The 72,089-nt window shown below is 34.6% G+C and overlaps 4 protein-coding genes and 1 pseudogene across 10 annotated transcripts; 3 read left to right on the top strand and 2 right to left on the bottom strand.

Annotated features, from left to right (window-relative positions):
* Positions 1–22,097: 22,097 nt before the first annotated feature.
* Positions 22,098–22,657, top strand: LOC114389391 (protein CutA 1, chloroplastic-like; the record flags this gene model as incomplete). The annotated part of the gene is made up of 2 exons (XM_028350091.1): positions 22,098–22,192; positions 22,434–22,657. Coding segments are annotated over 2 exons (177 nt in total), but the record flags the coding sequence as incomplete, so codon positions are not given.
* Positions 22,658–27,629: 4,972 nt separating this feature from the next.
* On the top strand, positions 27,630–28,046 carry LOC114389308 (self-incompatibility protein S1-like). Its single transcript, XM_028349983.1, has one exon. The coding sequence runs from the start codon at positions 27,630–27,632 to the stop codon at positions 28,044–28,046; it is 417 nt and encodes a 138-aa protein (XP_028205784.1).
* A 3,392-nt stretch (positions 28,047–31,438) lies between these two features.
* Positions 31,439–31,870, top strand: LOC114389216 (self-incompatibility protein S1-like). Its single transcript, XM_028349879.1, has one exon. It carries the CDS (start codon positions 31,439–31,441, stop codon positions 31,868–31,870), a length of 432 nt encoding a protein of 143 aa, XP_028205680.1.
* Positions 31,871–37,655: 5,785 nt separating this feature from the next.
* LOC114389133 lies at positions 37,656–48,582 on the bottom strand (annotated as a pseudogene).
* LOC114417449 lies at positions 40,538–48,927 on the bottom strand. 7 transcript variants are annotated; one of them, XM_028382701.1, is made up of 8 exons: positions 48,837–48,927; positions 48,468–48,564; positions 48,137–48,252; positions 47,186–47,410; positions 43,510–43,949; positions 42,193–43,421; positions 41,487–42,078; positions 40,538–41,417 (listed from the first exon to the last, which is right to left on the bottom strand). In XM_028382701.1, the coding sequence occupies exons 5-8, from the start codon at positions 43,946–43,948 to the stop codon at positions 40,807–40,809; spliced, it is 2,871 nt and encodes a 956-aa protein (XP_028238502.1). In that variant the 5' UTR covers position 43,949; positions 47,186–47,410; positions 48,137–48,252; positions 48,468–48,564; positions 48,837–48,927; the 3' UTR covers positions 40,538–40,806. The 7 variants fall into 7 exon arrangements, with proteins under 7 accessions (XP_028238502.1, XP_028238512.1, XP_028238485.1 ...); XM_028382711.1 differs by having other exon boundaries at positions 48,137–48,237; XM_028382684.1 differs by lacking the exon at positions 48,837–48,927 and having other exon boundaries at positions 48,137–48,311; positions 48,468–48,821.
* Positions 48,928–72,089: the final 23,162 nt, after the last annotated feature.

Raw genomic sequence — 72,089 nt, 5'->3', positions numbered from 1 at the left:
TTTACTTTCTTCCGATCTTCGATCAGGAATCCTTCTTTTCCTTTTCTTCTTTCTTTTCATTTCTTCCTTTCCGATCTTTTATTGGGAATTCGGGTTTTAGCATTCGTTATTCGCTCTCCCTTGAGGAGATTCTGCTGTCCTTTTCTTTGGGGGAAAGGATGAGGATTCTTTTCATGGGCCAAGGTTCAAAGTAGCTTAAGGTGGTGTCTCAACATGGTCTTTTCATCGTGCGAGCCTGATTTTGATATCTGGGGCAAAACAAATTCGTGTATCAAGGTGTCGGTCTCGGGTTGAATTTCCATATTATTTCCACGAGGCACGCGTAACAATGATGATTTGGGAACAACATTCAAAATTAGTCATGGCTACAACTAGGTGGGTACTCAAGCATCCAGTTTATGGCATTGTGATACTAAGGCTTGGGATTTACATAAGTAGACCCAATATTTCCAAATTATGTTCTTTCATCGGTTCAATGAATCCATCCATTCTCATCTCGGTTATTCTGGAAAAAAAAACTCTTAGCGTCAGTGTCTTGTTTCCAAAAGATATGTTTGCTCTCTACAAATGATTTATACTTCCTATGACCATAACATGCCGACCCTCGAGGTCTTTCTTTCTTTTTCTTTTTGTTTCATTTTTTACGTTTGCAAAAACTATACATCCATCGCCATCTATGAGAAAAGCTTTTCTTTGTACACCTACATTCCTATACACGACAAACTTTCTCTGTATACACACGCATCAAAAACTCTTTCTCTTTATATCAACACGGTCTATATAAAAACTCTATTCCTGTTCAAAGATTTCTTTTTCATTTTTCAACATACACTCGTGATTTATACAAAAATTTCTTTATATACCCTCATTACTCACACACAAGAATTTCTTTTCACACATTATTAACACACACACAAAATCTTTCCATACATTTTTTTACATATAAAAACTCTTTTCTTTTCTTTATAGATACGACATTTGTTCACAACGCCTCTTTCTTTTTTCTATTCTTGACGTTATCATGATTTTTGTTCGTTTTATTTTTAGGACGACGTTCCTAATGTAAAACTCTACAAGGTTCCAGAATTTCAACAAACATTATCGACAATAACGAAGTAAGCACCAACGCAACAGTCCAAACAACATGTATGCACAAAACAAAAGACAATAAAAAAAAAACAAACGTTAGTCCCTCAAGTCATAGAAACAAGATAACATACAAATGATAAATGACGGAACATACGAATTTGGGGATCTCATGGTCATGTGGCTCCGCATGCCACCGGACTCTTGGGTCACGGTAACAAAAGGTGGGGTGGTCGACAAAAGCAGGGCTTTTGCTTCTACGTATCCTCAATTTGTGATGAGGAACTCAGACCTACGTAGTTCTTGATAACTGTGAGACTAAAATAGTCTCGATGTTTTCTTCACTAAAATGCGAACATGCTTTAGTAAAGAAACTAAACTTCCAATTGATCGGAGCAATATATGCTTTTTTGGATGAAAAACAATGTGTCTATCGGGGAAGGAGAGTATGCTGATGAAATTTTCTCATAACCATGAATGAGATTTTGGATGTTAGCATTTCATTTCTAAATGACCATTTAGAGGAAATACCGGGTCCAACAAAACTAGAAGAAAATCACTCAAAGTGTATCAACCTCACACAAATAAGTGTTTTATCCTAATTCCGAACCATAGATATGTCATGACATGATTTTGCAAATTATTTCTTATCAAATCAAAGATTACATGCGTGATCATGGATCAATGAGACTTTTTTCTTGGGAATGGTTTGTTTTCTTGGTGGGAAATTTGGCTTTGAGTGTTTTTGGCTTTTTCCTTTTCTGTTTTTGTTTAGTGTGAGGCGAACAAGTCACCGACGCACAAGATTTTGGTTGGCAATCAAAGGGAGAGGACCACTTTAGGTCGTGGTTTCCTTTCTTTTCTCGTTTACTTGGTGACAATTCTGTATTGTTCAGATGCTGTCTGGTCCAAAGACCTTTCTGCATATTTCTTCTGTTTTCTTCGGATCTTTGATCGGGAACTTTCTTTCTCTCTCTCTTTTTTTTTTGCTTTCTCCCACTTTAATTAGGAATTTTCTTTCCTTTTTTGCTTTCTCCCTTTCTTTGATTGGGATTTTCCTTTTTTTTTTGTTTTCTTCCGAGGGCAAGGATTGACATTCTCACCCTGGGTCAAGGTTTATGATAAGTTGGGATTTTGGCTCAAGGCTTGTAGAATGGCTGGTCATGATATATGTCAGGATTTGGCCAGCGGTTCGGGGATAAAGGGAATGTCCTACATTATTTCCGTGATACACATGCAACAATGATGATTAGGAAATTTTACGCAAAACTGGTCATGCATGCACCCATGTGGACACTCAAGCATCAAGTTTTTATAGTCATGTGACACTAGGGCTCAGGATTCATTTTCCCTATTTAAGTCAACCCAATGTTTCCAAAATATGCTCCTTTATCAATTTATGCATTCATCCGAGTCCATTTTGGGCGTTCGGGAAAATTTTCACAGCATTCATTCTTCAGGTGTATCACACACATTTTCTTTCAAAAACTAGTTACGATCAGTGAATTTTTCAAAGAAAAGCTGGAAGTTATCTCTTTTCAAAAGCATGTTGGTTTTTTTTCAGCTAGACAACTTATTTTTCTGTTTTCCTTTTTTTTCATGAGGTATTTTGCTACCTAAACATATGTATATTTTTGTGTGGTATTTTTGCTATATAGATGCATATCCCAGGTATCTTGCTACCTAAACATACATATATATATTTTGTGAGGTATTTTTGCTATATACATGCATATCTAAGGTATTTTGCTACCTAAACATACATATATATTTTGTGAGGTATTTTTGCTATATACATGCATATCTAAGGTATCTTGTTACCTAAACATACACATATATATTTTGTGAGGTATGACTACCTTCCGAGCTTGTGCTTGTTTTATTTAAATTCCTAGGATCATGAGCAACTAGGTGTGTCCTACTATGACTTGAGAAACAAAGGGTGATCAAATAACAAGCAGAAATTTAAAGGGAACTAGGTTGCCTCCTAGTAGCGCTTCTTTAACGTCTTGAGCTGGACGTGTGATGACTTGTTGGCCACGGACCTAGTACTTTGCTTACCTTTGGCTTTGGACTTGGTCGCCTATTGGTCGGCCATGTGTCATAGGCAACGCTCTAACCTTTTCGTGGATGAGCTAAGGTGAACTCTAGAAGTGGTGGCAGTGCATTTGTTGCCCGTTGCCGGCCATCCCTAGGCTGTTGTGGTGTCTCGCCCTGTGCCTGCCTCGGGGCGTAGTACTTCTTGATGAAAGCCCGGTTAATAGGGGGCTTGATGAACTTGCTGGGGGCGACAGGCACTCCGTAGAACTGACAGAGGCCCATAATCAGAGCTGGAAACCCTAGGACCCTGTTGGACTTCTTCGGGTCCACTAGGTGTCTTGCGGGTGCGATCCCTACAAACAATAGATGACATCAGAAATCAGTTGAGCGATGTGCATACTTACCTATGTCATGATGGCATGACCTTACTGAGGGGGACGGGCACCCTGTAGGACTGACAGAGGCCCGTAACCAGAGCTGGAAAGGGCCCTGTTGGGCTCCTCCGGGTCCATTGGGTGTCTTATGGGCGCGATCCCAACAAATAATAGATGACATCAGAAACCAATTGAGAGAAATGCATACTTACCTATGTCAGAACGACACAGACCAACTGATACTTCCGCAGGGGGAGATCGACATTACAGTTGCTGGGCAGAATGTTGCTAAGTAGCAATGTCATATATATTTGTGTAAGAGTGGTCATGTTGGTGCGCACGATCCACACTCGTTTCTTTGCAGTGGCATGGGTGAAATCTTGCCCCGGTATGCATAGTAGATGCACGATAGTCTCCCCCTCTGGTTGTGCTAGCACAGTTGGTCGCCCTTCAATATCAGGGGGTGCCCAGGAACTGATAAAAGGAAACTAACGGCCCCATAACCGGGAGCGCAAGTCTCGGTTAAGCATTTAAGGGCAGAGGACCTTAAATTCTCTTAAGGCGCAGATGTGGAGCCCTTAGAAAGTGAGGATGCGTAGCCCTCTAAAGGCGAGGACATGCAACCCTCTGAAGGTGAGGGCACGCAGCTCTCTGAAGGCGAGGACATGTAGTCCTCTGAAGGCGAGGGCGCATAGCCCTCTGAAGGCGAGGGCGTGCGGCCCTCTGTAAATGAGGACGTGTAGTCCTCTGAAGGTGAGGACGTGTACCCAAGGGTCCACCCTTATAAGAGATTAACTCATCGAGAGGCCTGATCATCCCAAGTTCAAAAGATTGGACATTAGATTTTGAAAATCTATGCAGTTAACATGATTTTTAGGGATGCAGATGTATGCAACCTTTGAAATTTGGTAAATGTGGACTTCATATGAAACAATGCAATGCAACGGAAAGTTGTACAATGTTCATGACATTACTTCCCTATTTTGTGATTTTGATTTTGATTTAAATTTTTTTGGAAAACACAGATTGACTGTCCTTTTGAAAGAGGTGATAATTCATGCAACCTTATCCTATCTTTTGCAAATCTCTCCGGGAACTCCCTCAGAGTGTATGTTCTGTTTGATTCAGTCACTTGACCATTTTGGAGTGACGACAATGGACCTTTTTGATGTTTAATCAATCCATTGAAATGTCAGGGTTTGTCCCCCCTTTTTTTTTGTTTAAAAACATCGACGGGTGAGAACTTTTGATCTGCCCCTAGGTTCGCTTGAGGCTCATGCCCCTCATTGCCCTAGTGTAGGGCTTTGAGGTACCAATCGTTGTCTTTCGTCATGACCTTGTAGCTTGGAACCTATTGGGTGGGAACTTCTAATCTGTCCCTGGGTTTACTTGAGGCTCATGCATGGTGCCTTTCATTGCCCCAGTGTAGGGCTATGAGATAACCATCGTTGTCTTGTTTTCACAACCTTGTAGTGAGGAAGAATGAAAGAAGCAGTTGATTCTTGCAAAAAGAATTTTCCAAGGACGAGAAATAGTTGAAGGATTTTTTCAGTTGATGGATTAAGTCAAATGACTCCTATGTAGAAGCAAGATGTTTTGATGTTTTGATGATGCCAAAGGATCAAGTGCTTTTAAGTTTTATTCAAGACAAGAATCCAAGAATCCAAGAAAATCAAGATATATGATCATGTTGATCTCTACAATCTTAGGAAGAAGTTTCCAAATTGAAAAAGCAAAAGGTTTGGCCAAAGAATTCTATCTAAATCATTTTAAATTGAGATTTACTCTCTGGTAATCGATTACCAGCAGCTGAAAATGTTTATAACAGTCACTAGAAATTTGAATTCAAAATTTATAATGTGTAATTGATTACACATGGATGGTAATTTATTACCAGCAGTTTATTGAATGTTTTAATTCAAATTTTAAAGCCTGTAATCGATTACACAAGTCTTGTAATCGATTACCAAAGGGGATTTTCAGAAAATAATTTCCAAGAGTCACATCTATTCAAATGGTTTATGAATGGCCATCAAAGGTGACTTGGAAACACGAATTTAAAGAGAGTTTTCATTGCCCAAAAAGTTTTATCCTCTCAAAAGATTAAGAGTTTTTCTGAACTGAAATGTCTTATCCTCTCAAAAAGATTCCTTGGTCAACCACTTGCATATTTAATAAGGAATTTTGATTCATCTTCATTGTACAATCTATCTCTTTTAAGAGAGATTTCTTCTTCTCTTCTTCTTATTTCTGAAAAGGGATTAAGAGACCGTGGGTCTCTTGTTGTAGAGGATTCTTGAATACAAGGGAAGGGTTGTCCCTGTGTGGTTCAGAATTTTGTAAAAGGAGTTTTACAAAGAGAGTGGAAAATCTCAAGTGGGTTGCTTGAGGACTGGACGTAGGCACTGGAAGTGGCTGAACCAGTATAAATCAAGTTTGCATTCCTCTCTTCCCTTAAACTTCTTTTATTTGTTGCTATTTATCTTTTGCTTTAAAGAAGTTTATTTTGAATTGTCTTTTGAGTAATTCATGTTAAGGGTGCATTGTTAATCCAAAAAGAGAGAGTGAAAGTTTAATTGGGGAATAGTCTTTGTATCTTAATTCAACCCCCTCCCCTTCTTAAGATAACTGAGGCCATTTGTCCCACATCTTATTCTTGATAACTCACTTCTCTCTAAAAAGACAAACTTTCCGGAATGATAAAATGAGGTCACATGAACATTTTGGAAACACAGTCAATCAAATGCTTTTTATTCTTTTTCTTTTTTGACCCTTTTTTTAATTTTGAAACTTATTTGTTTTGAACTTCACTCGTTGTTTTACGGCACCCCCACCAACGTGCAAGACAAGTAATTTCTGATTGAACGGTCTTGGAAGTCAGCACTCAGGAGCGCATGTCGCTCGAACAAACAAACCAATGGCTTGCACCCACATTCCAGTGGAAGCAAAGAATTACGAGAGGATGAGGGACAAAGATGTCAGATTTATCCATTTTATTTAGCATTGTAACTATGGTTTACAATAGTGGCATAAACTTGAAGATCCCGATGAGTCATTTAGAGACATCTAACAACAACTTTCAAAATTTCCCCATGTGTGGTGTCGCTTGTCAGTGTTAGGATTCAACAAGCGATTCTCCTCAAATTTCAGCCAGCCCACATCAATTAGACTTTGCACCTTATGCTTCAGGGTCATACAGTGCTCAATGGAATGCCCCATGGCTCCTCCATGATATGCACATGTTGCGTTTAAGCCGTATCCTCAGAAAAATGGAGGTTGAGGAAACCTAGCAGGGGTTATGGCTACCATTGAATTATCGAGTAGATATGAGAGCAAGTTTAGCATATGACACCGGAATTTGGGGTAAATTCTACAGGCTTTTTGCTGCAAAATTCCTGTTTGGTTGGTGCTTCAGTTCGTGCTAAAAGTGGTATTTAGCATTGGTCGTGTGGTAGGTGGGTTTTGTGGTTTGATTTAGGGATGACCTTTGTGGATAACTGGGTGGTGGGTAAGGAGATGGGTTGTTATTGGCTGAGTAATGACATTGTTGGGTTGGTGGGAAACTTGGCCATATAGGAATGGCAGTCACAACATGGGTTTCTCCTTATCCTCACCCTCTTCATTTGCCCCAGTTTTCTCATTCGTTCAAGCAGGATGACTAAATTTGCCTCTTTTCAGACCCACATCGATCCTTTCACTGGTGAAGACCAAATCCGCAAAGCTTTGAAGGTGCGTAGCCCACCATCTTTTCATAGTAGAATACCGATAATGTATCTACCATCACGATTATCGTCTCCTTTTCCATCATTGGGGGTACCACTTGGGCTGCCAGATCCCTCCACCTTTAGGCGTATTCTTTAAAAGATCCGTGCCCTCTTTTTGCACATGTTCTGTAGTTGCATCCTATCCGAAGACATTATACTGACACTGCCTAACGAAGGCAACCATTAGGTCTTTCCAAGAGTGGACTCGAGAAGGTTCCAAGTTAATGTACTAGGTAACAACTACCCTAGTAAGACTTTCTTGGAAGAAATGTATCAGCAGTTCCTCATCTGTAGCGTATGCCCCCATCTTCCAACAATAAATCTTTAGATGGTTCTTGGGGCAAGTAGTCCCCTTGTACTTGTCAAAGTCCAGCACCTTGAACTTGGGAGGGGTGATGATATTGGGTACTAGGAACAACTCTTCTAGGTTAGCAAAGGCATAATCTTTACCTCCTTCAATGGCCCTGAGCCTTTCCTCTAGATGATCCAACTTTCCCATTTCCGCCATAGCATGAGGGTTTTTACTTGTTGTGGAATGCAAGAGGTGTAGTTGTGGGTGATACTGAGGGCCTTCCAAAGGGTTTTGTAGGGGTATACCACCAACTACTTGCCCTTCAGTGGCATATCCGAGGCAAGGCTCAAAGTCGGCTAGATTGTGGTGGGGAATTTCATGTGTCTCCCCCACGGTTTTAGAGACATGTGTATGATCAGTTTGGGGTTGTCGGCTCTCAATAAGTATGGGAGTGGAGTTATTGACATTCTCATTGGGAGTGTATGCCACATTGGGTGGTGTATAGTTGGGAGGCAAGCCATATGGCGGGAAGGCGTGCTCATTTTGAATTTGCACATCATGGGGCCATCCGTACTTCCCAAATCTTTGTCCACCATATCTGAGGTTGGATGATTCATTTGGTTGAGATCAGATGGGGGCATCGGGTTCACCTTAGCAACAGTGCTGGTAGCGGCAACTGCAACCATATTGGCTTCCATTATCTTCTTCATGCTCATCATGGCCTCCACCATTGTGGCCATTTTCTCTTTCATGGCCTCCATGTCGGCCTTCATCTGCTATTGCACCTCCTCTACTTCACCCATTACTCTAGTTCTAGCACAGGTTTGGTAAGGGCACCGTAAAACATGTTTTTTTCCTTTTGATAATAATGATTAAGTTCATTTTTTTCAAGGAAAGAATGTAATGAGCAATGCAACCAATGAACAACATGGATGCATGCGAATGATGCACAGTTGAAGTATTGCGAATTTTTACGCAGGATATGGGGTTGAATCAATTCAGATTTTCAACATGGTCCATGACATCCTTGTCAAGGTGAAACTGGAAGTAACAGGGACATCGACAATCCTAAATGTGTTTGGCAGTAGACGAAGCAACGATGTAACACGATCCATCTTTTGCCCCAATTTTTTGCAAGATGGTTACTTCCATACTTCAACTTGACTCGATGAACCTTTTCGTAAAAGCATGAGCTTGGTTCAACCCCATAACCCAGGGAATGGCAATTTTGATCGCCAATACTTCAACAACATTTCATAGGGATGAAAGACTCGGGAATACGCATGCTATGCATGGAAAATGTAATTATGAGATTGAGATGCCCGAAGAAACATCTTTTCTTAGTTAACCATGCATTAGGTACCATGTTCAATAATTTTGTTTTTAAGTGAAATGAGTTTATGATCCCAACATGGTTGGCTCATGGTACCGAACATATGCAACTAAGAATGCAGCGGGAATTTTCATGCTTCCCTTTTTTTTGTTTTTGTTTTGTAGAGGAAAATGCAAGGATCATGCATGAAAACAAAAGGTATGCAATTTGTAGAACAAAAAGTATGTAGAATGCATATGCATGATGATGCAATGACTCATGCAAAATGTGACGCTAGAATATGATAACGGACAAATGCAGGAACGATATGTTCATTATGATGCCTTGAAGAGATGGATGATATGAATGCATTTTTGGACACAAGAGCCCGGAAAATCATCTCTTTTTACTTGCGCATTCGGGGACGCAGTTCCCCATGTGTGTAGTTAAGAAGGTGATATCGACCTTCCGACTTCCCATGACAAAAGACGAGACCAACATACAACGCGTGCGTGACGACATGATGCAGACGCGAAAAAGCATAACATGGGGATGTACACAACATGGCAATATCCACAAATAATCATACAGCAAAGGCATACATGACATTTAGGTTATATGCATGACAGTGTTTAAAAGGCACACAGCGTGTTCGTTTCGTGCCCCTTATTTTAGGGACCTATAGGATAATATCTAGGGGTCTCTAATAACTACTCCCAACGATCCATATCTCACATGACTGTTTTCTAGAGGTATCATCACTCAAGATAATAATATTGGAACGATATGGAATACCAGCGACAACACATTATAAAGAGAGAAAGCTCTAGACGAGGTTTCACTATTATCAATCAAGTCGGAGACCTAGCATGACCATAGATCCACCTCCACTCCTTAGATTTCCATGAACTCGGGTATAGGGCCCCTTTTTTACTCAAACCCGTGTGTGCTTAGAATGCAGTGTAAAAATGTGGAAAAGACAACATTTATTATTTTTACACAGTTCAAGAAAAAATGCACACACAAAAGTTTCACAATTCCACACTTTCCTAAAATAGGCCTAACTCACAAAAATAGTCCCCAGTGGAGTCGCCAACTGTCCCAACCTACCCTTTTACAGGCGAGCAAGGCGAGGCTCACGGGAGCGTCTTCCAAAGGAGAAAAATGCGCGGAGTCCCCACCAACGTTTATTTGTGGAAAACGTCGAAAAAATCGAAGGAAACCGATCATGAAGAATATTCCAGATTCGGGAGTTGTATTTACGTTTGAGGAAGGTATTAGCACCTCTCACGTTTGACCCAAAGGACAACAGCCTTAGATTAGAATTGTGTAAAATTATGTATCTAAACTTTTATTTCTTTTTTATTTTTGAGGTCGACAAAAGCGGGGCTCTTGCTCCCACGTACCCTTCATCGAAAAGGAAATCAGACCTATGTAGTTCTTTCTAGAGGGCAAATCAAGCGATTCTTTTTACTTGGAAGGAGGTCCTTTTAAGGCGTTGGACCTTAAAATGACCCATTTTTACTTGGTGAGAAAAACTGAGGTATCGAACCTTAAAATCCTTTTTATTGATTTTTTTGCGGACGAGCTTGACTTTGCGAGTTGTTTTTAGCCTTAGTTTCACTTTAGTTATTACTCAATTCAATTATGAAAGAGAAATCCCAAAGAGAAACGTCCGATTTATTTTTTTGGTTTATTTTACTAAAAGATATTTTTTTGATTATTATATTATTATTTTACCTCTTTTTGGTTTCCAACGTAGTTATGGCATGACCGAATGGTCAGATTTCATTTTAACAGAGATTAACGGATATTACAAATCAAATGATCGATATAAATTTATTTTATTTTTTGATTAGGCGAGAAAATGACTTAAGTAAATGACTAAAGCACGTCAAAAGGGGGTACGGAAAGTAAATGAAACGAGAATAAAAGTACGCGAAACAAATGGGGACCACCAAGGGTACATAGAATGAATTGAAAAGTTTGATTTCGGGAACTTACCGGTTGAAGACCGAAGAACGAACGGCGAACGACGAAGAACGGTTCAAAATCTTCACGAAATCACCCACGGAAACGTTACGAAAGCGCCTCGGCTTGGATTTTCTTCACAGAAACAATTTTCCTCACTAATTTTAAGTGATTACGAAGTACTAGAAGGGCTGAACCCCCTTCTCCTTCACTCCTCCCTCTATTTATAGGAAAATAGGGGAGGAGCTTGCCACCCAGCTCGCCCAAGCGAGCCAGGTTGTTTCCTCCAGAAGCAACCGCCTTCTGGAGGAACATTCTGGAAGGCCCAAGTGGGCCTGGTTGCTATTTGCACCCCTTTTTTACTAAATACACCCCCTTTGCTTTTTTGGTGATTCTTTTTCCGTAACATTACGAAACTTTACGAATTTCGTAACGATACTTGTTTTCTTTCCATAAGGTTACGAAACCTTACCGGTCATGTAATTACTCCTTTTTTAGCTTTCAGGATGTTACGGAAACTCACGGATTGCCTAACAATACTTCCTTTTGATTTCCGGCATGTTACGGAAATTCACGGATTGCGTAACAATGCTTCCTTTTGATTTCCGGCATGTCTCGGAACTTCACATATTGTGCAACAAAGGGTGCTAAGTACCTCGAAGCGGTCAAACAAAGGTTGCATGTCATTAAACAATGGTCCCCGGACGAAATTAGGGTATGAAAAATTGTTATTGCATTAATTGTCTTTGTAATACTCTTGAATATAAGTAAGTCCATTCTGCTAGGTGAAAAGTACATTTAAGCAAATTCAGAAAATATTTCACAAAGAGAATAACTTATTGTAGTAAAGGTGAGAATGCTGATGTGGATGAGTGAACATACTATACAAATGGATGCATTAGACAAGATAATATTAGGAGTGAAATGTGAATGCATTAGAGAGAAAGTTTGTATAGAACCTATTGTAGAAAAAATAGTTGGATCTAGAGGTAGGTGGTTTGGACTTGTGTAGAGAAGACCTATAGAAGCTTAGTACTGAGAGATTGAAGGTATCCTTACCACTTGAGGGTGAGACTGGGATCAACTGTAGGCAAGAGGTTTAAGAATGATATAGAGGTGGTTTGTCACTTTGTCTACTTATATGATTCACAATGAACACTATAGCATCATTTGATTCATGAAGCCAATCCACCTTGTGTCGAAAAGCTTGGTTGTTGTAGCATTACGCCTATTTATTTGAAATACTAACTAGAGGAAGTTGGGAAAAAATGATCTCTTAATTAATAAGTGTATCTCAATTTTCTTCATCTTACATGCACAGTTGTTTATGGCACTTCCATTCGCAGTTGTTGTGTGTGACATTTCTTCTAGTTCTTTTCGAGTGCTATTGACCAATCTACAACAGATTGATTTTGACATGCTTTTTATTTTATTAGAGTACTAAATATCTACAACAGACTAACAATGTGTTTGGGCTGGAGTTTTAAATGCATGTATCACATAATTTTTATGTCACAATGTTATGTTGATGTAGAAGCTAAAAATCGTCGCATCTAAAAATACATGTCAATTTGGCTTTAGAATCGTTTCCAAACACACACTAATAGTTCGGATTCTATAAATCTTATTTGTTGATGATTTGAATTTTCATTTATGATGGCGTTTTCTTTCTTTTCAACAAACTATAAATGTAAATGTGATTTTATAGTATTTATATTACAAATCCGTAGTTACTACACTGCCAGGATATTTGAAATTCAATGTGACTTTCAATATGTTGGAAATAAGGTGTTTTGTTAGATGAATTGATATGGATTTTTCTTTTCATGCTTAATCTTGGATTCTAATTTTAACTTTGTTGCTTCAAAGGGAGCTGCATTTATAAAAATGAAAGCAATTTTGTATTTTTGTTTAATTGTTTATTGTGTACTATTATCATCCTATTTTTCAAATAGAGGAACAAAAGAATTGAGTTGCTTAATCTGTAAGTTTCTTTAAACCAAAGAACATGTGGATTTCTCATCTTTCTGCGGTTCCTATTTATTTTGTTCTTGATAATGAGTTCAGCAATACGTGTGTTTTTTTACAAAATAAAAAATAGAAAATAAAATAAAAAGGAAACAGAGAAAGAAGTGCATAATTGTGGATGGTGGAGAACCAATGTTATATTTATTCATGTGTTGGTTTGCTTCTGGCCATGAAATAAGGTGTTTTGTTAGACTGAATTATATGGATTTTTCTCTTCATGCTTAATCTTGGATTCTAATTTTAACTGAGTTGCTTCAAATACACTGAATTTCAAATAAAGGAACAAAAAAATTGAGTTGCCTACGTTTATGGTCATCATTACTGCTCAATGGATTCTGTGACTAACAATGTAATTTCTTCATGATAATATTTTTGTGCACAAAGATACACAGGTTTATATAATTCATTTCTTTTCATTTCTCAAAATAATTGTGATTAATACATTGTCCTGTTCCCTTCTATTTATTTATTTGTGGTGGGGAGTTGGACGGGTTGCTAATTTACCCATTTCTAAAATTTGATATCTTCCATGCTTAAAAATTAAAATTATTAAATGGGTAGTGTTGCTGGAGGATGACATAGATTGCTTACTTGTTTGACATAAACTTGAAAAGCTACTATTGAGGAGGAGCAAAATAATGCCAGATCAATGAATCCTATTTAATTCTAGTTCTCAACTTGTGAAGAGGTTATGAAGTCATCTAAAAGGTTTCTTTTAATTCTCTTCATACTCTCTCTCCCTGTCTCCCCCCTTTTGTTTTAAAGAATAGACTATAAAATGTATGGTTTTCTAATAACTAGGACACAGTAGCAGGTGTGATGAGACTATTTTGGCAGATTGTTTGTATTGTGGTGTTGGTTAAAACTTTGAATCATGTGCCAATGTCAAACAAATAAAAAATACCTGACGTGTGATTGACCTATATGTGTAATATCTGACATTTGATTGGGCAAAATATATAAAAAATGAAGGCTTAGGAAAGTAAGAAACGTGTGTCACACTCTGCCTCCTTATATACAAACCTTATTGGAATCTCTTCTTTCTAGCGGACTGGTAGCAATTTTTGGTCTGAAAGCATTTGGATTGCGTTCCAATGTTATTCCAACTGCCTCCAATCTGGCAGGCTCATTATCCACATTATTATGGCAATTTACACAGTTGCAGCCATGACAATGGATCCCAGCTGCAAAACACTCACAGTACCTAGCATTTGCGAAATTAGGTTTTGCCAATTAGAGAGACAGAGAGCCAGAAGAAAACATGCAGGATGTTTACATATAGCATGGTTATGTAATAAAGTATTCTTGATAAAAGTTTTCATATAGAGAAGCTAAAGTACTTACGTTTTGAGGCATCTACAATTTTTGCAGTTAGATTGTTTCTGTTTCTTTGGAGTGATGTCCTTCAATTCCACATTACATTGAGGTTGCGATCTGGCTTTCTAAAAGAAAACAAATGAATCCTCAAACAACAAATTTAAATTAGTACAAAAGTTGTTACTGTGAGGCAAATTTTAATAGTGAGTAAAGAGATGTAACATTATCTCCAATCCCTTTATATGGGCTGGTGAAATATTTGAAGTTTTATTTTTCTTTTAAATAAATTTAGCTCTTTTGAGTCGTTTCCAAGTATAGCAGCAAATAATGATTGCCACCAACTAGTCGTTAAGACTTCTATAATTGGATTGGAACTCCACCAACTGGAATTCTGAAGTTCCTCTTCCAATGGTATTAACTGGAAAAAGGTTAATTTTTCTTTTGACCATATTAGCTCCCCTAGCATCCCTCTTGGTTAATAACAAAGAAAACTGCTAGATAGTAGGACACATAGTTCAACAAAATCTGTACTTCATCTTTTGCCACTTCAACACCTGCTTTTAAAATGATAGTAGTACTTTGATCGTTGCATTGATTATCTGATTATTTAATAAATATAATGTACATTTTGGTGTGTCACAAATTTTGTTGATTTGGTCCCTTAAAATGATCATTATAAAGTTCCGTATGAAAGTTTAAAGTTGCTAACAATTTGATCCTTTCTACTTGTGAAATTCTAGTAACTTCATCATTCAAGTTTGAAAGTTGCAATTCTAAAGTTATGGTTTCTTTGGTTAGTACATATCAGGGGTTTAACTTATAAATTAATTTTTTTACAAACTGTTGAGATCTCTTCTCTTAACTTATTGATCTGTAAGAAGCAATTGTTAATTGTGAGATAGAAGGAGCAGCAACTACAGACAGCAGATGACCAAGTATATCGGACACCTACACTAAACAACAACCAGGTTAACACTCTGACTAAACAAAAGAATTGGTTTATTTTTTTGTCCAAAATTGTTGATAAATATATATATGCTTAAATATATTTTTGTTATGCATACTATATTTAATCTTGTTTTTACCATCTAAGAATCGCTCTGTGAATGAATGCAAATCTGACAAACCCTATCAGAAATTTGCCTTGCTTTTGTTCAATCTTTAAACACATGTCTAGCTCTAAGTAGAAGCTGAGTTTCATTTCCTTCCTTATCCTCCCATAAGTTGGTGTTCCTTGTATTAGGATATGCGTAACAGTATTACTGTGAGGGAAAAATTGTCTACACTGTTTAGCAAGACAACAAAATCACAAACTTATGTCCTATTGAAATGAAATTAAGGGAAAGTAGTACAAATTTATCATCAACAAATTTGAAGACAAGGTTAATAAAATGCCCACATGATTCATATTTTGTTTCTTATCATCAACATTTATAATTCACAAGCTTGGATTTGTAACCTCAAACATTTATATCTGACTGCGCTTTTGGCATAGGAGCTAGCCGCGTTAGGTGAAAGTCATGAGACTATGAGAGAATAGTGGACTGGTCAAGACTCAAGCGTCAAAGTATATCTCAAGCATTAGCGTTACTTAAAAAAAATGGAAATTAATACCAATTAATATTTAAAAGCTAATTTTTTAGTTAAAATTGATAAAATAATTAACCGAAGTTAAACCCTATACAAAAATTTAATCGTAAAGCTTAATGTTGTATGTCATACCCCTAATACTTTGCTTTTTACAGTCAATTTCATGAATTGAAAAATTATTTTGTGGAATGCACCAAATTGATAAAATATCCACCAAATGCATATAGTGTTTTTAGGATTTTTTTTATTTATATTTATTACATTTAGGAAAGAAAATACAATATGCTCCTCGTCAAGGACTTACTTACAACCTAGATTATTTAAAGATCAATCTGATTTGACTTAACCTATTCAGTAAATAATTCAGATATTATTAAAAAATTATTTATAGTAAAGTAGGCTAAACTATGGGCTTTTAGAAAAGTCCAAAGGGCTTAATAGACTAGCTTATTTAGAAATAATATAATTTATAATTGAAATATTAATAATTAATATATAATAGGCTTAATTATATTGAGTCTATGGTAAATTAATAAATTTTATTGAGTCACTAATATTTTTTTTGAGTCCTTAATAAAATAAATTTTTTTAGTTCTTGTTATTTTGTCTTAATTCTTTAAATATATATATTTTTATAATGTTTTGTTCATTTGTATGAGCTCCTTTGATAAATATTTAATATGGATTAATAACAAATCATCTTCATATTTTAGGGACAAAATTAAAAATATTAGAAGGATTAAAACAAAATAAAAAAATCAAAAATAACTTTTTATTTTATTAGAAACTTAACATAAAATAAAAAATATATTTGGAAACTAAAATAAAATTTATGATTTCATTAGAGAAGGTACTTCAACTATTACTTTTGGTTCATCCTACATTTTCCAGCAAAGTAAAAGAATAATGATATAGAGAAAAGGATCAGAACTAAAATGAAATGAAAAGTAAACAATTGTGAGAGAATGCCCAGATTTGAAACCTTTGATAAGATTTTATGCATGTGGTTGCACACATGGTTAGCATAACTTTAGTTTACCTCTTCACTCAGTTGATCACACTATAACCAATGAGATTTATGATGACTGCATGATTTTCATCCCTGATGCGTAAATTAGGTTATAGATTGATACACTTTCTCACTAGGCATTTGTACTCTGTAAAGGTGTGTTTGAAAATGGCCAACTGTATATACCAAATATAATCTTTTTACTAGAGGGGATTGTGATCTTCCTTTCCCTGAGCTCACTGTCTTTTCTTCAGTTAGTAGAGACATTTTTGGCATGGAGTCCTTGTCTATAAATGCTGAGGGAAACCTTGACCTTCTTTGCTTACCAGAAAAGCAACTTCTAGAATGGAAGTAGAATTTCAAATGAAATTAGACAAAATATATATGAATTATGCATTAGTATGGCTCAATTTTGAAATCTATATTTACACATATTTCTTATAAGTAGGTATATCCTTTATTAAAAACCTCAAAGTTTGTATCATCCATCAGTCTTTGACCACTTTCATGCTTCATGTTGCCACTGGTACCATAATGATGTAATTACCATATTTTGGTAATTCCCAGCCTTACATTTGTCCAATTCAGCCAAATCCACAGCATCAAGACAACCTCTAACAATGGAGTTGGAAACTAACTCCCTTCCTCTAACATGAATAGTCAAAACACTGCGATACAAAAGTGAGAAGTTAGTTGTCTATCCATCTATCGCGACTAGGGTGCCATCTATATTTGTGAAGTTGACACTTTACCTATGAGAATGGGTGCTTCTCTCATTTAGACCTATAGCACCTACAACACGATTCTTCTGACCAATCCTCCAAACTTGCAGTAAACATTAATTAGTGTGTTGCATGTGATATTGTGAGCTTCAATTTTCCTTTCACTCATCTCATTCAAGACTTTGTTTGCATCCCTTATCCTGCCATCTTGGGACAGCTTGCACAAAATTGAATTAAATGTAACAACTCCAGGGTACAATTAATCCCTTAGCCTCCATCATTTCTTTCATTTTCAGAGCTTTTTCCTGTTCATTTGTACAATAACCATCAATCAAAGTAACAACATCCATTTTGAAGATAGCATATTCAATATAATTTTGAACATGCGCACAAGGGGTTTTTTCTCTTCCTTTTTAACTAATTATTATTCGGTTTTTTGCTCCTACCATGCAATTGCAGTAGGGGATTTGTTGTATTCCTCCAATTCTTTCTTGTATGCATCCATTGCTTTTGATGCTTGGCCATTCTAGAATTGTCTATCTTCCTCGCTCAGTTCCTTATAGCCGAATTGCATCACATACACATTGATGTTTGCCAATTCAGTTACCAATGTATGCTTTTATTTATATTTTCATCTGTTGCTGATGTGTGTGTACCATTTGTTGTGCTTCACAGTTGTATACACATTGTTGTGCTTTTCGTGCCTGCAATTTACAACTTCTGTATTGGACAAGTCACTCTTTGTTGGTTAACCCACCACAAAAGTGCTAGTATTTGAAGCTGCCATTAGCGCAACTATCTTTCTAGGTATGTAACTTAATAGGAATTTTATTTGGATTGTAAGTTTGTTGTTCAATAAATTACTATTATTGTCCATAAAAAATATGTTCATTGTGAGTGAACCCTAGTTTTTCGTTTCAAATTCCATACCATGATTAATACGGATAGTTTGCATTAGTTGTGGTATGGATTCTTGAATTGTCCATTCGGACAGTTTGGGAACTATCTTTTTTTACTTCATTCATAGTTATAGGTTAAGTATGTTGTGGTATATTTGATGTGATTTTGGTTTATTGCATATTGCTTTGCTCTCCGGGTGCATATTTGATTATGGTCAATTTATGTGACCGCTTTCATTTTGTGTACTTGGAGACCAATGTGAAATGCTGCCGAAATTTCATCAAATTTTCCATAGCATACTTAACTTGTACATATGAATGAAACAAAAAAAGGTTGAGCCTAAATGGGATATGACCTAACCTTGATTTGAAAAAAGTGAGAATATCATGCATACAACATAACACAAATGCTCTGATAGAACAACAAACATGAATCGAAGTTGGATTCAAGCACCATGCATAACTGACGAGTATCAACAAGGGGTTGAAGATTTCATCAAGTTTGCGCAACAACATGCACCAGTGTTGGGTGGAAATTATTTTTGTCCATGTGTGAACTGTGTCAATGGAAGGCACCATTCATTAGAAGTTATTAGATCACATCTAATTTGTGATGGCTTTAGTCGGAGTTATACAAATTGGATATGGCACAGTGAACAACCAGAAATGTCAACAATCGCCGACACTCAATCGGTACATGTACAAATTGAAGATCGAATGGAAGACATGATACCAGATCTTGGGCAAGAGTCTTTTTTGCAAGCTCAAGCACCATATTATGAACAATTAGAAACAAATTCCAAGCCCCCATTGTACTTGGGGTGCACAACCTTCACTCGATTATCTGCGGTTCTAGCTTTGGTCAACTTGAAGGCTAGATTTGGGTGGAGTGATAAAAGTATGACTGAGTTGGTTGTGTTATTGAAGAGTATGCTTCCTAGTGATAACAAGTTACCCAAAAGTCACTACGATGCAAAGAAGATATTATGTCCGGTGGGTATGGAGTACCAGAAAATTCACACTTGTCCTAATGATTGTGTGTTGTATAGAAAAGAGTATGCCGAATTGCAGAATTGCCCAACATGTGGGGTATCACGATACAAACTGAATGACGGGGTACAGAAAAGAGTGTTGGATCAAGTAGCCTCAGAATAATTAAGAAGGGGGGGGTTGAATTAATTATGAATGTGTCTTGACTAATTAAAATGTGGCAAGAGACATAGAAGAAAGATCTTTACTTTCAGAAATGGCAGTTACCTTGGGCTACCATTCCCTACTTAAGCATCTCAAATTTTATTAATTAAATCTTCATTAGGAAAGGTTTTTCCTAAGGAGGCAAGGTGATTAACTATGTGTGTGAATCTTTTTTGCATGCTTTGGATGTTCTCATTTGTGTTCATCCTAAAGAGTTCATATTCATGGGCCAGTGTATTAATCCTAGATCTCTTAACATCAGTTGTGCCTTTATGTGTGAGTTGAAGTGTGTCCCACATCTCTTTAGCACTTGTGCAGTTTAAGATTCTAAAATATTCATCTATTCCTAGGGCAGAAGTAATAATGTTTTTGGCTTTAAGATTATATTGAACTCTTCTTCTATCTTCTTCATACCATTTACCTCTAGGATTTTCTATTGTTGTGCCTGTTGATGTGCTTCCATCTATTAAGGAGGGAACATAAGGTCCTATTTCTATGGCTTCCCAAATGTTGTAGTCTATGGCTTCAATAAAGATTTGCATTCGGGTTTTCCAGTAGTGGTAACCCTCACCATTAAAGATAGGTGGCCTATGGATGGAGTTTCCTTCGGGAAACATAAAATTTGAGGAGGCCATGAATCTTATGCTGTGAAAATTTTCTCAACATACCTGCTTTGATACCACTTGTTGGATCAAGTGGCTTCGGAATAATTAAGAAGGGGGGTTGATTAATTATGAATGTGTCTTGACTAATTAAAAAATTATCCTTCTTAATGTTACTAGAATCAATTAGGCTTTACTATTAAGTTATGAGAAAGTAAAAACAGAAACAATAACTTAGACAAAATTAAAGCGGAAATAAAAAGTACACAGCGGAAAAGTAAAGATAGTAGGCAAGAAGAAAGCAAACACAAGATTTATACTGGTTCGGCCATAACCCGTGCCTATATCCAGTCCCCAAGCAACCCATGGTTCTTGAGATTTTTAATAACCTTGTAAAATCCTTTACAAGCAAAGATCCACAAGGGATGTACCCTCCCTTTGAATTTAATGTTTGGGCAAAGAATTCTCAAATGGTTAGTTCTTCGAATTCTTTGTTTGGAGAATCAAAAGAATTCTTAGACGGTTAGTTCTTTGAATTCTTTTGGCAAGAGGGAGAAGGAAAGAATCAAAAGAATTCTCAGACGGTTAGTTCTTTGAATTCTTTTGGCAAGAGGGAGAAGGAATGAAGAAGAAGAATAGCACAAGTTTTTTGGCCAATGAATTTTTCTTGAATAAAGAAATTATTGAACAAAAAACTCTTAGAAGAATGTTTTGTATGAATGAAAGAAATCTCTCTTTGAATGAAAGGAATCTGTAACTTCTCTCTTTGAAATTCGTGCCATGGTCATATATTTATATTCATTTGATGGCTCTTGAAAAAACAAGTTAAAAGTTGTGACTCTCGGCAATTTCTTCAAAATTAATCACTTTAAAAGTTTTGACTCTCTTGAAAACTAGTCACTTTAAAAGTTGTGACTTTTTGAAAACTAGTCACTTTAAAAGTTGTGACTCTTTAAAAAATCTTCATAAACTAGTCACTTTAAGAATTGTGACTTTTGGTAATTTAATTTTCGAAATAAGTCACTGGTAATCGATTACCATTATAGTGTAATTGATTACACATCAACAGATGTGACTCTTCATGTTTAAATTTAAAAATCAAAATGTTTAGAAACACTGGTAATCGATTACATATATTGTGTAATCGATTACACAAGTTTGAAAATGTTTTATCACAAGTTGTGACTCTTGAAATTTGAAATCCAACATTTAGAAACATTGGTAATCGATTACTGCTTTGTAAATTAGTTTGAAAATAATGTTGGCTACTGGTAATCAATTACTGTCTTTTGGTAATCGATTACCAGAGAGTAAAACTCTTGGTAAAAGATTTTTCTTTGAAAAAATCTCTTAAACAAAATTGTGCTATTCAATCTTTTCTTTTGAAAAAATCTTTTTATACTTATCTTGATGTTTTTCTTGAAGTTCTTGTATATCTTGAGTCTTCTCTTGAATCTTCACTTTAAACTTGAATCTTGATTTAACGATTCTTTGATTCTTGATACTTTCTTGACTCTTGATTCTTGACTTGAGTCTTTGATATCATCATTATAAACTTGGAAAGCATTGCTTCCACAAAGAGTATGCCGAATTGTTGTTCAAGTGTGAGTTGACAAAACTTGTTTTTTAATAAGTCACTTAATGAAGAGTGTCCAACATGTGTTGAATACGTGTTAGAGTCGAAACATGTTTGATACTGCAGCACTTCAAATGAGAGACAATGAGAGAGGTGTCTCTGCTTCATAGATATCTAATTAACAGATCCAAATTGCTAGTGTTTAATAATGTTTTCATAATAACATTAAAAGTTCTTATTCTATCATGCATTAAGGCTCATGTTTTATTTGAAAGTATTTTTATAGCCTGATTTTGCCAGCTTTGTGTTGCAAATTGACAAATCCAAACTGATTATGAGGAACTTCTTATTATCAAGACTAGGCAATCCCTTCTGGAGGCATTGACAGAGCATGTCAAAACTAATCATGAATACAAGTAAGGCCAATACATCTAGTAAATAGCCTGGCAATAAAATTTATCTTTGCTTCATAGAATGTGAAGTTTGAGTTGTAATTTACTATTTGATCCTAAAAGAAAGCTTGGTGGAAGGAATTCTTAAATCATATATTTGCTAAGATTCAAGAACTTAGGCATTAAATCCATGTAAATGAACTAAAATGTAATTATGGAAAACTATAATGCATTCACATGCTTCTTACCTCTTGTCTTTTTTCAGTGTGCCAAAGGTGATCTCCTTACCCATCACTGGAGGCAATCTTAAATATTTAGAGTGGATTAAAGAGAGCACAAGGGACTGACTATCAAGTTTATAGCCTGAGGTGTGGTTTCCAGAGTTCTTCTGCTCGTGTGTTAAATAAAGTCAGTTTGTCATCTATGTAACTAGGCAATGATAATATTATGTAGAGGATGATGATCGGTCTTGTATTACTGCTAATGGCTCTGTTTGTGCCTAAATTTTTTCTCGTTTTTTGCAGTCTTCAAAACTGTAAGGACATGCTTGTTACATGCCAAGTATGTTTTTTCCCTTCAACAAATAATGTTGTTTGCTTTGGGTTGAAAATCTTGAACTACTGTTATTAAGGGAAGCGTACTTTAGTTATAATTTTTCTGTTAACTTTGTCAGTATACATCCAGAAACAATGGTTATGATTGATGTGGGATAGAAGAATGCCCATATACAAGTTACACATTAGAGATAATTCACATAGCAGACTTTAAGTTGTTGGACTTGAGTAAGATTACTAGCTTGGCCCAAAGTTTTGCATATAGGTTGATTTGTACCTTTTTATTAATTTCCTAAAAACGTTTCCTGGATCATTGTATATTCCAGAATGAAGTTGAGGCTGCAAAATCTGAGATTTAGAAGTGGCATTCTTCATTTCAAAATTAATGTTGCTGTTGTTGGTGTTATTATTATTTTGCTGAACAAAATCAATATAAATGTTACTAATTTATAATCCTGCCATGATTTGAATGTGCTCTTTGAAAGAAATACATGACTTATTATGTGTATAGCATATCATGTGAGTACTTTTTCTTATTGTTACAAATAAGAATAATAAACATAGACCATAAGATCATATTTAAATGGTCAAGATTAATGCACATGACTTTTTTAAGTGGCCATATGATGACTAACATTCTAACTAGAGGATTTATCTAAAATAAGTTTTTAACATATGTGCATGGGATTTTGATCCATGTTTTGTTTATTGCTGATGGATTCTTATTCTTGTTTTCGTTATTAGCTTCAAAGTACAAACCAGATGGTCAAGTAATGCTGGTTGAATTTGAAACACTTCGTTTATTGGGGATCTGAATGTCAGGTGACTAATCTCCATTTTTGTTTGGGTTTTGGGATATCATTAGTTCTGCCTCCTTTGTTTCGCAACATACTTCATCTCTTGCATTCTTTTGCAATTAAGTTTTGGTTATGAGTCAAGCTTATTTGTTGGTTTCATGATTTCATCTAGCTTTGTTACGAGCCATGTGATGAACAAAACAAAAATCCATCAATTTGAGAGAACTACTAAGATTTATGTTTTATTTTAATTTTATGTAATTATATGCATTATATGAAACTAATTCATTGACGCTACACTTGACTTCTGATTAACTTTTACATGTAGTTTTACCTAACCCAGAAGCATAATTTTTCTAAGTTATCAGTGTCACAAGCTTTGGCTCTATGTTTTTATAGCGGTGTGATTGTGTCTACTATTGCATCTACACTTTCTAAAATGGAGCTTTATACATATATTCATTGTGTGCAACAATGAAGAGATCGATGTGAGTCATCTAGACTTTTTCAGTGCGGAAAAACTCAATGGTTATATTCCTCCAAATAAAGAGGTCTTAACACTTTTCTCTTGAAGTTCCCTTTAAAATAAAATCATTCCTTTTAATTTCAATAGTAGATTTATCTCCTTAAAGCTTAAGCTATTAGGTGGAGACCATGAATGATTTTAGGAGAGAATATATAGTTGAAATTTGGTTGGAGAAAATGTTTTTATTTGATTAGCCTTGTTGTTTCTCCTAGTGTTTTTATTTAATAGGTATAGGGTATGCTGACAAAATACCAAACATCTGGACATAGGTTGTTGAAGAAACCCGTGAATATGTGGCTTTAAATGTAAATCTTCATTTTATTTGGACATTCCAGGTAGTGAAATTGTGGCAAGAGAAAAGATATAATGGAATAAGTCATAGGAGACAGGAAGACCAGTAAGGACCATTAGGTTATCAATCCCTTTACATGATGCTCAAGAATTTTTGCCTCTACCAACTTCATTATGCTTTTCTATGATTAGGATAGGAGATTTTGAGCAACCAAACACTCATGTTATAAATATGATTAGCTGTAATAATTTTATTTCAATAACAAATTTGCAGGTGTAAGCCGCCATATAATTATACATAATTATTTCAGTTGTATGGCATAATTTTTAATAGTATATTAATTTCATTCCAGAATTTTGACCAGGATAGTATAATTTCATTGTTTAATTAAGTCTCATATGAGACATTAAGTATAATTATATTTGCACATATAGTTACTGCCATTATTGAACAAAAAACACCGAAAAAAATTAATAATTCTACATCGATTGATGATAAAAACGATGTAGAAAGTACTACATTCAACATCAGTTATTAGCATAAACCGATGTAGAATGGTACAGACTTCTATGACGGTTGAGGCCACAAATGATGTAGAAAGTACGCCATTCAACATCGGTTATTAGCCAAACCGATGTAGAATAGTTTAGCATCTACTACAGTGCCAAAAGATATGATGTAGAAAAACTGTCATTCTACATCGGTTATTAGAACAACCGATGTAGAATGGTTTATAAAGATTGACATTCTACAACGGTTTGACGCTAATAACTAATGTAGAATGTTCACAATTCTACGACGGGTTTTATAAGACACCTGTCTTCGAACGTGAGATATTCTACATTAATCAAATAACCATCGTTGTAGGACGCGTGACTTTCAACATCGCCTGCTACGATGACGCATCATAACTGATGTAGAATGGTGAAAAGAACTGATGTAAAAAGGTTATTTTTATGTTGTCAATGAGTTAAAAGTTTGAATCCCTAAATTAAAGTTTAAAAACCTATTTAAAGGTTTGGGCCAAAAGTCTATAATGCTAAATTACAAAATAAAAATAACAAAGAAAAAAATATGATTGTGCTCACACCCCTCACGATCTTAGTCATGGGGTTGTGTTTATCTCGCAGGTGCTATTTAGGCTTCAGGTGTGATGTCAAATCATAGAGTTGTGATCCTGATCATCCCCTTGTGATCTTCTATGCAAGGTATAGCCAAACCTCATTATTTTTATTTTTGTTTCCAAGTATTTCGTGCTCAAACTTTATTTTTATTTCCGTTGTCCAATTTATTCATGATAAGATCTTAATTGATTAGATGAGATTCAATCCAAATACTTTCGAAACTGAACTCAATATAATTGGATTGAATTAGATCATGAATTTGATCTGGATCAGTAAACACCCCTAACTTTTAGTTGTTATATATTGTTGTTGACATATAGTATCATTTTGTATCCGTATGTTATATACCTATCTGAGTTATTCATAGATATGCTATGTTTTGACAATTTATTTATTGTAAGATTATTTATTTAACGACATTTTTTTAAATATTTTTCTTTATCTATTATTCATTTTAATATAAATTATGTCATAAATTTAAAAATATATGTCAGTTTAAAAATTTAAAAGAAATTATCAATAACATAATTAATATAAATTTAAAATTTAATTTGTATGTTTAAAATATTTATTTATCATAAATTTTAATTATAATATAATTTTCATATTTAAAAATATTTATTTAATATAAATTTTAATCATATAAATAAATATTTATTCTATATGTTGTACAAATTAAAAGACTAGTTACAAAAAAACAACAAACTTATTTGCCAAGAATTTTCTTAAAAAAATTATGTAGAAAATATCGACAAACTTAGTTAACAAGAAAAGCATTAAATTTGATGGTTAAATCATTGGTTTATTTTGATCATTTTCTTGAAAATTTAAAATTTTTGGAAAGTAGTATTCTAAAAAACAAGCTTAAATATTTATTTTTTGTGCTTATGAAATTGGAAATATATATTTTGGTTTCTGAAAATATTTAGTACGTTTTAATCCTCATAAAATTAATAAAAATGTATTTTTTTGACCAAAGATTCAAGTTATCAAGCGTACATGTATAGCTCTTTTTACAATAGTTATAAATAACCAATATGATAAATGTTACACTTATGTTATAATATGCATAATTGATATTAAAAATCATATTTTTAAATTAAGATAGAATTGAACTTTGATATGCATGAGATATATATTTGGTATTTTTAAAATTATTTATAATTTTTTTAGAAATTTATGTTTAAAAAAATTTAAAAGGATTTGAATTACGTTAAATTTCAATATCTTTGTAATTGTAAAATATGGAATGATAAGATGATTTAATTATCTTACAATTATATTATAATTAAATAAATCTTATTAATTTCATATTTTTCATCAAATTCTTTTATGATATTTTTATTATATTTTATAAGTACATTAAAATGAATATAATATAAAATGATATTAAATGTAAAAATGAAATATTTTAATTACTGAAAAATTAAATGTTTTAAAGAAAAGAATAATATAATATGTTTAACTGTAGTAGTACGTAGGCTGAACAATCTTATTTTGAATTTTTTCAAATTTATATAGAATAAATACTTTTAATTTATTTCAGTTATTAAAATAATGTTTTATATTATATAGTTAAAATTATTGAACATCTGAGTTGTATAGTAATTGTGTATTAATTGTACAAAAGATATATTAAATGCATATGATATAAATATTTGTATAATTTTGAATGAGTTTAATTACATTTTAGTATTAGATAATTATTAAATTTATGTAATAAAATCATTATTGAAATATTAAATAAAAAGTAGTTCTATATTCAATGCACATTTGTTTAGATTAATTATTAAATAATTATGCAAACACGTATTTATTGTACAACATAATGATTAATTTAAAACTTTCTAAAAAACTTGATATTTGATGAAACATTCTATTAAATGATTTTCCTGTATTGGCATGATTTTAATGATGTATAAGAAAAGCTTTAAAAGTCTGTGACTTTTGTTTTGACTATTTCTCTTGCAAATTCAAAATTTGTGTAAAGTGATGTCACAATTCATGTATAAGTAAGACTTTTTAGTGTCTTTTTAAGTTGCAATTATAGAGTGCAAGAATGAAGTAAAGAAAATAGCTTACGAGTTAGGTTTATTAATTATTATTATTATTATTATTATTATTATTATTATTATTATTATTATTATTATTATTATTATCTTACAAACATGTTGAAGTCCCTGGTCACAATTATTGTATTCTTGTTGATTGTTCGTGCTCAAGATGATCTGGGTGATGATTCTGTTTTTGATGGAAAGAAAACTGTGCGTGTTTTAAATGCGATGAATGATGGCATTCTTGTGTATCTCCATTGTCGGTCGAGGGACAATGATCTTGGCAAACATGTTCTTGCCGTTGGAGAGTACCAACAATGGTCCTTCAGAGATAATTTTCTTGACTCGACTCTTTTTTGGTGCAAGATGGATGCAGGCAATGTGCATGCGCGTTTTGAAGTTTATCGTGCCAAAATTGAGGAGACGTTATGTGATTCCCTATGCAATCGAGCTCTAACAAACGATGGAGCCTATTTTTATGATCAGTTCCGTGGCTACTGGCAGAAGAGATTATCATGGTATATTCCATAAATACCATCTGTTTAAAAGTTGTGTCTATGCTTTGCTAAACAAAATAAACTATGGATAATCATTATGTAGTCATTTCTTTTTTTTCTTATAAAGAATTATTATTCACAATTTATTTTTCGTCAATTGTTTTATTTATAATTTATATTTTAAAATAACTAGTTAATTATTTCATGTTGCCTTACCGATCAATTTCTCTATCTCTTTTATAAATTTTCTCTGAAGTTTCTCTCATTCTCTATCTCATAAACCACATATCGAAAAGTATAATGAAATAAATCAAAAATGTTTTTAATTGCAAAATAATAAACATATTTTAGAAATACGTACATTAATTCTGAAAAATGTTTTTCATATTAATTCACTATATTTTTATTGGATGTTAATTTTATACACCTAATTAATGTCAACTTTCAATAAAATCACGATATATGACGGTAAACATCCAACAAAAACACTACACTTGATAATAAAGGTAAACCATTAACATCTTTTTGGCCAAGTGAAGCGGTTGACATAGTTGCAGATATGATTTAGATTCCAGCATTTTTCTGACACATTTATAGCAGCTATCATCACTGCTTCACCTTTTCTTCCGCCGTTGTTAGTTACCAGCACTTTTTATTATCTATGTTTTCAGCACCACGTACTAGTTTTAATTTCAGGTTGGTGTTATTAACACTAATGGGTTTTTATTTTAATTTCAGGTTCCCATAAAAGCTGCCGGTTTGATCAAGTATAGGTACCACCCCTTTTGTTCCCCAAATTATTGTCTAACAATTCAAGGTTCTTTTTAATTCTTTTTTAATGATGAATTAATCTAAGATAATTTTTGTTCAATTAAACATTTAGTCTTTATACTAATTTATTTTATCCACCTAGGATTAATCCTACTGTTGTGATTAAAACCTGAGCTCTCCTCCCATGATTCTAACACACTAAATTCTCTTCTTAGTTCATCCTAATAAGTGTCTAACATCATACAAATAATGATCAAATATCAAGAATGTATAAAATCGAAAAGAGAAGAATTAAAAGAACATAATTAAAGAGAACCTCATAACTATACATAAACAAATGTTAAGGGTTGTGATCATCTCGCAGGTGCTATTTAGGCTTCAGCTGTGATGTCAAATCATAGGGTTGTGATTCTCATCACCCCCTTGTGATCTTCTATGCAAGGTATAGCCAAACCTCATTGTTTTTAATTTTGTTTTCAAGTCTTTTGAGCTCAAACTTTATTTTTTTTAATCCTTCATGTGAAGAATGATCTTGAAATTACTGAACTATATGTTTTTTGTTCTCATGAAATTAGAAATATACATTTTGTTGGTGTAAAATTTTTTGCATGTTTTTGTTATCATAAAATTAAAATATGTTATTTTTTCGCTTAAAGTTAAGTTCAAATATCCAAACGTACGAGTATAATATTTGAAGTAACACTTATACTTATAATGAATATAATAAGTGTTACATTTACATTAGTAATAAATTTTATTAATTTTATAATATTTGAAGTTTATAGAAAATTTATATTTGATTAGTGTATTTCTATAAGATGAGTCGTTATGGATGTTAGTATTATTTTCTATATGTGGGAAAAAAATGTACTGTCTATATTGAGTTTTTAATTTAATTTTTTCTCTCTCTTTAACATAACGGTGTAATATTAGTTAATCATAAAAAATATAGGTTAAATTACTCATTTGGTCCTTATAGTTTTACGATTCATACCTTTTAGTTCATATAATTTGAAAGTGGTTTGTTTAGTCCCTGTAGATTATATTTTAATTCTTTTTTAGTCTCTATAGTTTAAAATGGTTTTTTTAGTCTTTATAATTTATATTTTAATTCTTTTTACTTCTTATAGTTTGAAAGTGATATTTTTAGTTCCTATAATTTATATTTTAATTATCTTTTAGTCCATGCTACAAAAAAATATATAAAAATAACTAGTTACAAATTATCAACTATTTTTTATTACAAATTATCTTGCGATAAATTAGCTAGAATTACTTGCTGATATTTTTGTAGTTAATTGTAATAGATAATATTACTCATATTTTGATAGTAAAGACTAAAAGAGAATTAAAATATAAGATATAGGGGCTAAAAAGATCACTTTCAAACCATAGAAACTAGAAGAGAATTAAAATGCAAATTATAAGGAGTAAAAAAATTACTTTCAAACTATAGAGATTAAAAGAGAAATAAAATATAAACTATAGGACTGAAAAAACCACTTTAAAACTATAAGGACTAAAAGGTATAAATGATGAAACTATAAAAGAGTGACTTTTGTTGTCCAAATTTTTTAAACAATTTTTTTATTAAGGTTTTTTAATGATACTGTCTAGATTATATTTTAAAAGTATATTAAAATTAATATAATATAAAACTACATTAAATGTCAAAATGAGATATTTTAATTACTGTAAATCAAATATTTTAAATAAAAAATAATATGATATAATATAAGATGCTTAATTCTAGTCGTGCATATATAGGCTTAACAATCTTATTTTAATTTTCTTATATTTATATTGAATAGATATTTTTAATTTATTTCAGTTATTAAAATATTTTTTATATTATATATTTAAAACTATTGAATATCTAAGTTTTATATTAATTGTGTATTAATAATACAAAAGATATATTAAATGCGTATGACAAATGTTTGTATAATTTTAAATGAGTTTAATTACTGTTTAAATATTATATAATTATTAAATTTATGTAATAATATCATCATTAATACATTAAATAAAAAATAATATTATATTGAATGCACACATTTAGTTAAATTAATTATACAATAATCACTCAAACATGTACTAATATAAATAAATTTAACTAGGAATTTGATTCAAAATATTTAATTTAAAAAATCCTCCAAAAATACCCTTTATAATAGTGCTAATAAAATAATAATAAATAATTCATGGAAAACAAGATTTTATTAAATAAAGAACATAATAGGAATATTATTATTAAATGAGATAAAAATTAATTAATATTTATTTATATTTATATTCAAAATTATTTTCTTATACTTATGTTTATTTAAGTTCGGAGGGAGTATTTATTCTACAGCATAAGGATTAATTTAAAACTTTTTAAAAAACTTGATATTTGACTAAACTTTCTATTAAATGATTTTTGTATGTTGGCATGATTTTAATGATGTATAAGAGAAGCTTTAAAAGTTGATGACTTTTGTTTTGACTATGTTCTCTTACAAATTTAAAATTGTGGAAAATGATGTCACAATTCATCTACAAGTAAGACTCTTTGGTGGTGTGGTGTCTTTTTAAGTTGCAATTATAGAGTGCAAGACTGCAAAGTAACTACAATAGCTTATGAGTTTGGTTTATTCTTATTATCTTACAAGCATGTTGAAGTCCCTGGTCACAATTACTATATTCTTGATGATTGTCTGTGCTCAAGATGGTCTGAGTGATAATACCATTTTTGACGGAAAGAAAACTGTGCGTGTCTATAATGGGATGAATGATGGCATTCTTGTGTATCTCCATTGTCGATCAAGGGACAATGATCTTGGCCAACATGTTCTTGCCGTTGGAGAGTATCAAGAATGGTCCTTCACAGATAACCTTTTTGGCACAACTCTTTTTTGGTGCACAATGGATGCAGGCAATGTGCATGCGAGTTTTGAAGTTTACAATGCCCAAACTGAGGAGATGAATTGTAGTACCCAATGCAATAGAATTCTAAATAACTATGGAGGCTATTTTTTTATTCAGTACTATCGCTACTGGGAGAAGAGATTGTCATGGCATATTCCAAAAACACCATCTTTTTAAAAGTTTTATATGCAGATGGTATGCTAAGCAAAATTAGATAATAAAATGACTATGGATAATCATTATGTAGCCATCTATTTTTTTTTTTGCTAATAAAGAATTATTATTTCTTTTTATTATGTCATAATTAAATTATTTTCTAGTTGGCAATTGTTTTTATTTATAATTTGTATTTTAAATTGGCTAATTAATTGTCTTATGTTCTCTTACCAATTACTTTGCATGTCTCTTACTTTTATAAATTTTCTGCGGAGTCGCTCTTTCCTAGTCTTATAAATCACATCAGGAAAAGTTTAATGAAATAAATCCAAATTTTTTAATTGCAAGACAAGAAACATATTTTTGAAATACATACATTATTAGTGTGAAATGTTTTTCATATTAATCCATTATGTCCGACCTAATGATTGACATTGATAGTTTACATAAAGACTTAAGGTTGATCCTTATTGTTGTGATCTTTATATTACTTCTTCCTGTTACAGTAATTGTTGTCATATATATATATATATATATATATATATATATATATATATATATATTACTTTATACATATCAAGTATAAAAAATAATAATAAATAGATAAAAGAGAGTGATAGTTTTATAAAATAGTTTTTATATTATTATTAATTTATTTATAGATTTTGTTGTCCATCAATAATATTATAAAAAATATAAGTGATAAAAGATAATTAATGTTATATTAAAAACTTAAAATAATAATTATTTTAAAATATTTTTTTATATTATAATTATAATGAGATGGAGAGTATAAAATAGAAATAGTTTGATGATTTAGAAAAGTAATGATGGATTTTGATTGTTTGCATTTATTGTACCATTTAAACATAATGATTTCTTAAAAAAATTAAAATAACTCTTCTTTTAATGTGAACTTATAATTTGACTTTTTCTTTTCTTTAAATCATGAATAATTGTGTTGCATTTATTGTACATTAGATGACTAATTTAAAATTTTGTAATATGACATTTGTGTCATAATCACAAAACATTTGTAATTTTTTCATAATTGCATGAGATCTAAGACTTAATTTAATTTTAATATTTAATAAATTTAATATATAAAATATGAAAATATTATAAACAGGACCATTTGTAAATTGGACATTCTCCTATTCTTCTGAATCGGAGGGCTTTTTGTTCTGTTTCATAAATTATCTATTGAAGATTAAAATAATAACTTTAAAACAAGCTTTTACTATCTCATGGATTTTCCCTTCTTTTCTTGGTGTTACTGAACCTATAATCTCATAATATCATCATTATTATCTCTTTGGATCATACCTTAACATTTAATTAGACAACAAGAGTTTAACCTCCTTTGCCAAATTGAAGGCAACTAATGCACTAAGGCTTGTAAATATCACTCCTACTCTTTGACCTCTTACTAAGGTCTCACTTTCCTATAACATTGAATGTGAACATGCTTAACTCTTCCTTTCTTTGCTTACTTGCTCACTAGAGTTTACATCACCTCTGTGAGATGTATAATATCTTGCATACCCCTTTGGGTAACTCACATCATGCACACTTCCTCATCTAATGCATAAGTGTATGTTACATCTCTCACCTCGCAACTAGGCTCACCACTCCTCTTATGCATCAATTTAACAAATACACACTGTTGGACATTTTAGTGTAATTGATCTCTTTATTATGTTAAAATAAGAGTGCACGCTTGTTTTAATGTAATAACGAGATGTTCGGTTTAGGCAAAGGTTGGAAGTTACATGAAAGTTACTAAAACTTCCATCAACGGTTGGAAGTTACATGGAAGTTACTAAAACTTCCATCAACGGTTGGAAGTTACTAAAACTTCCATCAACGGCAGTTTTTAAAATAAAAAAAACTTCCATCAACCGCCAAAAACCACCTGTTCTTTGATTATAAATAATCATTCTGGTTCAGAAAGCATAACGATGTGACAAAACATACAAGACCAAAACAAAACTCTTGAGTTATAATCTTCTGATTTTATCCGATTGGACAATTTTGGTTGAACCCCGAAATTTGATTCAATCTGAAAGTGTTATACACGACTTCAGATTTATCCAAGTATTATCTCGATTTTCAAATTTAACCAACAAAAGATTGAATCAAATATTTCAAGATGACGAACGATAGTTCGAAGATGACAAGCAAATTTGCGAAGTTGGACAAGTTTGAAGGGCAGGATTTCAGAAGATGGCAGAAGAAGATGCACTTTCTCTTGACAACATTGAATGTGGTGTATGTGCTGAGTACACCGATGCCGGTGTATATGGAAGACGAAACTCTGGATCAAACAAGGAAGCGTTCGAAATGGGAGAACGACGACTACATTTGTCGTGGACACATTCTGAACGGTATGTCTGACTCTCTCTTTGATATTTATCAAAATGTTGAGTCTGCTAAGGAATTATGGGACTCTCTTGAATCCAAGTATATGGCAGAAGATGCCTCAAGTAACAAATTCTTAGTTAGTAATTTCTTTAATTACAAAATGATTGATTCGAGGCCTGTTATGGAGCAATATAATGAACTGCTGCGGATTTTGGGTCAGTTTACTCAACATGATTTGAAAATGGATGAATCCATTGCAGTTTCATCTATAATTGATAAACTGCCTTCTTCTTGGAAAGACTTCAAGCATACCTTGAAACATAAGAAGGAAGAGTTGACTCTGGTTCAACTCGGTAGTCATTTCATGATTGAGGAGTCGCTGAGGGCTCAGGAAATTGACAAAGTCAATGATAAAACCGTAGCAGGTTCCTCTTCCGTTAATATGGTAGAGGAAAGTGGAACAGTTAAGCAAAATTACAATGCTAAAGGTAACAAACGAAAATTTCAAGGAAATAAGAACAAAGGTCCAAACAAACAGACAAAATTGTCATGTTGGAAGTGTGGGAAACCTGGTCATTTAAAGAGGGATTGCCGGGTGTTCAAAGGAAAGAACAAGGCTGGTCCAAGTGGGTCTAATGATCCTGAAAAGCAACAAGGTCAGATTGTAGTGAATAATTTTAATTCGAATACGAATTCAAATTATGTATCACTAATATCTGATGCATTCTATGTGCAGGATGATGACGTTGCTTGGTGGTTTGATTCGGGAGCAACAAGCCATGTGTGCAAAGATCGTCGTTGGTTCAAGGAATTTAGACCAATCAATGATGTCTCTATTGTGAAGATGGACAATGTTGCAACTGAACCAATCCTAGGATTAGGTTGTGTGAATTTAGTTTTTACTTCCGGAAAAAGTTTGTATTTGGATAATGTCTTATTTGTACCTGGTATTCGTAAGAACTTATTGTCTGGTATGGTTTTAAATAATTGTGGTTTCAAGCAAGTACTTGAAAGTGACAAGTACATCTTGTCAAGACATGGTTCGTTTGTTGGATTTGGTTATCGTTGTAATGGAATGTTTAAATTAAACATTGATGTTCCTTTTGTTCATGAATCTGTTTGTATGGCCTCGTGTATTTCTATAACTAATATGACAAAATCAGAAATTTGGCATGCTAGATTAGGACATGTTCATTACAAAAGATTAAAAGATATGTCAAAACAAGTATGATTCCTCCTTTTGATATGAACATTGAAAAATGAAAAACTTGCTTGTTGACCAAGATCACTAGGAAACCTTTTAAGGATGTTAAAAGTGAGACTAAAGTCTCAGACCTTATTCATAGTGATTTGTGTGATTTGCATGCTACTCCATCATTAGGTCATAAAAAATATCTTGTTACTTTTATTGATGATGCATCAAGGTATTGTTATGTATATTTATTAAATACAAAAGATGAAGCTCTTGATAAATTTAAAATTTATAAGAAAGAGGTAGAACTTCATCAAAATGGGCTAATCAAAACTCTTCGTACGGATAGGGGAGGTGAGTATTATGATCCAGTTTATTTTCAATCTACTGGAATAATACATCAAACTACAGCTCCCTATACACCACAACAGAATGGTGTAGCCGAAAGGAAGAATAGAACCTTGAAAGAAATGGTGAATTTCATGTTATCCTATTCGGGTTCAAGTGAAGGATTTTGGGGTGAGGCTATGTTGGCAGCCTGTTACTTGTTGAACCGAATTCCTAACAAAAGGAATAAGGTTACCCCATATGAACTTTGGCACAAAAAGACACCAAATTTGAGTTATCTCAAAATTTGGAGATGTAGGGCTGTGAGAACTCAGCATAATTTGGCCGATCATTTAACCAAAGGGTTAAGTAGAGATCTCGTGAAAAGGTCGGCTGTGGGATTAGGATTAAAGTCTATCTGAAATCTCTTATGTTAAGATACCCAATTCCCATCTAATATGACATTAGGTGCTGAATTCAATGTGGAAAGCTTAACATGTAGAGATTGGAACACATCATCGAAAGTATCCCAAAAGGAATGTGTTCGGTTCTGCAAGTTAAGGAGGTTGAAGTATAACTTCTTAATGGTTCTTTTGAAAAATTGCATTTGCAGGTGCAAAAAAAAAAAAAAAGAAAAGGACTACCTATATAAGCATGAAGTTTAGCCGCTTCAAGAAGCTGGGACTTGGCTTTGATATGCTTATGAAGGATAGGGACACAGGCTAGTAAAACTAGTGTCGAGCAAGAGTAATGTTATAAACTATTGTGCAGATTATCTTCATGTATTCATTATGAATAGAAAGGGTTCAATCCTTAGTGACACCCTGATATTCGAATATTTGAAACGTATAATTTGCTAAGATGAAATTCAATCGTCACGATATTTCATCTATGCAGTAGTTTGTGGTATGTTATGACTTTGGTGATTTGATCGGTAATTACACTAAAATGGGGGAGGTTTGTTGGAAATTTTAGTGTAATTGATCTCTTTATTATGTTAAAATAAGAGTGCACGCTTGTTTTAATGTAATAACGAGATGTTCGGTTTAGGCAAAGGTTGGAAGTTACATGGAAGTTACTAAAACTTCCATCAACGGTTGGAAGTTACTAAAACTTCCATCAACGGCAGTTTTTAAAATAAAAAAACTTCCATCAACCGCCAAAAACCACCTGTTCTTTGATTATAAATAATCATTCTGATTCAGAAAGCATAACGATGTGACAAAACATACAAGACCAAAACAAAACTCTTGAGTTATAATCTTCTGATTTTATCCGATTGGACAATTTTGGTTGAACCCCGAAATTTGATTCAATCTGAAAGTGTTATACACGACTTCAGATTTATCCAAGTATTATCTCGATTTTCAAATTTAACCAACACACACTACTAGAAAAGCGTTTTTCTATAATGGTTATTTCGAACATTCTACATCGGTTATTAACCATCGTTGTAGCCAACGTTGTAGAAACTTTCTACAATGTTTCCTAAATAACCATCTTAGAAAAATGTATCCTTCTAAGACGATTTTCAACTAAAAATCGTCTTCATAAAATATATTGAGAATTCTAAAAAGGTTTTTTAAAAAATTGTCTTAAAATGTAGATATTTTAAGACGATATTTTAGAGAACTGTCTTATAATGTATTTTTTTAAAAATAAAATATATTGTTGATTCTAGTCTTAGAATGTAGAGATTTTAAGACAGTTTGAAAAACCATCTTAAAATATATTTTTTTAAAAAATATTGAGGATTATAAGACGATTTTTCAGATAACCGTCTTAAAATGTGTTTTTTTATAAATAATTTAAAAAATCATTACAAATGAATAAAAAATTAAACTTTGAGAAGAACATATATCAAAATTAGAAGAACAAAATCCAACAAAATCAGACTTAGTGGATATTATTAAATGACCACCATATATAGGAAAAGAAAGAAAAAAGAGAGCAAACTATGGATATTATTTCTTGGCCTTTTGTTGAAAGAAAACTTGAGGGAGGCTTCAAGCATTAATGATGATGACTATGATGATCCGGGTTGTCAGGGTTTGACCAATAAGAAGAGTACTTCAACCATTCAGCTTCTTGTGCCTTTGTGATGGATGACTCCTGTAAGGGAATTGAATGTTAATGAAAATATTACGGTTAGGGTTTCTAGAATATAATTTAATGATAATCTTAAACAACAAAGAGACATTATTACTATCATAATTCCAACTAATCTCCAAGTAAAAATTGTTGAGTGTTATTAAATTTATTCTAACGAATTGAAATATTCAATTACATGTCTATATGACAAAACTATAAACACTATCACATAGAGATTGACTTGAACTATAATTAATGAAAATGGAAATTAACTGGCTCATCAAGTAGATGCCTTTCCACCTCGATCATGGTAAAAAATGTTAAAAGTTAATGGGCGTTTTGCCTAACATGGACCGTAATGTAATAAAATAAAATAAAATAAAGTATTTTTCTCTTTTCTAACCTTAATTAACTTGTTTATGACAATAAGGAAAAAAGAAAGATAAAACTGTAGAATATTAGGAGTAGTTTAATGAGAAGAAAAAATGGTGCTAGTAGAAGTCTCTATCTCTTGTACACTGTTGGTTCTTTGTATTAAATTCTGCTACTCTTGTACCTGCACAAGATCAAAAGAAAAACAGAAAACACAACAAACAAACACAGCAGAGCAAGAACCCAAAGATTTATGTGGTTCGGCAATGTGCCTACATCCATGGGAAAGAGCAGCTCCTCATCATCACATTGATCATGAAATTACAAGTTCAATACAAGCAACAACTAGCTTTGATCTCTCTTGGTTTCTCTTCTTTAAAACCTCTCACAATCACCTAGCACACTACCTTCCTTTTTGAACTCTCTCAATTGCTGCAGCTCCTCTGTTTTGCAACCTAAAAAACTCTCTCTTAATGCATTACATGATCAAGAGTATATATACACTCTAGCTATGCTTTGGTGCCAAAACTAATTCAGTTATCATAACTGAATTCAGTTATGACAACACATCTTAAAGTCTTCCCACTTGTGCCATTTGTGATTTTGAGTCACACAACACATACACAATTGAAAAATGAAATAAAGAGAAGGTATTTTTTCTTTAAACTTCCTTGCGGCATCGATCGATGACCCACATTTTGTTGTACTATTTTTTACCTTTATGCAATGGAAGACAGACGTAACCTCAAAATATAAAAAAGCAAACAAAAAAAATGTTTTCATTTTTTCTTTTATTTCTTTTTAATTTCAGAGCCCTCTTTTTTCTTTTCTCTAGGCATTATGACACACAATGTTCATATAATTCCGAGTCAAAAAGTTCTTTCTTACCTGTTTGATTTCAGTTGAAGTGCAACCCATGATGAGTTCCTCCAAACCAAACACAGACCTTCCTCGCTCCAAGCTTATGATGTTGTTGCTGCCAAGTGGACAAATACCATAGATGCATTCCCAAGGTCAACAATCAAATTCAAAACACATATCTTAATCATTGTGTTGAACAATATTCAAAAAGTGGAAAGACAGTTTCATGCTTGTGATTTATCAAGCACTCACAAAAGCTTGCCTAGTTATTGAGTCTGACTCGTGCACAATACCACCCAGACTTGCTCCTTTGGATTTTCACATGCCAAGTGACTCGTCTGTTTTCTTTTTGATTACTCACCTTTCCTTTCCTTTTAAGAGTGAATAGGCAATTTAGTCCCTGAGATTGTAACCACTTTGCATATTAGTCCCTGACTTAAATTTTAATTCATAATAGTCCCTAACTTTACATAAGTTTTGCAAAATAGTCCCTGTCGTTAATTTCTCAGGTGACGGCGTTTCTGAGGTGTATAGGTGGCAATTCAGTGCCACGTAGATTGTCCAACGTGGCACTGAGGTCTGCATCTATAAATTCTCTCTCACATGCAAGGTTGCTTCTTCTTCCCCAAAAAAATTAGGGTTTACAAAGCTGCTGGTTGCTTCTTCTTCTTCTTCTTCTTCCCACGCTGAGTTGCTTCTTCTTCTTCTACTCTGAGGCTCAGTCCCTGCTGCTTGTTCACTTGATTTGTCCATGTCTGCAAGTGGCAGTTGTTGTGCATTTTCTGGTAGTTTCATTCGGCAATGCCACCATGGAAGACGTACAGCTATTCGAACTGCAAGAACAAGGAGAAACCCAGGAAGGTTATTCTATACTTGTGCATTACCCCAAACAGACCCAGATAACTGTCAATTTTTTCAATGGGTTGAAGAAGAAAACCAACTTTCTAATTCGTCTTTTGTCTCAAGAGAAACAATGGTAGTGGCTGATTTGAGGCTACAAATTGAAGCTTTGCAGAAGAAAATGAGAAATTTAACAAACATTGTGTTGTTAGGTTTTTCATTTTTAATTGTAATGTTAGTTTTAGGGGGAATGTACTTTAGGTAAAATGTGTAATAGCAGCTTTTGATATTGTAATTGTTGTTTTGCTGAAGAATTTGTAGTAGGAAGTAGCTTTTGTAGTGTAATAGCAGCTTTTGTTGCTACTGTCAATTGTTGTTTTGCTGAAGAATTTGTAATAGGAAGTAGCTTTTGTAGTGTAATAGCAGCTTTTGTTGCTACTGTCAATTATCCATTTCAATTAAATATAATTTGTTGGTGAAATTTGTTGTTGAAATTTGCAGTTTATTAAATATAATTTAATAAAAGAAAGAGAATTAGGTAATAAGAAGCAACTCATAATGTATGTTGGGATGGATTGTACTACTCCAACTCCAAATCCAACACAGTGTATAATTTATAAAAGAAAGAGAAGAAACATGACTTTAGATCAATTTCACATAATATTTGACATCCCAAAGCATGGTAGTTATAAGCAATTGTTCAGTAGGCCATAATGTTTACATCATTTCACATGCCAGTGAAGCTTTCAAAATATACAACTACACATCCTAATATCAAAATGCAACAAAAAATGCTTCTTCAGTTTTCTTCATCAGCAACCTTCAAACTCAGCAACCTTCAAAATGCGCAACAAAAAATGGGTCTTCAGCAACCTTCAGCAACCTTCAAAATGCAACAAAAAATGGTTCTTCAGTTTTCTGCATCATCTTTATAAGCAACCTTCCTTTTTTTGGCTCTTGTTATGGCTAGCTTATTCCTTGCTATTGGTGGAACAATAGTTGCAGGGACCTCCATGTCACTATCTTGTGACAAATGAGGCTGAGATAAATTAATCTCCACCGGATCTTGTTGAACATGAGTAGTAGCTTCTTCAGCCTCATTCAAAGCTTGTTCATCTTGAGATAATAGGTGGTCATCCTCATTTGAAGTTGATGGTGCAACATATTTCTTTGGCCTAACAGGAACTCCAATATTTTTACAGCTTCTAATGTTATGATTGGTTTGGCCACACCTTCCACATGTAAACTCAGCCAATTTCCTCTTTAGCTTATGTCCTGTGACATTGTCCTCATCTACAGATCTCCTTCTATTTTTCTTTGGCCTTCCTCTTTGGACCTTTTTATGTGGTGGAACAGGGTGTGTATACTGTGTCTGGGCCCAATATTGTGGTCCTTGGACTGGTTCAATAAAATGCTGGTATGTCTTATTATAAGCTTCTATTGACAGCCACTCATGACACATGTCCTCAGGCTTCCCTCCTTTGTGAGTTATTGTTGCAATGGCATGTCGGCATGGCATCCCTACATCAAAGTTGTAAAATCAGCACACATGTAGGTTAGGAATGAAAAAAAAACTATAAAAAACACAACCTGTTAGTTGCCATACTCCACAAGTGCATGTCCATTCACCTAAATTGACCTCAACCTTATTCCCCCACATGTGGACCTCATATCTCAGGCCCATGTTATCACCACACCAAATGGGAGTCCATTGATTAGCAAAATGGAATTCTTTTTCTAGTCTTTTATACTGCACAGGACATAATGGTCCAGGTTTTCCAGAAAGTTTAACCTTGCGGGCAGCCATGGTTCTCATGATATAACTTCTAATTTCTTCAAGCATTGTGATAATAGGCTTGCATCTATACTGCAGAATTCTGGAATTGAATACCTCACAAGTGTTGTTGCATATATTGTCCACCTTGGGTGTTGTACTGAAGTGGGCTTTTGTCCATGCTTGTTTGGGCCATTTATTCAAATACTCCCAAGCCTGGCAGTTGATTGTCTTCAAATGGGCCATATGGCCTTCAAACTCAGCAACAGTAGTGGATTTTGCACATTGCCACACAATTCCTTTAAGTTCCTTGCTTTTCCATTGCTTTGTAAAATTTTTCCAAAGATGCAAGACACAAAATCTATGAGGTGCACCAGGCATGACTTCCTGTAAAGCTGGAATAAGTCCCTGAAAAATTGCAGCAAAGTAGTAAATACTTCTGGACTAGTCCCTAACTTATGTCATTAACTTCAATTAAATACCTAACTTATGATAACAATTGCAAATCACACCATGTCATACCTTTTGCATGTCTGACATGAAATTCCACCCATTCTGTATGTAATCCCCAAGATCTTCATGCAACAAAGTTAAAAACCATTTCCAATTGTCTTTGTTCTCAATGTCCACAACAGCATAAGCAATAACATAGATGTGGTTATTGCCATCAAGCCCAACAGCAGAGAGCAAGTTTCCTCCAAATGCACTCTTTAGGAAACATCCATCTAGACCTATGAATGGTCTACATCCAGCAACAAACCCCTTCTTACAGCCAGCAAGACAAATATATAGCCTCTGAAATTGTGGTGGACCTTCTGGACTTGGCACTGTGTTGATCTTAACTGTTGATCCAGGATTGCTCCTCAACAATTCATGTGCATAATCAAATACTTTGGCATATTGTTTCCTCTCATTCCCTTCCACTAATTGCTTTGCTTCTTTCATGGCTCTCCACATCTTTGTAACTTCAATGTGCACTCCAAACTCTTGCTTGAAATATTCCAAAGCTTCAACACATTTAAGGGTTGGCTGCATTCTGAGTTTGCCCTCAAGTTTACTGACCACCCACTGTCTATTTGCTTGTTTGTTGTTCACTTCTCTGCAGCAATTATGGTTATGCTTAAATGTCTTTATCTGAAAAGAGTTTCTAACTTCATTCTTTGCACAGTAGATTTCCCAATCACAAAATGCCTTCTTGCATTTTGCTCTAGCCCTCTGTTTATCATTCTTCTTCCACTTGAACTCCCTGCCCATCAATATGCTATACTCCCTCAAGGCAGATTTAAATTCATCTAGAGTACCAAACTCCATCCCTAATTCCAACTTCTGTTCACCAACTCCACTACTTTGACTATATTGAGGATAAACTTCAACATCCTCATCTTCATCATCACTACTAATGGGGATATTAAGCTCCTCTGAATGATAACCATCTGTCTCAACTTCAGCTTCAACTTCATTCAACATACAAGAGAAATTTATAAACCACTCAGCATCTGTCTCATCACTGTCAACTTCCTTTTCCTCCTCACTATCAGCAACATCTCTCTCTTCACCATCAGCATCTCTCTCCTCACCAGCTTCAGCATCCCTCTGCTCACTACCATCTCTTTGCTCACCAGCATCAGTATCCCTCTGCTCACTACCATCTCTTTGCTCACCAGCATCAGTATCCCTCTGCTCACCACCATCCCTCTGCTTACCAGCATCCATCTGCTCACCAGCATCTGTCTGCTCTCCAGCACCAACATCTGCATCAATGGTCATAAAGTAAAAATTAATCATATTAATTAATTATGGTAACCATGTCGGACCAAGTACAGATGAATTAAAACTTACCTTCCTCATGGCCAGCAACAGGTACATCATCTAAATCATCCTCATTCTCAACAGCTTTTCGAATTGGATAACATTCCAAGTACAACATTTGTGGGACTTCTTCTAAAATTGGATCTACTTCATGATGAAAATAAACATTTATCTCATTCTCATTTTCAAAAGCATCCCTAACTAAGTGTAATATATCTCCATCAGTTGTACAACTCCTTAACCCATGATTAAAATCTAAGTCCTTATCAATCAACCAAAAACATTCTCCTATATTACTATACTTCTTACAAGCTTTCACCAGATCATATAAGATAAATGCATTCAGGCAATCTGCAGATATATCCTCCCAAACTTCAAATTCTCCGCCTATATATTCAACCTTTCCATCACTGGCACGTGGAGTGAATCTTCCTCCATGGTGCAATACTAAAGTTATATTGTCATTCATTCTACACAATCAAAAACCGCAAACATGGTCAGATATTAGGAAATAAAAAAACCTACCTCAAAAAGCGCGAAGACATTGACATTGTCAAAAACCGCGAAGACACAATCAAAAACCAAAAACATTGTCATCTATAAAAACAGAGCATCATAAACGAAAATAATAAACGATCATAAACCTCCCTACGAAGCGCGAAGACAATGCCGCAGATGAAACCCCTCGAACATGTAAAACCCCAAATCAAACCACCAAAACAATGCAAACGAATTGAATGAAACCACCAACCTGACAAAAAGCGCGAACCCTCAATCACGAGAATGCAGGGGAGGGAAGAGCAACAGTGAAAGGGAAAATGGGTTTACTTCATTTTTGATTTCTTTTAAACCTAATTTTTCAATTCAGTCCTTGCCTTGCCACATAATATTGCTGACTTGGACTCAAACCTGCCACATTGGATGCTTACATTTGCCAAATAGACATTTGACTAACGGAGGAAATTAGATTTTAACAGCAGGGACTTATTTGCATAACGGAGGTAAAGTTAGGGACTATTATGAATTAAAATTTAAGTCAGGGACTAATATGCAAAGTGGTTACAATCTCAGGGACTAAATTGCCTATTCACTCTTCCTTTTAATAATAATAATAATAATAATAATAATAATAATAATAATATAAGTCATACAAGGTGATAAGCGTTTTTTTAATCCTCCCGTATAAACCTTTTAGGGAGCATATACAAATTTTAGCTTATTATGAAAGCAATTTAATTATAACCTTATATACTTCTTTAAAACTTTTTAAATAAAATAAACTCAAAAACTTATTATAATAAGTTCCTTTTAACTATTCTTCTATTATGACTACTATTTGGGTTACTAGCTATAGTAGCTATCGATTATGAAAATTATAAAGAAGGAAAATTATAATCATGTTTAAGAAGAGGGATTTGAGTTGTGATTACCTGAAAATTTTCATTTTGGAGCATTATTCTAGAGACATAGTAAGAGTTGTCATCGAGAATGATGGAAGTGTGGTGGAGGGGAGGAGGAGAGATAATGGTAGAGATGGGAGCGACGGCCTACTAATATGAAAAGCTGAGTTTGAAATTTGATGATGATGAGCATGTTGTTGTTGATGATGATGAGGAGTTACTTGTGCTAGCTGCCGTTCATGCACTTCTTCACATGAAACTAATGCTTGCATTACTTCTCTTGCTATTGAAGATCAAAATTAAAAAAAATTCAAATTTATGAAAACTTAAAATAAAACAAAATATTTTATTATGATCAAATTTTTTTAAAAAATGTTAATTAACTGAAATTTAAACCAGAAAAATAAACTTACATGAATCAATGGAAACTAAACTAATTAAAAAAATATATATTAAATATCACCCAATCTTCTTAACTAGCTAGATACCTAGTCAACCATAAATCAACCTCATCTTTTTCTTTTTTCTCGGTCTGTGAATGTGCCCATTTTAGCTTTAAATTTGCTGCCTTCATTCTATCAAGTCGTATGGGTGTTACCTTTCAGCGGTAGGTAAACAAGCACTGGTTGGTTGAAACTGCGGTACACTTTCATGCGGTGTGTGCAAGCAATATGGTGTTATATTAAAATAATATTTTGAATTAAAGTCAAATGACTGTTAAAATATAAGTAAATGTCGTGAATGGAGGATAACCATCAAAGAAAAATCATTAGATGAAAGGGAAAGGATGTATGGTTTTTCCTATATAATAGTTTGTGCCTATAAGACTAGAGGACTCTATTTTTGTCTCATATTTTCTATTTTATTTTAATTTAATAAAGTTCTTGGTGACTTTAGAAGGAGTTTTAGAGGTGTGTACTTGATATTATATTCTTCTCTTATTTCTTTTCTCATAACTTCTATGTTTCATTTTAAGTGACTAATAACTAATGTTGAAGTTTGTACTTATAACAACAATTATTACTGGATGAATTGCTTAATGCATGTCATTTTATAACAAGTAATTGTTCATTAGCAAGTATTTCCTAAATGTCAAAGGTTCATTTTTAGTGCTTTCTTTTCAAGGCAAGACACGTGGTCTGCAACTTGTTTCTTAATCCCATTTTTATGTCAAATTTCCAAATCAAATTCTTGTATCAAAATAACCCAATTTCCAAATCAATTTCTTGTATCAAAATAACCCAATTTCCAAATCATTCTTTTTGTTTTTTTTTTCATTTTAATATATTTTTTAAACTAGTATAGAGGACTGACCAAATTTCAACTAAAAAAATATACTTGATTTTATATTTATATGAACATTGTAATTGATTTTGTTCATTTTAGTTGAATTCGTTCATTTTTCTCCAAGGATAAGATTACTACTTTCATAAGAGAGTGAATGGGACACGGACAATTGATTAGTGTCTAGTTAGTAGATGGTGGCTACTTCAAGTTTTCCACGGGATAAAATAAAACGAGTGTCATTAACTTAACATATAGCCTCATATATAATTGATTAAGTTCAGGAAATGTTCCTATCAATTATCAATTCATAGTCACTTTCTACAAATTTGGTTGGGAATGAGCTATAACTAGGCATGCTAATTAATCTTCTATGGCTATAGTATATTGATCAACCTCAGATAAATATAGTAAAGGTCCCAAGATAAAGGACTAACTGAATGTCCCAAGATAAAGGTCATTAAATGTGACGTCGTCGAAACTTAAAAATTTCAACGACGGGTTCCAAAACACCGTCTTTGAAAGTGAGCAACTTTTAAAGACGTTGCTGAGGTAAGCACCGTCTTTGAAAGTACGCATTCTAAGACGGTGCTTACCTCAGCAACGTCTTTGAAAGTAGACATTCTAAGACGTTGCCGATGTAAGCACCATCTTAGAATGCGTACTTTCAAAGACGGTGTTTCACCGTCTTTGAATTAAATATTATTTTTAATTATTTATACTTTTTTTGGTTGATATCCCATCAGAAAAAATATAAATAATCAAAAATAATATACATCAGCAATCCATATTGATCCATCGATCCCACAAAATACATAAGCCATAAGTTAATATACCATATCCACAAGGAAGAACAAGAAGACAAATTAAAACAAACATTGAAAACCAAAAATACAAAATCATAGTCAAAAATGGATTTTGTAAATAACTTGAAGCATAAATGCCCCTTTTGCACACTCTTTCCAGACCAGGGTTGAAAAAATAAAAAAGATCCAAACTTTGGCATAAAATGAGTGTCTTACAGGAGTATTCTGCTTATAGGCTTGGTTGACGAGGAACTCCCATGACTGCAAAGAATCAATCAACACCACCTTTGAATTGTTCTGCTATGTGGCTTCCATTCCCTCACCAACTCCTAATTGATGAATTGACTCTACCCCAAAAGAGGGAACTTTGCATCTTCCTATATTCTACTAAAGGATGTCTTAATTTGGATACCCACCACACCAAGTGCCCTTTTCATACAACTTCATTTACAGAAATAAAAAAAAAAAATCAGGCATGTATCATTGTTTTTTCTTTTTTTTTTCTAGAAAAAAAATGTAGTAACTTTTTTATTTGTATGCAATTTTTCTATTTTAGCCAGAATTATCATAAAATGGTAGATTTAACTTCTTTAGAGCATGTTTATGTATATTTTTCTAGAAACACTTGCAAAAGAAAAAAATAAAATAAAATAAACTTTTTCTATTTTTCATAAACTAAAATTAGCTTCTACATAAATTAATTTGTAGACACTCTTGTATTAATTTCTTTAAAAAATATTTTTAACTTACGTATAAACTAATTTTAACTTAAATAAATTATTATTATTTTATTTACTTTCCTAGACTCTTAATAAAAAATTATACACAATAAAAAAATTGTTTCCCACATTTCCTCAATACCCCGTGATACTCCAAGTGGTAACAAAAAATTAACGAACTAACTAACCAATTTCAATTAAATGAATTAAGTCTCCTCTAATAAATTAAAAAATAGCAGTATTGAATTAGCAAGGAAAGAGTTATGAGACCATCACCATATGACTCTCAATAATATGTATTATAAATGAATGAATTTTAGTAAGCAAGCAGGAACTAACTAAATGTTGTTAAGTAATCTGATTTCAAAATTTCAATACCCCTATGAAAGATATCTAATAAATATAAGAATCCTACATATCAAAAGAAGAAGCAATGTCCATTAATTACCTTCTTTCTTGGGTCTACAGAATTTTTCCAAGTAGGTGCAAATGCATTTGGAGTGGCAAATGAACATGCTTGAAGTGGTTCTCTACCTCAATATGCAAAAACTGCTGCACCAATAGCTGTGACATTTGTGAAGCTTTTTAAGAGTTGAAAATATCTACACCCATTTTCCTTTTACCTAATTAATTAATATCATAGAAATCACTTAATCTTAATATATATGGCTAAGATTTCTTATCTTTCTTTTTCAATCAGCCAGTGATTCAGTGAGTAGTTATATTGAGTCTTGTCCTCAAATCCAACCACAAAAGAATAAATAAAAGTGTGCACTCACCTGGTTGTCTACTCATCCATAAATTACTGAAAAACTTGGCACATCTGGTGAAGGAGTACACCTGCCATCTCTCTACTATTTCACTTTGTTCCCTTCCCTGATAGGTCATTTCCATGGTAGCAAACCAATAATAATAATAATAATGCATATAAAATAATTCATAAGATAGACATCACACATTAGAAGTTGAATTGAACTGCAAAATTAACATGAAAAATTGCTTCCATTGTACACATAAAAATTGACGGTCACAAGCTCTCTAGTCTCTCTACACGTTTGAGATCAAAAAGCAAAATTCCCAATATTTTTAATGGAAGAATTAACATAGAACAAATTCAGCATTTCAGCATTAAAAATTCAGCATAATACCCTTCTCCCAAAATAACCAAGCAACCAAAAATGAAGCTGTGGCATTGAGAAATGAAGCCTCTGCTTCAGGGTCCTTGATATTGGCCTCAAGAGAATCAACCCGTGAATCCAAGGACTTCCCTCTTTGCTGTAAAATCTCAACGGTTTGCTTCGAAGTTCTCTCAGCATAATGTCCTTCTCCCAAAAGAACCTAGCAACCAAAACAAAACAAAACCTCTTGACGCTGAGAAAATGCACACTGAATCAAAGAATTGCAGGGAAGAAAGCGCATACCAGGAACTCATTGGTGTGAATCAAATGACCTGGGAAGAATGCAGCTTTCCCAAACGGAACCTAAACACCCACTACCAAGTTAATGAACATGAAAGTTGAAATGTGTGAAAAAGGAGGGTTTGTTTGTTGATTACCATGATGTCGTGGGAGAGCTGTTCAAGGAGCTTGTGGACGAGGTTGATGAGGCTGTTTTGACGGCGGCAAAACCTTATACACGGTCGAGTTCGATCTGCTTGTCGGCAATGGTGTCTTCAAGGCACTTGGCCACCTTCTGCACCTCCTCTACTGGGAAGAGGGACGTGAGTGAGGTCACAAACCCCTTCTTCGGCAATGGTGTCAATGATCTTTTTAATTTCTAGCACACACTGCAGCAAAGGAATTTTATTGATTAAAAATTATGCAAAGAAAAGCACAAGTCTCAAACATAATACATGGATTAAAACATTAGATGGCTCGATGCTTGCAATTGATACAAATAGCTATAAAATAAACAAAGATCAGTAGAAGACACTTACTTGGGACATTCCCACGCGGCAGCTGTGCCTTCGACGCTCTCAGCTTTTAAAAACTATGGTTCTGGTAAATACTCGGAGGAAGTGTTTAGGGTTTTGCTTTTGGCAAGAGATTATTTCCTTCGACATTGGTATAGATCTAAAAAGATGATGGCTTGTTTCTAGGAACAGAGAAGAGAAAGAGGCAGAGAGAGTGAACCACCTCACTCAGTGCCGCAACAAAGAAGTTCAGCTGAAGGAGCGCGACCAGTGGGCTACCCCATAAGAGAGAGAAAGCGAGAGAGAGAGAGAGAGAGAGAGAGAGAGAGAGAGAGAGAGAAAGTGAGAATATCAAGAAAAAAATAGTAGCAGTTGTATGATAAGAGAGAGAAAATGAAAAAAGTGAAAATACAAAGACGGGTTTGGAAGACCGTCTTTGTACATCATTAATTACGATGGTCTTCTAAATAGTTGTCCTTAAACTCATAATTTATTACAATATTGCCACCGAATATTTTTCAAAAATGGTTTTTGGTCGATCGTCGTAGTTGAGGTGTCGTAATAAACACTTTTTGCAGTAGTGGATCTTTCCTGCAACTTTGCCTATCCTTGCTTGCTACCATGTTGGTGGTGCCTGCATAACATCAAAGGTGGATTTAACCTTAATTAACAAACATGTTTAATATATATATCTATATACTATCTAATAAAAGAGAAGTACCTAGAAAAATTGAAAATACCCCTATCTAAGGTTGCGACACATGACACTTTTTTTGGTTTTTTGGTCATTTTGTCCCCCGTCACATGTCACTTCCTGATTGGCGGATTTCAACTCCTCATTTAATTTCACTTAATATTTTCTTCTCTCTCCGTTTCTCTTTTTCTTCCTCAATCTTCTGCTTGCATCTCCATTCATTTCTTCACTAACTCTAAACCTGCCCATCTGCCTTATTTCCTCACCACTTTCCTTCCTCTATTTCTTGCTTTCTTCTTCATTGGTCTGATTTTTTGCATTTGCATTATCTCCTCACCATCTTCATTCTATTTTTTGTGATTTTGGTTAGGCTTCTTTTTCTTTTATTGGTCTGATTTTTTGTGGTTGATTTTTGGGACAGGCTACAGTAACAATGACGGCTTTGGCAAAGAAGTGGTCGGAGAAGTTAAGAGGAAGATAGAAGTTCTTCTAATTTGATTTTATTAAAATGGTGTTTATGTTTATTTTTTTGTCTGATTTTTTGTGGTTTTTTTGGATGCTTTGTTGCTATTTTTTCCTGAAACTCATATTTCTGATATTGATCTGAGTTTTACAGGACAGTCTACGAGGTAAGCTATAATTTTTATGCATTTTACTCAATGCTTTCAAGTTTTCCTTTCATTTGGCTGATTTTTTCAGCTGCACACGAGGTTTTGTTACATGCATGCTTACTTCTATTTTGATTTTATTAAAACAGTGTTTATGTTTATTTTTTTGTCTAATTTTTTGTGGTTTTTTTGGATGCTTCGTTGCTATTATTTCTCCATCTTTGCTGCTAAAGAAAAACACGCAACAGAGAGAAGTTGTAGTGGCCACCCATTTGTTTTCTGTAAGTTAAACATTAAACATGTTTATACATATAAAACATCAAGTTAAAAAAGGTAATCATCATCGATCATTATCAGTTTATTATCATGAGTACACTAATAAAAAAGGTAATCATCATCGATCATTATCAGTTTATTATCATGAGTACACTAATAATCAAACTTTTTGGCACATATTACCACGTTCAGTGCACATACATAGAAAGTGTAAGTGCGTGTTTGGTTTAATGTTAAAAATTGATTCTCATTTAATAATTGATTTTTGATATATGTTTATGTATTTAATTTCATATTAAAAAAGAATTAAAAATTAATTTTAAATTAGAAGTAATTTTGAATAATTTTTATATTCAATTTAAAATTTATATTGAATTTTACTCTAACTAATTTCTGATATTGTTCAGGGTTTTATGGGACAGTCTACAAGGTAAGCTAAAATTTTTATGCATTTTACTTAGTGCTTTCATGTTTTCCTTTCATTTGACTGATTTCTTCCGCCGCACACGAGGTTTTGTTACATGCATGCTTACTGTGTTTTAGAATGAAAGTTGTTTCATTTTGGTCAGCTGGAATATTGTTTCATTTCCTACATGTTGGTTGCTTATAGAAGTTTTTCTGTTGTGTTGTTTATTTTCACAACGGCGGTGTTGAAGGTGACCCTACTTTGCCCATTGAAGGGTTGCAACAATAGGATTCATAGGGCGGTGTTGAAGAATAAATGTGTCATTTTTATTTTCACGTATGTTGCCCCCTTGCTAGATTTTAATTGTATTTATATTTTGTTTACTTTAAAGGGATTTATGAGGCCCTTGAATTGAGAGGTGGAGGATCTTACTAGCTTGGAAAGGGTGTATCAAAGGTAAGTCTCCTATTATTATACTAAATACTATGGAAGGTCATCATGTTAGATTGATCTAATCATTTATTTTTACATGGTTTTTTGTTGCACATGCAAGCTGTGGACAATTTGAACACCATTATTACCCCTGCTTTGGTTGGCAAGGTTGGTTCAATTTATCCTACAATAATGTTGTTAACTAAAGATTTTTTTACTGGCTCAAGTTAGGACTTGCTAAAGGTTATTTGGCTGTATCTAAATTTTATATTGCTTTTTGTGATGATGAGCAGGACCCAACTCAACATATTGCTATTGACAACTTAATGGTTCAACAGCTTGCTGGAACTATTAACGAATGGGGTCGGTGTAAGCAAAAGGTGCTTAGCTGATGGAACTGTTATTCTACAATCAATATTTGCTTTATGTTTGGAAATTTGCATTTTGAATGTGGTTCATATTATTCTAATGCAAACTTTTTGTTGTTTTAGCTTGGAGCAAATGCCATATTGGCATTACAAGGTTAACCTTTTTGTGTACCTTGAACCTAATCATTAAAAATCTTCAAATCACAAAAATATATATTTGTTAAAATTCTAAATCTTAGAATTTTCTTATTTTTTTGCTTGGAAAGCTTGATTTAGTTACTTTAATCAAATTGCTCGAAGTATTCCTTGCATTACTAACTGCAGATCTAGAAACAGTATAGAAATATTTAGGATAAATTTTTTTATAGATGTCAATATTTTTACAAGTCACATATTATATTGATCATTTATCTGGCAAGCTACCTTTTTTGTTGCTTCTTTTGTGCTTGGATGTATCAAAATCATACATGTGATTTGATGTGCCTGTGCCATTTACAAGTTCAGAATCCTCACAACATTAAATACAATGGAACAAATCAAGGTCTAAAATATATATGGAGAACTTAAGGTTTTCGTGGGCTCTTCAAAGGGAACAGTGCTAATAATTGAAATTTGTTTCCACTGGTGGAATGAATTTAGTGTCTTCCTTTATGTCTTTAAGACTAACCAATTTTCTTTTAAAAGATATATTATAGCAACTGAACTATTGTGAAGCATAAAAGAACAAATGTTTTAGCTTGGAGCAAATTCCATATTGGCATTCAAGGTTAACCGTTTTGTGTACCTTGAACCTAATCATTAAAAATCTTCAAATCACAAAAATATATATTTGTTAAAATTCTAAATCTTAGAATTTTTGACTTTTTTGCTTGGAAAGCTTGATTTAGTTGTGCCTCCGCCATTTACAGGTTCAGAATCCACATAGCATTAAATACAATGGAACAATTCAAGGTCTAAAATATATATGGAGAACTTAAGGTTTTCATGGGTTGTTCAAAGGGAATGGTACTAATTGTGCTCGAATTGTCCCAAATTCTGCTGTGAAGTTCTTCAGTTATGAGCAAGCTTCCAAGTAAGCTTTGCTTTAGATATACACTGATGTACTGCACTTTTATGATGATAAATTTGTAATGATGGGATTCTACCATCCTTTTTTATTTTTATTTTTTCAAAACAATTTTCTTTAAGGATGGTCACTCCTTTGGCAAAGTTGTTTCAATTTTTATCAGAAGCAAACTGGAAACGGTATGTCCATGTTTATTATTTTTCTCTTCTGATGTGTGTGTATGGTTGTTGAGGGAGATTATTATTATTATTATTGTTGTTGTTGTTGTTGTTGTTGTTATTATTATTATTATTATTATTATTATTACTACTACTACTACTACTACTCAAGTCAAGTGACCATAACTGTTTTTCAACCTTCCTTTTCTCTGCTAGCATTTTCCGCTATTTTATATGATGTACGTGCTTCCTTTTCTTTTTCTTTCACTGCAGCTTGGTATCTAATTTTTTTAAAAAAAATTTCAACCTTCCTTTTCTCTGCGAGTATTTCCCTCTATGGCTGAAGAATTTGTGAAGGGCTCTGTTCATCAAAGCGGCATCACCCCAAAGGTATTTTCTTTCTTTTTCTTTTTTTGCGACTCATATGAAGTCACCGACCGTGCTGTGAAGACTTGGCAAGTTAGTATTTTTCTACATAACATATTTTTTTATGTGAAGAGATGAAAATTTGTCTTGGATTAATTTTCATTTTATATGATATACGTGCTTCTTTTTCTTTTTCTTTCACTGCAGCTTGGTATCTAATTTTTTTTATTTTTTTTTCAACCTTCCTTTTCTTTGTGAGCATTTTCCGCTATTTTATATGATGTTCGTGCTTCTTTTTCTTTTTCTTTCACTGCAGCTTGGTATCTAATTTTTCAAACTTTTTTTTCAACCTTCCTTTTGTCTGCGAGCATTTTCCACTATGGCCGAAGAATTTGTGAAGGGCTCTGTTCATCAAAACGGCGTCGCTGTCATAACCCTCAATCGCCCCAAAGGTATTTTCTTTCTTTTTCTTTTTCTGTGACTCATATGAAGTCACCGATCATGCTGTGAAGACTTGGCAAGTTAGTATTTTTCTACATAATATATATTCTTTTATGTGAAGAGATGAAAATTTGTCTTGGATTAATTTTCATTTTATATGATGTACATGCTTCTTTTTCTTTTTCTTTCACTGCAACTTGGTATCTGATTTTTAAATTTTTTTTTAACCTTCCTTTTCTCACCAAGCATTTTCCGCTATTTTATATGATGTACGTGCTTCTTTTTCTTTTTCTTTCATTGCAGCTTGGTATCTAATTTTTTATAAAAAAAATTCAACCTTCCTTTTCTCTGCGAGCCTTTTCCGATATGGCCGAAGAATTTGTGAAGGTGAGAGAGTTGGTGATACTTTTATATTTAGAATAATTTTAATTTTACATACAATGAAAAAAAATTCATCTCGTGATTCAAATTTGTTTTCTGAATCAAGTTTTGTGATTTTAATTTTACAGGTTAATTTAAAATACCTTGGTAGAGTTGTGTTCAACACAAATGGCAGGAACTGATTCACACACAACTATGATTGATGGCCTTGTTGTTGCTAGATGGGGAGTTGGTGGAATAGAAGCTGGTGGAATAGAAGCAGAAGCTGCAATGCTTGGCCAGGTAAAACTAACATGCTAATTTCTTATAGAACCCTCTGAGTTACTTTTAAAATTAGATAATGAAATTAATTTATTCTCTGAGTATCTCTCAACGTTATGGTAAGGAGTTGTTGTATTTATCTAAAATCTTTTTATTTGGGGGTTTGGAGTTTGGACATTAAAGTTTTGTCTGGGTTTGTTGCAGGTTAGTATTTATATTCTTTATTATTATTATTTTAAGTGAATGCCAATTAAACCAAGGATACCAAATGCTCTAACTTGGTTTTTATTTTTTTTTCAAGTAGTGATTTCTTAATCAATATCGTGAATATACTGGTCAAAACACCATATTTTTAATGATATGTTTCTCATTTTGTCAAACATTGCAGTAGGAGACTAATAATCTAGAAAAAACTTTTTTCAACAAAGCGATTATTTTCTCAGGAGGAGGAGGAGGACCTTGGGTGGGATGACATTGAGGATCTTAGCAGTATTGATGAAAATAAAACAAGGCAGCAGAGTGGTGGTGGTGCAAGCAAAGTTGATTTGCGGAAGCGACTTAGCGCTACGGAACAAGAGGAAGACTTGAGCTGGGACATTGAAGATGATGATGATGAGACTGTTAAGGCTGGAAATGTTTGATGCATTATGTTCTGATTTCTCAATGGGAGTGCACGGTGTGAGTGTCATTTTCACGCAGAGAAATTTGTCCATGTTTTATATTTTCAGGAATTGGGATAGAAGTATTGTTGTTTGTTCTATTTCTAAAATGCATGAAAAGTATTTGTTTCTATGTTATTGTTTCTAAAAGTTTGCCTCTGCCTTTTACTTGACAACTTATGAATCAGGACTAATTATTCATTACCAGTAATATATTCCTTTAAGAAACTTGAGCTATGCTCACTTTATCTGGAAACATAAGTGATCAAATCAAAATCAAAGTAGAGGAAATGAACGAGTTTCCCGCAATTCTTTGACTAAAATCAAATTAGAGAAAGTCGGATATAGACTACATCACTCCCATTCCTAAACCAAAAAGTCTTGCTACTATTCATGGAAGTTATAATGCTTTTCATGATTTCACGTAGATAAAGTCAATAATTCACATTAGTATGAATTATATAAAAGGAAAAGGTAGTAAGCCGCATTTCCATCACACCACAGTAACACAAATATGCTGGAAATGAGAAATGGCAACTTCTATATAAAAGAAAAGAGAGACGAGAAGAAAAGAAAGAAAAGTTTGTGATGAGCGATGTAATAAAGATAAAAAAGAGAGGAAAATAAATGTTTTTAATAGTATTGTATTAATAATATAAATTGTGGAAAATATTCAGCTGAAATTGTGTTAAGCGAGTACTTTCAAGACAAGAGATGACTACTTATCTAATTGCTCATAGTGCAGCATAAAAGTATAACTTCTTGAGTTTTTTTTTTTAAAGGAAAAGTATAACCTCTTGAGTATTTTTTTTTAAAGGAAAAGTATAACCTCAAATTTATTTGACTAATTTAGTTCACCTATTTTTAAAATGAAGCAGATTTAGTTTTGTGGTGTTTTTCTATCTAGAATTCTAAATTCTAATTTTCTATTTAAAATCTTCAATAATTCAATTGATTATTATCAATCTATTTTTCAGAATAGTTACAAATTAAAATTTAAAAACAAAGCAAATTTGACCAAAATTGAGTTACATTAATCTTACCTCACTTTCGAAATGGTTTTACATCAATTTTTTTAAAAAAAGGAAATTTTAAGACGTGTTTGATTGTGTTTTTGTTTTTTTAATCAATTTTATACAATAATTTTAAAAATAGAGATGTTTTGATTTTTTTTAGTTTTTTAGTCACCATAACGTTGCATTAGTATAAAATATTAATCAATTTTATTAATGGCTAATTTTTTATAAAGGCCTACATTTATTACTACTAAATAAGTTATTTATACTAATACAACTTAGTTTTATTTATTAATATTATCTTATTCATATATACTAATAATATTAACTATTAAATACAAAAAACAAAAAATATATAATAATACTAAAATAAATATAATATTATAAAAAAATAACTTATAATTCTAATACTATATCTTTTCCTAAAATAAATAATATAAATAATAACTTTGTTTTACATCCATTTTTTGCACCTTTTTTTTCCTGTTGCCCCAGCCACATGTGACTCCCTGATTGGCAAATTTCTAACTCCCCATTTAATTTCACTTAATTCCCCTGTTGTCTCTCCCACGTGTCTTGCTATCCAGGCTTCTCCAATCATGTTGGCGTGGACGTGCAACACGCTTCCTCCCATGTTCGGAAACCCATTTTTTTTGTATTATCGTTTACATATTCCTTCTTCAGAAAGCGTGTTCTTCCTTCTCCAAAACCAAAATGAAACTTCTCTCTCTAACAAGCGCAGTTTCAACTTTCTCTCTCATCGCTTCGCTGGAATCTTGCCACCTCCGTCGTCGGAAAGGTGAGGCTCGGAGCTCGTGAGTTGTGACCCAGCTAATGAACAAGTTTCTTAACTATTTGTCCTTAAGATTTTACTGTTTCTTTTTGCTAATATGTAAATATAAATGGTATAAGGGTATGGCGTAAAAACATGGTCTATATTTACTTCTAAGATTGTTAGGGGTAAAAATGACCATGTCCCTATGGCATAACCTTATATTATTTATATTTACATATAAGAAAAAAAAACAGTAAAATCTTAAGGACAAATAGTTAAGAAACTTGTTCATTAGCTGCAAATATCTTTCCCTCCTCAAGTGCAAGCTTCTTGCGTAGCCGCTCTTGGTGCTCAGAAAATCCCAAAAACAAATCCCTCTTATTACTAGCTATTTTGAATTCTTTAGTTCCTGAATGTACAACCTTCAAACTGTTGCTCGTTCCCCTCTTTCTTTTCTGCAAAAAAGAAAATCAAATGCTGTCAAAACATGGATGAATTCCTAAGAAAATCAATATCAAAGAAAACATGGATGAAATCACAATTAAAAAGCACAACTACCTATCTTTCAGAGTCCTTTGGTTAATTTGTCTTGTCTCCCTTATGTGGTGGGGTTTTGTTTAATAATCTTATACTTTTGCCTTCCAAAAAAAACTTATCACTAATCCTCTTTTCATTAATCCAATTTTGTATGTTATTGTATAAAAGATCATGGGTTCTCCACCTGCCTCCACTACTCCTCCTCCTCCTTCTCCTCCTCCTCCTCCTCCTACTTCGGACGCATCGGCTACGACGTCTGCCGTGAAGCGGACACGCAAAGCCTCACGTCTACGATCGTTGTCCACTAGACCACCTGGTGTTGAGAGACCAGTGGTGCATGTTGATCCTGCTACAGGGAAGGCCGACGGTCCCCACAAGAAGAAATTAAGAACATATTTGGGGATTGTGGCACGTGATAAGGTGGACATCACCTACGAGAACTGGAAGGAAGTCCCTACTGCTCAGAAGGACCTGATTTGGGAGGATATTCAGGTATTTCTCTTTTCTTATTTGATTTTGTGTAATTAATAGCCAAAAAATTTCATTATTGTAACAAATAAACTTTGTTTCATGTTGTCAGCCGGAATTTGATATCCTAGAGGCTTCTGACAGTCGGACGAAAAGGAAGTTACTACAGACCGTGGGGGAGAGACGGAGGCAGTTTAAATCAGACCTCACGAGGAAATGGGCCCTTGCAGCCGATCAGGACGGTGTCGAGGACACTGTCTGTGACAAATACGGCATCAGCAAGGAAAAGTGGGCCCAGTTTTGCCAGACTCGCAGAGACCCTTCTTGGGAGGTATGTTCCTTTGCCATTTAAGTTGTTTTTCATATTAAACATGATGTTGTTATACTTCATTCTACCCATTTCAAACATTATTGTTTAATTTTTTCAGGATGTGCGCATGAAGGCACAGGCCATCCAGAAGCAGAATACTGCCCCCCACGTTTTGTCTCGTGGGGGTTATGATTATTTGGAGCAGAAGCTCCTGGATGAGAAGACCAAGAAGAAGATGCAGGAAGCTGCATAGTCAGGAAGCGTTGATGGTGTCATCGACCCTCCATCCCCGGTCAGACGCCACGTGAAGTAGAAGATGGCCCGCACCAAGAAGGTATGGGAGATGACGACTGAGGCCGCAAAGGAAATCGCTGAGAAGATTGTAAGTCATGTTCAACTAACCATTACAATTATGTTTGAATATTTTGAGAATGCCATGTACCACTGTGTGTTTTCTGTGCAAGATTCGTTTGAGGAGCAGGCCACACAGGGATTGTTCATCCCCCATGGACGTCAGGATGTTCTGGCCACTGCTATTGGACGTCCAGAGCACCCTGGACGTGTCCGTGGTATTGGAGCCGGTGTCACCATCAAGCAATACTTTGGATCGGCTCCACGGACGTCCCACAGCGCTTCCTCCCTGCCTCCTGATGAATTACACCAGCTGGCTCAGCAGATCAGGGACCAGATAGAGGAGTCCATCACAGAGAAAGTGACGAGGCAGGTCATGGCATCCTTCAGCCACCTTCAGTCGCAGATGCAATCTCAGGGACTTGTAGTGCCTCCTGAGCCTCTGGTTGGTCCTGGTCCCTCTGGTCCTCGAGTGAGCACAAAGGGGAGTTGTGTTGATCCCTCAGGAAATGATCCTGAGACTGGTGACTCTGACAGGTGCGGCTTGTACATAGAAGCAGATCCTGCCCGCCTGGTTGCCATCGAGAGAGTTTATGAGGGATCCACTATTGTTTATAACACTCCTTTGTTGCTTGGCCAAGTAAAGGTGAGTGTGGAGGAGGTCAGAGATGCAGATGCTCCAGTTCCTGTACCCACTGATAAGGTTTCCTTAGTGGGCCAGACACTTCACACCTTCCTTGCTTGACCAACACATCTGGTCAAGTCTTTATCACAGCAGGTACTTATTGTCCTTACTATATGTTTCTTCTTTTCAAATTAGGCTATTTAACTTTGTTTCATGAACAGGTAGTTGTGTCTCCGCCAAAACCACCTCCGAAGCCCGATCCGGAGGTCGATGATCCGCTTTATCTGATGACATTGACCATCCCAGAGCTTTTCTTGAGGCCTTATCAAGTTAGATGGGATGCCACCGTGTTCGGGGTCGTTAATCCAGATTTCCTCCGAAATCGCACACGGTGGTCAATGTCTCAGCATATCAGTGTTACAGTTGTGGATTCTGTAAGTCTTTATATAAAAGGCTTTTATTTACCTAAGTTATGACTTTCAATTCATAAATATTTAACTTTGACTTAACATAAACAGGCATCTCACTGAAAAATGTATGTGAGTGGGGAATTCTGATATCTATGGATTCCTCGAGCCTCAGTCCATTCAGAGGTCTGGGCAATCGCAGTTTGAATCTGAAAGTTACATAAAGAGTTGGATGCAGAGTTCACAACGCGATGTGTATCTTGGAGCCTACCTAAATGGGTAAGTCACAATATAACAAAATTTAATTAATGTTTACTAATGTACTAACCCATTTTAGGTTCCACTGCAGTGGACATTGGCAGATGGTGGTCATCCTGCCCAAGGAACACTTAGTTGTCTGGTTTTGTTCATTGCATAACAGGCCAGACAACTACCGTAAGGGGATTATTAATAGGTTAGTGTTCTTTTCAATACATTTGCATTGTAATACCTCAACGTACAACACTAGTTTTTAATTGTTACTCATATGGAACAGTGCTATCAAAGGTCTTGATGATGCTCCACAACCTAAATCAAAGGCTCCTGTTAGGTGGATTGTCGTCAAGGTACGTCATTTACATAAAACTTCCACTTATATATATTTCTTTATGTGTCTGTACACTAGTTGTTTAATTAATATCCAAATTTCATTATGTATTTAGTGTAATAGACAAAAAGGAACTACTGAGTGCGGCTACTATGTCATGCACTGGATGTCCACCATCATTTTAGGAAGTTTTAGAAATAATTGGGAAGCAGTAAGTTTATTTCAAAGAAAATCGATTTATTTATAATTTGTATTTCATTATTAACTTAATATGATTTATTTAATCATGCAGTATTTTAACGACCCTAGACCATTGGAGCCCGAGAGATTAAAAGCATTGCGGATTCAGTGGGCACAGTTTTATCTCCAAGTTAGAGATCAGGCCTAGGATTTAGGGACATTTTTTAACATTTTTTACATTTTTTACATTTTCTATGTAACACGAACATTGAATTCATTTGTTGATTGTTCTTTATAATATATAAATCAATTATTTGATGTTTATTATCATTAAAACTGATTGAAAGCATAATAAAATGTTTATTTGCAGTGAATTGGGCCTCCTGAAATTGCATTTGACAGGTACAATTTTGGGTTTACTGTAAAAACAGAAAGTATATATAAAAAAAAATATTTGAAAACAACATCGGTTATTAACAAAAACCGATGTTAATATCATAACCAACATCGGTTATAATAGAAAACCGATGTTAACGTTTGTATATTAACATCGTTTTTTTGTGTATAACCGATGTCAGCGTTTGTATTTTAACATCGGTTATCTGTGGATAACCGATGTCAACTATTGTACATTAACATCGGTTAATTATAAATAACCGATATGAATATTTGAATAGTAACATCGGTTATTTATAATTAACCGATGTTATACACAAAGAACTACACCAAATAAGTGTAAGCATCATCAACGTTGACATCGGTTTTCTAGAAAAATGGATGTTAAGGGCATACATTAACATCGATTATTCTAGAAAACCGATGTTAAACTAACATATTAACATCGGTTTTACTGGAAAACCGATGTCAACGTTCATCATGCCTACACTTTTTTTGCTGTTGTTCATTGTGTTTAACATCGGGTATTTGGAGAACCGATGTTGTCATATGTATGTTAACATCGGTTCTCCAAAACCGATGTTAACATTCATACATTCAACATCGTCACTTTCAACATCGGTTTTAGAACCGATGTAGAATGTTCTAAATAACCGATGTTGAAAGTGTATTTTCTAGTAGTGCCCTATCCATATTAAGATCAGATGTGTGAGATGTAGGGGCGAGGTTGGAGTAGGAAAGGACACTCCATGTCTGTGCAAGAGTGGTGAGGTCCTTCCTAAGCAGCTTCCATGGTGCGCCTTCTGCATTCAAAACAAATCCCTTCCCTAGAATACAGAGCCTGGCGGCCAGCTCCTGGGGGTCTGTGTGAATTCAGTAGAAGAGTGAATATGATGTATAATGCTCCTCTGGCTCCAAAACTGATGGTGTCTCCAAGAAAGCATTCAGCGATGCAGCATCAAACTTTATTAGCTTCCCTCTAACTCGAACCTGTTTTGGAGATTTATCTTTTGGATCATATTGGTTCGAGTATAACTCCTTGACCAAGACCACATTAATGTGCCCGTCCATATGCTGGGTTAAGGCCTTATGCTAGTTCCGCCTGATCAGCTCCTGACAGAATTCATCGCACTCTGTGATAGAGAGGTTAAGATTCCTCTCTGGAAGGATGTTCCGGGAGTGAATGTTTTAAGAATAACATTCCCAAGCCCCCTCAGACGTGAATCTCATGGTATCACAGGGCTCTTGGGGCGGGGATGTTGTGGCTTTCCTCTTCCTAGAGGCCATCTTCATCAAAAAATAGGCACATGAATCATATTAGACAGGTTTTTATTTTAACTAAAAGCAAAAAGATAAAACTGAAAAACAGACTGGACGCTTAGCGGGACTGACTCCCTTAACGCACCTTATGAAAATAACAGCACGCCCAGGGCACGCTTAGCGCGACAACACAAAAACACACACTCTGGCTAAGCGAGACACACTAAACAGGCTTAGCCCCAGCAGGCGCTTAGCCCAAACTGACTACTAGAACTTAATTGACTTAGCGAGTAGGCTCGCTAAGCCCAATTCAAAAATAAAACAAAATAGAGAAGAAATTGTGCTTAGCGAGACTGACTCGCTTAGTGTTAGTCGGTGAATACGACTAACCTTTGTGTATAAAACTTGTGTAAATTGTATCAAACTCCTCCAATTTATGGTTATTTTGTAGTGTTATAAGTATTTTCTATTAAGTATAGGTAATAAATATTTAGTACTTCCATTTTGTGTGTTTAATAATCATTTTCTCTCAATTTCAGGTTAATTAGGCAAGCTTTGAAAAGTGTTGTTTTTCACTTTCTCGCTAAGCAAATCCGCTGGCTTAGCGAGCGTTCGCTAAGCGAAACACTCATTGGCTAAGCGCAAGGAAGAATCTAGAAGAAGATAAGCTGTGCAAGTTCACTAAGCACACCGCTTCAGTCCATCCACTAAGCGAGAAAGGCACGCGCTAAGCCAAAATTCACTAATGTGCACTAAGTGGTTCAGAATTGCGCTAAGCGCACGAGCACGAACAAGACCACCTATTTAAGCCTGAAATCAGATTTTGTGAAGGGAGTTTGGGATGAGAGCTGAAGCTTTGCATGTCTAGTGATTCTAGAGAGATAAAGGTCCAAGTTCTAGAGAGTTTTGAGAGATTTTACTGTGTGAAGATCTGCAAAGACCAGAGCTTGAAAAGGAAGCTGTTCTGAGAACTTGAGATGAGTTTGTGAGTGGTTGTGAGATCCTAGAGGTGAAGGAGAGATCCTCACCACTTGTATTTTTGCAATCTTTCATCTTGTTCTTCTCTTTGTTGTAAAGGAGGCTTCTTGGTTATGGAAAGCTAAAATCCTCTGTTGGATCTTCCCTGTGGGTACTTGATGTAAATATCTTTTTATCTATTTAATGATGTTTTGTGTGTTCTCTATGCTATCAGCTTTTCATTCTAGTATGCCTTTACCTTGATCACGTAGCTGCATGCTTTGTTAGGATCATTCAACAGTGGAAACTAGTCTGATTCTGATGACCTTGATAGGACAGGGCTAAGTTGTCATACTGTCACGAGGAATCAAGGTGCGATAATTTAGTAGTAGTATGTTTGTCTTAATGTGGTCCTGGTTGAGTTTAGTCCAACAAGAGGAATCTGAGGATGATGCTTGATCAGGATTAGGCTAAACTATCATGAGGAATCAGGGTTTAGCATCTCAGGAGACACCATAGGAACATATAAACATTGTTAGATAGAGAATATCCTTTTAGCATCAGGCACCTATTAGGAAAACCAACGTGTTTTCTACTTGTTTTTACATATCATTTCTCTCGCGTTATTTTCCTTTTTGTGTAGATAGTTCACATACATGTTCATATTCACACTTAGATTTTCACACCAGACACTTATTCACTGAAATAGCTTACCAAGAAACACAAGTTCCCCGAGAGTTTGATACTCGATTCTTACCATTTTATACTACTTGTGCGATCCGGTGCACTTGCCGGAAGCGAACACTTACCGCATGAACAAAAACTCAGAAAAATAAAATGCTTTGGGCTTAGCGAGACTGACTCGTTTAGCCTAGGCTTATTCACTAAAAGACGTTGGGTGGCTTAGCAAGACTGACTCGCTTAGCCATCAACAGAAGACAAAAAGCCTCTTAAACTTTGACCCAAGAAACACAACTCGCTAAGCGCGACATGTCGGCTTAGCGAGTTCATACAAACACTTAAACAAAACTGAAAATTCAAACACTTGCTAAGCCGAAGTGTAGTGGCTTAGCGAGTTCATACAAAAACTTATATATTCAAACAAAAATGATGAACAGGCTTAGTGGGACAGGGTCGGCTTAGCGAGTTCATCCGAAAACCCAAAAATTCAATAAAAACTTATGAACTCGCTTAGCGTATAGGCGCGCTTAACAAGCACATCGAATTTTAGAGAAAACTTGGGGCTTTTCATCCCCCTACCATAGGCCTCTATTAGGCCTCAAAACCTAATCAAATAAACACAAAAGAACATACATTGCACACAGAATTAAACCCCTAATAATCTGCTTACTAACAACTAACCTGACAGCAACATTATCAATCACAAAATCAAAACTTTTAAAACAACTATAGTAAGTCTTCTAACCTAAGGTTCAAAACAAAAATTAAAATGCCAAGTTAGAGAAACTTATTTGGATTGCAGAGTGGAGAAGCAAAGAGGAAAGCAGAGAAGCAGACTAAAAGCAAGGAGTATAGTGCAGAGAATGCAAGAATGAGAGAGAATGAGTAAAGTGTGCACACAGTAATTGCCTAAGGCAGTTAGGCCTTATTTTTTACAATTTCGACTGCCTCGCTTAGCATGGGTCACTCACTAAGCGAGCACTCAATGACGTTTGAGTTTTTAGAATTCAAACTCACGCATTAAGCGGGCAAACTCGCTCAACCCAATTCAAAAGTTAGAAAACCTGAGAAGCATTTGGGCTCAGTGCGAAGATTACGCGCTGAGCGAGTTCTGCAGCTCTGATTGGTTTGCAACTCTCGCTTAGTGGGCCATGGGCCGGCTTAGAAAATAAAAAGCTTCCTGATGCAGTAGTGGGGCTCGCTTAGCGAAAGACTCTTGCTTAGCGCAATTACAAACCCAAGAGGGATTTGGGCTTAGCAAGCTGACTCGTTGGGCCCAATTGTCATGAATGGTCCAACAGATAGGAAATTGCGCTTAGTGCACTGGGGCGCTTAATGAGATGCAGCTGTGCACGTAGTGAGATGAATCTCTTAGCCCAATTCCAAAAGATGAAATTACGGAGAAGTTTTTGGGCTTAGCGCATAGGGCTCACTTAGCGAGGCCCTTTTAGCCAATGAGTAGGGGTTGATGCGCTTAGCGCGAGAAGTGACTCGCTCAGTGCATGAACAATGATTCGCTTAGCGCACAAGGCGGGCTGAGCGAGTGGATGGCTGCAAATTTTTCGAAGTTATTTTTCCATCCACAGCTTTAGAGAAGTTGAATCAACCCCATATCCAAATGCAAAACATGTTGATCATTCATTCAAGAAATCACAAACAAGTAATCCTAACTATATGCAATGATGAATAAAAACTTAAAAAGGGTTGGGTTGCCTCCCAGTAAATGCTCATTTAACGTCATTAGCTTGACACATCTTACCTCATATGTGTAGAAGCAAGCTTCATGATGATGAATCAAGATTGATTCAAGTTGTTTTGATGATAACAAAGATGATGACAAAAAGCCCAAGAGAATGATTTCAAGATTAAGTCAAGAACAATTCAAGAATCAAGAGAAATTTGATTTCAAGATTCAAGAATCAAGAATCAAGAATAATCAAGATCAAGATTCAAGAATCAAGAAAAGACTCAATCAAGATAAGTACTAAAAAGTTTTTTAAAACATTGAGTAGCACATGAAGTTTTCACAAAATCTTTTACCAAAGAGTGTTTACTCTCTGGTAATCGATTACCAATTTACTGTAATCGATTACCAGTAGCAAAGTTTGTTTTTCAAAGGCTTTCAACTGAATTTACAACGTTCCAGTTAATTTCAAAATGGTGTAATCAATTACAATGTATTGGTAATCGATTACCAGTGTGTTTGAACGTTGAAATTCAAATTCAATTGTGAAGAGTCACATCCTTTCACAAGAATGCTTTGTGTAATCGATTACAATGATTTGGTAATCGATTACCAGTGATAAGTTTTGAATAAAAATCAAAAGATGTAACTCTTCCAATGGTTTTCAAGTTTTTCTAAAGGTTATAACTCTTCAAATGGTTTTCTTGACCAGACATGAAGAGTCTATAAAAGTAAGACCTTAACTTGCATTTTATAGAACAATCATTACAATCCTTTACAACCTTTTGAATCTCTTTAAACATCTTCTTCTTCTTCTTCCTTTGCCAAAAGCTTTCTAAAGTTTTCTGGTTTTCCAAACCTTGAAAACAAAAGTGTGCTATTCATCTTTTTCATTCCCCTTTCCCTTTGCCAAAAAGAATTCGCCAAGGACTAACTGCCTGAATTCTTTTAGTGTCTCTCTTCTCCCTTTTCCAAAAGAACAAAGGACTAACCGCCTAAATTCTTTTGTGTCTCTCTTCTCTCTTGTCAAAGAATTCAAAACGACACATTCTGAGAATTCTTTTGATTCTTCCCTTTCCCATAAACAAAAGATTTCAAAGGACTAACCGCCTGAGAATTCTTTTGTTTCCTCATTCACAAAGTTTGGAAGGACTAACCGCATGAGAACTTTCTCTTAACACATTGGAGGGTACATCCTTTGTGGTACAAGTAGAGGGTACATCTACTTGGGTTGTTGTAACTGAGAACAAGAGAGGGTACATCTCTTGTGGATCAGTTCAAGTGGAGGGTACATCCACTTGGTTGTTCAAAGAGAACAAGGGAGGGTACATCCCTTGTGGATCTTTGCTTGTAAAGGAATTTACAAGGTTGAAAAGAAATCTCAAGGACCGTAGGTCGCTTGGGGACTGGATGTAGGCATGGGTTGTTGTCGAACTAGTATAAAACTCTTGTGTGTTTGTCTTCTTCCCTACACTTTTAATTTCCGCTGTGCACTTTAATTATCGCTTTTACTTTTGGTTAAGTTTATATTCCTGTTCTCTACTTTCTTAACAACATAGTAAAAGCCTAAGAAGGGTAAATTTTAATTAGTAAAGGTTCATCAATAATTAATTCACCCCCCCCCCCCTTCTTAATTATTCTGAGGCCACTTGATCCAACAATATGTCTTGAAAACACATAAGAGTGGCCATCCTCTCAATATTCCCTCCATGGTACTGCTTTAATCTCTGACCATTTACTATCCATGTTTTGTCTGGAGTTTCTAATTGAGGATCAAATAATTCGACAGCCCCGTAGGGCTTGACATCTTTGATGATGAAAGGTCAAGACCATTTGGATTTCAGCTTGCCTGGAATTAATTTAAATCTTGAATTGAATAGCAACACTTGTTGTCCTGGCTTGAACTCTTTTTTGAGCAGCTTCTTATCATGATAGGCCTTCACTTTTTCTTTGTACAATTTTGAAGACTCATAGGCATTCATCCTCATTTCCTCTAGCTCCAAGAGTTGCAACTTCCTTTTTTCTCCTGCTAAGGACTCATCAAAATTAAGGAATTTCATAGCCCAGTATACTTTGTAACCCAGTTCCACAGGTAGGTGGCAAGATTTGCCATAAACCATTTGGAGTGGTGACAAGCCTATGGGTGTTTTGAATGCAGTTCTGTAAGTCCATAATGCATCATCCAGCTTGCTTGACCAATCTTTTCTCGAGGAAGCTACAGTTTTCTCCAAGATTTTCTTCAATTCCCTGTTAGAAACTTCAGCTTGGCCATTTTTTTATGGGGGATAAGGTGAGGCTACTTTGTGTGTAACATGATAGTGGCCTAATACCTTCTGCAGTTGGATATTACAAAATTGAGAGCCCCCATCACTTGTTAGGACTCTAGGCACTCCAAAGCGAGCAAAAATATTCTTCTTCAGAAACTTCACCATAGTTTTAGCATCATTCTTTGGAGCTGCCACTGCTTCAACCCACTTGGAGACATAATCCACAGCTACAAGAATGTATTCATTTCCAAAAGATGGAGGAAGAGGACCTACAAAATCAATTCCCCAACAATCAAAGATTTCCACTTCCATGATGTTCTTCAAGGGCATTTCATTTCTCCTAGAAATTCCTCCCATCCTTTGACATTGATCACAGTGAATGGCATGTTCATGAGCATTTTTTAAAAGTGTTGGCCAGAAGAATCCTGATTGTAGAACTTTAACTGTTGTCTTGTCTCCACTATAATGTTTTCCACATGGTGAGTTATGACAATGCCATAGTATGTCCTTGGCTTCTTCCCTTGTTACACATTTTCTCAAAAGGTTGTCAGAACCAATTTTAAACAAATGCGGATCATCCCAGATATAGAAGCGAGCATCATGTAGGAATTTCTTCCTCTGTTGCCAAGTCAAATCCTTGGGAATGATTCCAACTGCATTGAAATTAGCCAAATCTGCAAACCATGGTCTCTTATTTACCATAAACAGTGATTCATTAGGGAATTCATCTCTTATTTCTAGCTCCTTTAGGGTTACTTCTTCATTGACTAGTCTTGACAAGTGGTCAGCTACCAAATTTTCAGATCCTTTCTTGTCTTTGATAACTAGATCAAATTCTTGGAGTAACAAAATCCATCTGATCAACCGAGGCTTGGAATCAACTTTATTCAATAAATACTTGATGGTTGCATATCAGTGTAAATTATTAATTTTGACCCCACCAAGTATGACTTAAATTTCTCCAATGCATAGACAATTGCTAGCATTTCCTTTTCTATGGTAGCATAATTAATCTGAGCGTCATCCAAGACCTTGCTAGCATAGTAAATTGCATGGAATACTCTGCCTTTTCTTTGGCCCAAGATAGCGCCTACAGCATAATCACTTGCATCACACATTAGTTCAAACTATTGACCCCAATTTGGTGTTGTAATCACAGGAGCAGACACTAGGCTGGTCTTTAGGGTATTGAATGCTTTCAAATAGTCGTCATCAAATAAAAACAATGCGTCCTTGCTAAGCAAACTGTTGAGTGGCTTAGCAATCTTTGAAAAGTCCTTTATAAACCCCTATAAAACCCAGCATGCCCTAAAAAGCTTCTCACTCCTTTGACATTAACAGGAGGGGGTAACTTCTCAATCACATCAATCTTTGCTTTATCAACTTCAATCCCTCTTGCAGAGATCTTGTGGCCTAACATAATACCTTCTTGCACCATGAAATGACATTTTTCCCAGTTAAGCACCAAATTTGTCTCTTCACATTGTTGCAACACTCTCTCTAAATTGATAGACAACAATCAAAAGATGAACCAAAGACGGAGAAGTCATCCATGAACACCTCAATACATTTCTCCACCATGTCAACAAAAATTGGCATCATACATCTTTGGACAGTTGCAGGAGTATTGAAAAGACCGAATGGCATTCGCCTGTAGGCAAACACACCAAAGGGACAAGTAAATGTTGTCTTTTCTTGGTCATTTGGATCTACAACAATTTGATTGTAGCCAAAATATCCATCTAAAAAGCAATAGAATGGTTGTCTAGCTAGCCTTTCAAGCATCTAATCCATAAAGGGAAGTGGATAATGATCTTTTCTGGTGGCTTCATTCAGCTTTCTATAATCAATACACATCCTCCAGCCAGTGACAGTTCTTGTGGGAATTAAATCATTCTTCTCATTCCTTATCACTGTCATGCCTCCTTTCTTGGGAACCATCTGCATAGGGCTAACCCAAGCCATATCCGAAATTAGATAGATGAGGCCTGCCTCCAGCAGTTTAAGCACCTGTTTTCTCACTTCCTTTTTCATAACCAGATTCAATCTTCTTTGTGGTTGTCTCACCGACTTATAGTCAACTTCCATATTGATCTTATGCATACAATAAGAAGGGTTGATTCCTTTCAAATCAGAAATGTGTCATCCAATGGTTGCCTTATGTTTCTTCAATACCTTCACCAATTGATCCTCTTCTTCCTTCCTCAAAGAACTGCGGATGATCATCAGATTGGCTTTATTCTCCCCCAAAAATACATACTTTAGATGTTCAGGAAGGGTCTTCAACTTTACTTTAGCTTTTCTATTGGCCTATTGTTTTTCAATTCTTCAAATACCATATGCCCAACAGATTTTTCCTTTACACCATCTAATTCTTCAAGACAAGTTTGCACTTCTTTTTCTTCTTCCATGGTCAAACATTCTACAGTGTTGTTCAATGCTTTTTCAAGTGGAGACTGTTGTACCATGGCTCTAGCTACCATATCTATCTCGTTTTCCACCTTTTCTACTTTAAAATAGGCTTTATGATCATTTGGGTGCTTCATCACCTCAAATAAGTCAAATGTAACTTTCTGGTTATCCACGCTCAATTCCAATTTACCTTTCCCCATGTCTACCACACAAATGGCTATTAGGATGAAGGGACATCCCAAGATCAAGGGAATTTTAGTGTCCTCTTCAATATTCATCACTACAAAATCTGCAGGGAAAGTGAAATGCTTCACTCTAACCAGAACATCTTCAATTATGCCATAAAGCCTGGTAATGCAACGATTTGCTAACTACAGTGTCATCCTCATTGGCATAATTTCCAACTCTCCTAGCCTCCTACACATGGAGAGTGGCATCAAGTTAATGTTGGCTCCCAATTCAATGAGAGGTTTTCCAACAGACACAGAACCAATAGAGCATGGAATTGTGACACTCCCAGGATCTTTGTGCTTCAGTGGAAGGATTCTTTGGATCACTATGCTGCAATTTCCTTCCGCAAAAATATCGTCGTTGTGAATGTACTTCCTCTTCTTGGTTAATAGATCTTTCAAAAATTTTGAATAGAGTGGCATCTGCTGCAGGGCTTCTCCAAAGGGAATTGTTATCTCCAATTTCTTGAAGATGTCAAGGAATCAAGCTAATTGTCGCTCCTTGTCTTTCTTTGAGGGTACCAAAGGATATGGCACCTTTTTCCCTGTACATGGAACTGCCTCCTTCTTCTTCTCACATGCAAGCTCACTCTTGGTCTTTCTTACTCCCTCTATTTCACTATTTTTCTCATTTTTTTCTTTTTGTTTTTGTTTTTGTTTTTCTTTTCCTTCCTTCTCTTCTGCTTTTAATTCTTTATCATTCTCATTTATTGGTCTCTCTCTCAGCTGGTCTTCTTTTTCTTTTTCTTCCCCTCCATGTTCAATCACTGGTTCTTGGTTGTTATCACCAATCCTCTCCTCATCCTCCATCATGGCTGCCTTTCTACTGCGGGTTAAGATAGCCTTACATTCTTCTTTTGGATTCTTCTCAGTGTTTGCTCCAAAAGTGCTAGAAGAATTGTCAGCTAACTGTTTGGCCAACTGCCCCACCTTGATTTCAAGGTTTTTGATGGCAGACTTTATGCTCTTGTGGTTTGACATTGTGACATGCATAAATTAAGCTAGGGTCTCCTCCAACTTAGTGGTTCTATCATATAGGCTAGGCCTTTGTTGCTGAGGCCTATTAGATGGTCCACCCTGGTCCTTGTTGAATTGATTTCCTGGATGGGACCTCCATTGTCCTTGTTGCTGGTTATAATTCGAACCATGATGAAAACCTGAATATCTGCCTGCATGAAAATTTGGTCTGGGCTGATTTCCCCCCATGTAATTCACCTCTTGAGCTGTGTCA

This window comes from Glycine soja, chromosome 1 (assembly GCF_004193775.1).
Source record: "Glycine soja cultivar W05 chromosome 1, ASM419377v2, whole genome shotgun sequence".
Taxonomy (NCBI): domain Eukaryota; kingdom Viridiplantae; phylum Streptophyta; class Magnoliopsida; order Fabales; family Fabaceae; genus Glycine; species Glycine soja.
Note: the sequence above shows the minus strand (reverse complement) of the source record. Positions and strands in the feature narration are given on the sequence as shown.

Bases quoted from the DNA above. Each gene is read 5' to 3' on its own strand.
- LOC114389308 (XM_028349983.1), top strand. From the start codon at position 27,630: ATGTTGAAGTCCCTGGTCACAATTATTGTATTCTTGTTGATTGTTCGT.
- LOC114389216 (XM_028349879.1), top strand. From the start codon at position 31,439: ATGTTGAAGTCCCTGGTCACAATTACTATATTCTTGATGATTGTCTGT.
- LOC114417449 (XM_028382701.1), bottom strand. From the start codon at position 43,948: ATGAATGACAATATAACTTTAGTATTGCACCATGGAGGAAGATTCACT. The intron at 42,079-42,192 runs GTATGACATGGT...GCAATTTTTCAG, and splicing joins TCATGTCAGACATGCAAAAG to GGACTTATTCCAGCTTTACA. The intron at 41,418-41,486 runs GTTGTGTTTTTT...ACTTTGATGTAG, and splicing joins TGGAGTATGGCAACTAACAG to GGATGCCATGCCGACATGCC.